Consider the following 72089-nt stretch of genomic DNA (forward strand, 5'->3'; position numbering starts at 1 on the left):
AACACAACTGTGAAATGAGAAGGAAGTCAGGGAGAACTGAATTCAACAACCTAGAGAAGTTTTGAACATTGGATTAAACAGAGAACTACTCATTTTCTGTCTCTTTCTCCAATGTCCATGTATAGACACATAGTATATACATACCAAGTTTATATACTGCCTATACATATATATATATAACATTTCATTTATATATGAGTATACTACAGCATAATATTTATGTATGCATATACTAATATAACTCAATATAATTAATGTATCTTCCTTTGGACTTTCTGGGGATTCTAGTGGATATTTGAGTGTCCTTGGGGAAGAAAGGCAGATTTCATTCTGGCAATCAGAGGTAGACTGTGTGGGATTTATTCCGTGAACACTGGCATTTTGTTCCACTTGGTGAGTTTAACTCCAGGCAAGTCCTGTTGGTACTGAGGGAACACTCCAGAGAGTCTGCACACTGATGTTAGTAGCACTGTTTTCTGCATGGCTCTTTCCTTTCTGGAACTGTGCCATGCCTCTTCGAGCTAAGTCCACATCCCCATAGGGTCTGGGCTGACGATTATTCTGCTTGACTGTATAGCCTCTAGCATTGGTTCTTGCTGCCTAAGTGATTTCTTTTTTTTCTTTTTTCTTTTTTTGCTAAAAATTAAATTATCTGGGAAATAAACAGTTATTTTCTTCAAGGAAGAAGCTTATAATATGTAGAATTTATATAAATTCAAGATTCACAGCACTTATACAAGATTAAAAATCAATAACTTTTACTTGATTCTAATAATACTTTCTCTTTATAAGAGAATTAACTTTTTCTAATGACACTGTTTATAAGAAAAAGAATGGACTTATTGTGAATTCCAACAATTCATTGTTACAACACTTTTTCCAAGTTATATCCAAGAGTCATTATAGACAGTAAAACCAGGATTCTGGAAGTTAGCTTAAGGCATCTTCCAGCCATCACAGGGATCATTTGTATTTATTTTTGTAGTTCAGCGCTGCAGAATTTCTTCAAAGGACAAAACAAAACTTGATTGATGTTTGACTTTGTTCTTTGTCTCCAGGGCTTTCGGTGAGATGCTTTTACCTTTGATACTCGAGTCCTTCTTATTTGTACTTATATAGGCACAGGGAATTCATCTTTCCTGTTCCCTCCTCTAATCTGTCTCCACTACCAAGGGGGAGCATCTTCATGTCAGGAAGCAGAGTATACCTTAGTGAGTGCCTTCATTGTTAGTTGAAGCTCATACCTTTGACGTGTTGTGGCTTGTGAAGATTTCCAGTTTTCTCGGTTCTGTAGCAATCAATTTCTCAATAATTTCACTGGAGACTATCAAGTACTATGTTCAGTTATATTTACTGCATATGTCAAGATATTCTTGGCTCTCAGCATTTGCTGTGGAAGAACATTTCTTACCAATCTTATTGTTTTATATATTTAAGATGAAACCGGTAACATTATAAAACAATAGAGAGTGTGTCTGTGTCCAACATCCCAAACTCAGCATTAAGACCAGCAAGACTTGAAAGATACTAACCCCGAGAAGATAACAGGGTTGCAGCCATCTTAGAGAAGGGTCAGACTGGGGGCAGCAGGTCCTGGGAAACCCATCAGAGGATGTGGTGCCCCTAGACCCAGACAACTAAGAGCCACATAATAAACAAGTTCCAGACATTTCCTGCCGTAACCTAAAGGATATGATAGATTATATACCATAGCTGTTAGAGGGAACGACTTTCCTACAGATAAGAAATGGGATGTCTAATTGTCAGAGAAAATGGATCTACAATAACATAAACTGCTAGAGGATATGGCAATTTCCTTGCAGCTGCAACTCTCCAATCAGTTCAAACCAAGCGTCTCTAACCTGAAGTAAGCACCAATCCTGAGCTTGTAACTATATAGAACTGGAATTCCCCCAGATCCCCTACCCTAACCATTATAAAAACCCTGCTTGCTTGCTACTCAGGGTCTCTCCTGCCCAGCTGCTGCATCAGATAGATTGACAGACCCGGGTTTAAACTTGTAAATAAGAAGACTCTTTTCTTTTGCATTTGGATCGGTCTCTTGGTGGTCTTTGGGGGACTCTGGGTACAACAACCCCACACTAGCGAATCTCTAAACAGATTTTCCACAATTCTTGACTTAGTATTGATTCCTAGGAAAAATTTATACATTCATATATTTGAGGGTTCTGTAATGTTTAAGGTTAGTATTTTTTTTCGGTAGAGAAACAGAGGAGCAGCATAAATATGAGTCTCTAGAGAATTAAAAGATGTTAAGATTCTGGGAATTCTCATCAAAGGATTAAGGTATAGGAAAGAAGGAAAGAGCAGTTGCTTGTGCTTAACAGAAACCAAAAGGCAAGCAGAAAGTGGGAAAACCGAAAGTGAAAGGAGAGAAGTTTCCAGGGATGCTCTGGTTGAAGGCTGCTGGCATGAGCAAGTTGGAAGCAAGCTGCGCAGAATCAGGGCCTCGGGCTAGATTGGTCCAGAGAAGCCTTCATTTGCCTTTCTGTGGTGGGCCCAGAGTCCATAGAATGAACATAGTGCTCATATGATTCTCAGAAGCTGAGAGTCACTTACAGCTTGAATTTGGTGGTATAGAGGTTGTAGGTTTTCCTCCAAGGAAATTACAAATTTGTGTGGAACAGAGGACAACTCCTCTATTAAAGGAGAAAGAGGACTTCCACCTGTTAGTCCAATGTTGAAAAGTGGAGTCCCACTTCCTTAAATGTACACATGTCAAGGGAATTCTAGGTAAAGTAAGCATAAATTTAATTGTTTTTGTTCTGTCTATAGAGATTAATATTTACTTAGCATGTCTTTCTAAAAATCATTAATAACTGAGTATATAAAGCTATAAACCCCATGTGAGTCAAAATTTAATATTTGATACAGAAAATTCAAATAGATTGTTGTAGAGGCCCTCCAAAAATATTAAAAAGACAAACAAAGATGAATTATGTTGCTGCCTTAGTGAAATTACAACGGAAGTATTCTTTTAAAAGAGATTATTTTTATTTCCTATGTATGCTTATTTGCCTGCAGATATGTAAGTGTACCACATGTGTCCCTGGGGCTCAGAGAAGTAAGAAGAGGGTGTCACAACTCTGGGAACTGGAGGTACACAATGTTCTGAGCCGCTATGTTGGTATTGGGACTTGAACCTGCCTCTTGTGTAAGAGCAACAAGTGCTCTTAACAACTAATCCATCTCTCCAGCCCAAATACATGCTTTCATATGACATACAGGATTTCTAATCAAACTACAGGAAAGAGTGCTGTAGGCCCCAAACAATTTAATTTTTTTTTGTTTTTGTGAATTTAATCCATGAATATAATGAAATATGATCAGATCTACTTCCCATTTCCTTCTCCAATTCCCCTGATGTCTCTATCTCCCCTTCCAGCTCCCCTCTCAAATTCAATTTTATGACCCATAAATCTAGGTGGTGATACACATATGCCCATGATTATAAGGCCATCCAGTGGAGTGTAGGAAATGTATAAATGCCCAGATCCTGAATAAAGAATGAGCTCCCTATCCCAGCAGCTATCCACTGCTAATAACTCATTAGAAAGGAAGGAAGTCTGCAGAAGAATACCTTAAGTATAAGACCACTTATATAAAACTTAAGTAAGACCTCCTATGTTTACATTTTTTTTGAGACAGTTTTTTTCTGTGTAGCCCTGACTGTCCTGGAACTCCCTCTGTAGACCAAACTGGCCTAGAACTCATAGAGATCCTCCTGCCTCTGCCTCTCAAGTGCTGGTATTAAAGACATGTGCCACCACTTCCCAGAATATATATATTATGTTTAAACACACATATGTAAATATATGTACTAATTAGTAAATTATAGTTTGAGGAATTGCCAAATTAAGTTTTTTTGTCAAAATTATTTTTATCTCAATAACAAATATACACCAGTTTCTGTCTTTCTTCTTTTTCTTCTGATCATCCCACATTATCAAATATGTTTTAATCACTCTCAATTATGCATTCCCAATTAAAATTATTAAATATGGTGATGGAAATTATTATGGTTGTAAACTATCTCTTCTATAAAAACAAAATATAAGCAATGAGAATGGATCTGGCCGGGCGGTGGTGGCGCACGCCTTTAATCCCAGCACTCGGGAGGCAGAGCCAGGCGGATCTATGTGAGTTCGAGGCCAGCCTGAGCTACCAAGTGAGTTCCAGGTAAGGCGCAAAGCTACACAGAGAAACCCTGTCTCAAAAAACCAAAAAAAAAAAAAAAAAAAAAAGAGAATGGATCTGTATTAGGCACCTTTCTTAGTATTAATTTTTAACATCTCTATAATCAGAATAAAAGACACCTACATGTAACTGCCATACTGAAGCTTTGTCTTTGAATCATTTAAATGTGGGAAATGAACATTTATTTCCATTCACAAACATTCACATTTTAAAAGTGGTTGAAAATTTACATTCATGAACTCAAACAATTAAAGAAAAGTGGTGATACATTTAATGTATCATTCACCTTGTCCAATGTGCAGATGTTATGCCTAATTACTAGTATTTGGAATTCTCAAAGCACTTTTAAGTACTAAATTAATCTTCTTCATTTTTTTAAAATGTTTGGGTTCATGCATTCACATCGCCTGTGCACTCAGCCTGTGTATATCTTTGTCTGTTCTGCTGTCATTTCATGGTCAGCCCTCAAAGCTACAAATACAGTGTCCAATGGAAAATTTCAGTCATGTTTTATATCAGATCAGGCTATGGTTTCAAATTCCATTTCTATCATTGAATAAACTTAACTAGAGGCTGGTCAGTTGAAAATAGAGGCTTAAAATCATTTCCTCTGGTAAAATATTAGTAACTATGGCTTGTTGGATTTTAATATCCATTAATCCATTATTTCCTCAGGAAAAAATTTCCTTATCAGTTTTCATATTTCCATTAAAATAGTGAATTTTAGACAACATTAAAATTCCAAAGTTGACTCTTAATAGTTACCCATGGGTTCTTTTGAAGACTTGTTCCAAGTTGGTGGCATTTGTTGGGAGGTAATTCCTCTCTCATAGAAAGAAGTAGGTTGCTAAGGTCTTTGAAGACTGGTTTCTGCCCTCACTCGTCTCTGTATCACTGTTTATCATGGTGTGAACAGCATTCTGATCTGCTATTCTCTCCCTGCCTAGATAGCCTGAACCCATGAATCTCACAACCCTGGCCTCCTTGGAGTCACTGTTTTCAGGAATTATGGTCAGAGTTATAAAAATAACACAATCTGTAAACAGCATACACTTCTCTGTATAGTTAGAAGCTAACTCATGTGAGGTTAAACCTTTTGTATTAAATTATGTTTCATTCACTTATTTAGGACATGCTAATGCATCACCTCCACATGTTATAAGATACTCAAAATATATTTTATGGGTTTTCTGATTTCTGAAAGTATTTAGACAGCAGGCTGTTAGAGTCTGGGGCACGGACATTGATTTCTTGCTTTGTGGTAAAGTGGAATTTGTTTTTAACTTTAAGTAAGATTTAGATGTGGAAATAATAGGAGGTATATAGGCCTTTTTTTAAGCAAAGATCAAAGCTTAAAAATTCCATTTTTTAATGTGGAGGTGGGCAAAGAGGTGGCAGTGACAAGATGGATTAGGAATCCAGCTTTACACAAGGAAACAACAAAAAGAAATGGTAAAAGCTTGCATTCAGGGCAGAATCAAAGAGGATTAGAATAGAAGATTGAGAGAGCTGCTTTTTATTCACTTGGTAATGGAGAATTATTTTAATAATACTGATGGATAACAGGGCCAAGCATCAACCCAATCACTGCTATGCTATCAGTCAATGCTCAATGAACTCTGTGATTGGATCTATTGTTCTCAGTATGTAAGTGAGGACACTGAGTTTCTGGGTGATACAATAACTGATCCCATGCTGAACAGCTTCAAACTTGGAGAACCCAGTTAGGTTCCTCTGGATCAACTCTGTTCACCAAATCTGCCGTAAGCCGTGAACTGAGCCCACACTTGTATTTCCTTGACACAGCAGACTGGTATTTGCTTAAGCTACATATCCATTTGCTGCTCTAAGGTAATTAAAATCACAACAAGAATTAGAAGGTGAAGCAGTGAGGAGGTGATGTTGTGAGCAGAGACATGAGACAGAGTAGTACATGGCTGAGTGTAGCTGGATGAGGATTTCACCTGGACAAGTGACAGAGAACAGAATTTGTTAAGAGAGTAGGTGTGCTCACCTGGCAGTATATTTCACTAAAACTGAATTGTGGTTGGATTCATAACACAGAAGAAAGTGTGAAGCTGTAGGTCGAGAGGATCTGGAGTCAGCTCACATAACAGAGCCCAGTGGATTAAATTTGAGCCCATGAGGCCACAGGGCTCATTGCCATGATCATCCCGACAGAAATCAGGAACATTAAAATGAGTTTGGAAAGATAACATTAAGAGTTTTCCATTAGGAAAATTTTAAATTTATGTTTGAGAATTTCAGAGCCTCAGTAACAATTCTAACATCTTTTCTTCCAACTCTTTCAGAATCTTAGTAGATACTACATAGGTTAAGAAAAACTTTCAAGACATATGGATTCTTATTATTGGCTTAGAAAGGAAGTAAATATTTTAGCATAAAATTTGTAATATATCCCTGTAGGTTTAGTACATTCTGAATACTCAGTAAATCTAACATGGATTCATAATTAATATAAATAAGTTTACAATTTATATTAAATACAAGTAACATTATATAGATATAAATTCTCCAAGTATGTATTAAAGTTGAAATAATTCATAATGCAAGTTGAGACAATGTGCTAAGCAGTAGAAATGTAATAATCTTATATAGGTGAAAAGTTAAATTATCCTTTATTTTGATTCAAAAATAATATTGCTATTTAAGTAAAAATATTGGTGTCTTTCTGCACACCTTAACACACACACACACACACACACACACACACATATATATATATGTTTGTATGTATGTATGTATGATATATATCTTATTAAGTAAGGGGTTTTACTAGGAATTGTATGATGCACCAGGAGATGGCACTAATGTACTTTTTCCTTTAGTCCAGATAACAAATTTATAAGCCAAAGGTTACCTTAGCAATGCATTACACAATACTAGGTGAAGTAAGCATTTTGTTTCATTCCACTTCATATACTTTATTTATGTTACATATTAAGATTATTAGTTGTTGTACCACATCTATATTAAAAGCTCAATTTATTTTACTTCAGAGGTATAATATATGCAGTAATGAAATGACCTGTTTCATTTTTCAATTTGTTTTAAAAAGTGGTCTAGCCTTCAAAAGAAGAAAAGGAAAAATATTTATGTATGAAAAGTCCAGAGGTTATATGGTTCATAAATCATAATGAACTACAAGGATACCAGTGGTGATTCAATTCAACATAATTTAAGTGGAGATGGTGTGAAATTTACTGTATTAATTTTTTCAACATTTTTTTCTTGCATTCACGGGTATAATTTTTCCATGTGAATAAATTTTGACTTTGTAAAATATCTAGTAGCCAATCTTATTTAAGAACTTAATGTTTACCACAATTTACATTAAATAATTAAAAAATCTTCTATCTGAGAATGGGAAAATTAAGTATTTGTTTTCTAATTATAATGAAAATGAAGCTTCTCAGTTTCAGGATGTCCTGTTTATTAATTGTTGCTCTCAGTGTCTGTGCTACTGGCATTATATTCAGGAAGTGGTCTCCTTTGCCAATATGTTCAAGGCTACTTCTTACTTTCTCTTCTATCAGGTTCAGTGTAGCTGGATTTATGTTGGACTTGAGTTTTGTGCTTGGCAATAGATATGGATCTATTTACAATCTTCTACATTTGTTGAAGATGCTTTCTTTTTTCCATTGCACAATTTTGGCTTCTTTGTCAAAAATCTGGTCTTCATAGGTGTGTGGATCAATGTCAGGGTCTTCAAATAGATTCCATTGGTCCATGTGTTGGCTGTTATGCTAATACCAAGCTGTTTTTATTACTTTAGCTATGTAGCAGAGCTTGAAGTAAGGGATGGTGGTGCCTCCAGAAGTTGCTTTATTGTACAGGATTGTTTTAGCTATCCTGGTTTTTTATTTATTTATTTTTTCCATATGAATTGAGTATTGTTCTTTTGAGGTCTGTGAAGAATTGTGTTGGGATTTTGATGGGAATTGCATTGAATCTGTAGGTTTTGGGTACCTGAACTGGTCTACTCCAGTAATCAAATTGATGAATACCCTGTTATCATAGAACCTTCATTCAGTAACTGATGGAAGCAGATGCAGAGATCCACAGCCATGTACCAGGTAGTAATCTGGGAGTCCATTCAAGAAGAGGGAAGAGGGATTATATGAACTAGGAAGGTCAAGATAATGATGGCGAAACATACAGAGACAACTGAACCAAGATCCTATGAACTCATAAACTTTAGACTGACAGTTGTGGAGCCTGCATGGGAGTGGACTAGGCCCTCCTCATACGGGAGACAATTGTGTAGTTGGGTCTGTTTGAAGGGCTCCTGGCAGTGGAATCAGAATGTATCCCTGGTGCATGAGCTGGCTTTTTGGAGCCCACTACCTATGATGGGACACCTCTCACAGGCTTGATGCAGTGGGGGAAGGGGCTTGGTTCTGATTCAGCTGAATGTGTTAGGCTTTGCTGACTCTCCATGGGAGGTCTTACCCTTTTGGAGGAGGTGTTGGGGGTGGGGAATGGCTGGTGGGGAATGGCTGGTAGGGAGTGGCAGTAGGGATGATAGGGGGATCTGTGGTTGGTATGGTATAATGAATAAAAAATTTTCTTAAATTAAAAAAATGAATGGTTATTTAATATGATTAAGGCAAAAACAAATGTAAATGGGGTAAATATCTCAGCTAGTAATTATGCAGAGATGAAAGAGTTTAGAATTTCTGCCCAGAAGGTTTTCCACAGGAAGTAATGGAAAGTTCTATTCTTTCACTTCCTCCACAATGCTCTGTGTAGTGAGCAGTTTATATTTTCATGAATTCTACAGGTAAGCAGCATGCATTGGTATAAATTTGTAGTTTCCTTATGTTGTTTCATTGTTTCATGCACATAAATTTTGTGCCTACAATCTTACAAATAGTTATGCATATTAAAAAATGGTTTAGAATTGGGTAACTGATTCTTGTGCTTTTCCCTGCAGTTATGCATATTAAAAAACGGTTTGGAATTAGGTAACTGATTCCTCTGCTTTTCCCTGGGGCAGACTGCTGTGGGATGTTCTGTATGTTAAATGTGTTGCTCTGATTGGTTAATAAATAAAACACTGTTTGGCCAGTAGCCAGGCAGGAAGTATATGCGGGACAAGGAGAAAGGAGAATTCTGGGAAGTGGAAGGCTGAGTCAGAGAGACGCTGCCAGCCCCCGCCATGAAAAGTGAGATGTAAGGTACCAGTAAGCCACGAGCCACGTGGCAACTTATAGACTAATAGATACAGGTTAATATAAGGTAGAAGAACTAGATAACAAGAAGCCTGACATGGCCATACAGTTTGTAAACAATATAAGTCTCTGTGTTTACTTGGTTGGGTCTGAGCAGCTGTGGGACTGGCAGGTGAGAGAGATTTGTCCTGACTGTGGGCCAGGCAGGACTGGAGAAAACTTCAGTTACAGCAGACTACTTTCCCTGCCCTCAGCATTCCTTACTTGTTCACAGTTCTTTGTCTAAGGATGAGGCCTCCAGAGCTTTCTCCTGTCATGATAACATGTCTGTTGGTGTCATTCTTGTTCAGCTCATGTTTAGGCAGTCGTGTTGGTGAGACTTCATGAGTGCAGCCTCTCTGACATTTCTAGAAGACACAAACCTAATACCAAATAGACAACCATGAAAACACACACATAAAAGAAAGTAAAATTATACAGACTGAGGAGGTTGTACTTGCGGTAAGACACTTTGTGCAGCCGTGGTACAGGGAGGAGGGGCTTGGACCTGCCTCAACTCAAAGTACCATGTGGTGGTATTGTGTTCCTCAAAATATTGTACACTCTAATAAACTTATCTGGGGTCAGAGAACAGAACAGCCACAATATTAAACATAGAGGCCAGTGGTAGCACACACCTTTAATCCTAGCATTCCAGAGGCAGAGATCTGCCTGGATCTCTGTGAGTTCAAGGCCACACTGGAAACAGCCAATCATGGTGACTCATGCCTTTAATCCCAGGAAGTAATGGCAGGAGGCAGAAAGGTATTAAGCTTTTTGGCTTCAGCAGCAGTTCACTTGAGATCCATTTAGTTGAGAACTCAGAAGCTTCCAGTCTGAGAAAACAGGATCAGTTGAGAAACTGGTATGGTGAGGTGGCTTTGGCTTGTTCTGCTTCTCGGATCTTTCAGCATTCATCCTAATACCCTGCTTCGGGTTTGACTACATTAATAAGACCTGTTAAGATTCATACTACAGTATCAAGCTCTGCTGACTCCCCATGGGAGATCTTGCCTTGGAGGAGGTGGGAATGGGGGGTGGGTTGGGAGGGAAGGCTGGGGGTGGGAGGAGGGAGGACAGGAGAATCTGTGGTTGATTGTAAAAATGAATAGAAAATTTCTTAATTAAAAAAAGAACACATGATAAATATAAAATTTAAGAAAAGAAGGCCATGAATTTGAAAGAGAACACAGGGATAGAAGTTCCATAGGAGAGGTTGGAGGGAAAAAATTGAAGTTGCAAATGTTGTAAAACCAAAATAAAAAAAAAATAATAAAAACCATCTGATTTCTTAATGATCTATGAAAGTTTTTTAAAATATTTATATAGCTGTCCTTTATGGAATGTGTGAATTAAAAATATTTGTCATGTGGGGTTTTATCATTTGTCTCCCTACAGTGTTTTTGAAAGAAGACACTTAAATAAATTTTAATGAAATTTTGGTATTGATTATTTTCTTTATTGTGAAATGCTTTTTGTTTGATTTTTCAATAAATCTTGGGCTAATCCAAAGAATAAAGATTGCATTATATTTTCAGCTATAAATGGAATAATTTAAAGTTATTTTATATTTGATGTCTGACACATTTTGATTTAAATTTTTTTGTATATGGTATGATATTTGGCTTGAAGTTCATTGCTTTGGCATAAGCAACCAATTTTTCTTTCCCATTTGTTAGAAACCAATCATTTCTTTACCCCATGACCTTTCCACATATGTTAAAAAATCATTTTCTTCTATATGTGTGGGGCTCTGCCCAGACTCTTCAGTCCTGTGGATCTGCTTATCAAAATTACCGTGTCAGTGTCATACAGTATTGATTACTGTAGTTGTAAAATGTCTTGAAATCCCACAGTATATTTTTTTTTTTTTTTTTTTTTTTTTGGTTTTTCGAGATAGGGTTTCTCTGTGTAGCTTTGCGCCTTTCCTGGAACTCGCTTTGGAGACCAGGTTGGCCTTGAACTCACAGAGATCCGCCTGGCTCTGCCTCCCGAGTGCTGGGATTAAAGGCGTGTGCCACCACCGCCCGGCCAGTATATTTTTTCTAACATATTTTTCAAGGTCGCTTGGAGTAATGGAACTCTTTTGGTTTTCTATATCAAGTCTGGAGCCAGCTTCTCAGTCTCTATAAACAAGCAAACAACCCTTCTGGGTACTTGGCAGTGATTGGATTGAGGATATAGATCAGTATTGTGGAGAATTTACATTTTAACTATTGAGACTTAGGGCCTCTGAGTAGAATAAAACTTGTATTTAAATCTGCCTTTGTTCATTTTTTTTTTGCATATTTTCTGTCAGATGTATCTCTTAAATATTTTTAACTTTTGATACTATTACAGATGCTTTAAAGCTTTTTTTTTTTAAGCTAAAATTGCTTGAGACAATGTTAGGCAGATAAGGCAGTCTTGGCTTGGTACTACTGCAATGAGAGAAAAAGGGACCAGGAATTAGTGTACATAAGTTTCCCAAAACAAAGCAGTAGACATGTTTATCAGCAAGAGTGGGTAACTGAAGACCTACAGTCAGTTAGAATTACCCAAAGAAAAGAACATTTCTTCTATTTATTGAACAGAAGGGAGTTTACAGAGTAGTGTAGTTGGGAGATATATTTCTTCTTCTTCTTCTTCTTCTTCTTCTTCTTCTTCTTCTTCTTCTTCTTCTTCTTCTTCTTCTCCTCTAAATGTTTTAAGGAAAGAGAAATTATGACATGTAGTTAAGAGAATTATGTGTAACATTTTGTCAAACTGAGGAGAACGTTTTTTTTGCGTGTGTGCCTGTATTTTATTTTATTTATTAATATTTTTATTGGTTCTTTGGGTATTTCACATCGTGCACCCAAATCACACTCATTTTCCAAGCCTCCTGTTTCCACCTTTCTTGTGACCCCCATACAATAAATTAAAATTAAAATTAAAAAGAAAAGAAAAGAAAAAAGTCCAGTTTGTGTTATTTATATACTCAGCGGAACATGGTCAAACTCTCAGTGGTCTGCCCCTATTATAGAACTGAGTCCTTCCTCTCCTCCACCCCTGCTGGAAGCCATCAGCTGTGGAGAGCTAACTTTTGCATCCTCATCACACTTTTTAGGAGTTCTCTTTGATAGCTTCCTGTTTAGACTGTTACTTGTTTGGGGGGATGGAAGTGGGGGTAGATGCTGTCACAGAAGCCTTCCATGTCCCTCTTTCTGAATTGTACATTGGCAGTTATTGATATCACTGCAAAAGTAGCTTCCTTGCCCTTTATAGTCAGCAGGAGCATGGATCATGGACCTCCACATGTTTTCTGGTGACAGCCCTGACCACAAACACATCCCCCAGCTGCAGTAGGAACATGGACCCAGGCATGGCTCTTGGAGGCAGACTGGACCACAAACATCAGCTTGGCCTTAGGTGACTTCGAAAACCACTCACATCAATATGGCCCCTGGAGGCATCATGACCTACAGATATCAGCATGGTTTCAGGTAGCAGTCCAGACCATGAACATCTGTATGGCTTTCAGTGTTAACACCTCCTCTTCTGCCTAGATATGTGGGTCTTCAGGGGAGGATTTTGATAAAGATATTTCATTTAGGGTGAAGTTTTCCAAAGTTTCTTACTCTCTGCATATTATCTAATTGTGGATATCTTTGTTAATTACTACCCACTGTTAGAATAAGTTTCTCCTAAGAGGACTGCACTGATATAGGTAAATAGATAAGTCATCAGGAGTCATTTTATTGTTATGTCCCTTTAGAAGAATAATAGTAGGTTTTACTTGAGGACTCCCTGACCTATCTAGTTTTAAGCTCTTGGCTATTTTAGCAATGTCAGCTATGGGTTCTGGAGTTTGCCTTAAATCCAGTTTTTAAAAGTGGCTGGTTACTCCTGTCACCTCTGTGACACTAGTAAACTAGTTGCAAGCAGGTCACTGTTATAGACATCAGGGTTTGTAACCAGGGAATATTGATTATTACTTTTGTCCTCTAGTAGCATGCAACAACACCTCTCAGCACAATGAATGCTTGTCAGTAAGGTATCAAACTTCTGATAGGTGCCACCTCAATTTTTCCGTGTTTAATGATGTAAGTAAATAGTGTCTTTAGCAATAGGCCCTACAATCATATTATAGAGGGTAAGCAATAGACTTGACAATTGCCTGTAATCTTTGGTACTTCTTTACACAGTAACTCAACAAGATGTAACACATTTTTGTCAGTGAGGGCTTTACTTGGTGGCATATGATGTCTAATTGGAGAACTTTCTTTCCCTCATAACATGATAACTCCCTTTAACCTTGTGTTTATTAAAATTATTATTGGGTAATGTCATGTATTCTGTTAATGTGGTAGTTGGCATTATCATTTTCTGATGTTGAAATATGCTTAATTTGTTTAAGAAATTTGATTTTGACACAATCAATATGGTTTGATCTTATTTGGGAATTTTGTATCTAGGTTCTTTTATGAAGCTAAGCTATAATTTTATAATGTATCAAATCCTTGAAATGTTTTTCTGTCAAGATAGCAGTCACACAAAGAAATGGGAGAGACTCTCCCTTATGCTTTGGGAGAATTTGTATATAATATATAATGTGTATTCCTTTGATGCTTACAAATAAGAATTTCTGGCAGACTATGTTGGAAGACATAATACTTTATTTAAATTGTAAGATGTGACTTTTATTCCTTACTAAACATTTATATATTGAAATTATCTATTTTCTATTTTTCAAAAAATGGTTTAAAATTATACAGATAATTTTTAAAAATTAGTTTTAAATATGAATAATATAAACCATAATCACTATATACATGAAGATGTATAAGGCATTGTCTTTTTATTATTTCTGCAATATGCTAAATATTATCAATCATTGCTGTTGGAAGAGGGATCCTTAACTTTTGATTTTTACTAGCTTCATTTACATATGATTCTCTTGGTTCTGTTTGTTTGTAAACTTAAATGATAATTTATTTGGGTATACAAATAAATAAATAAATGGAAGAAATAAGTGAAAAACTTACAAAGTTCTATGAATAAGTTACACTGACATGAATGAATAGTGAATGGTTGAATAGTTCTTAATTTACTTTTTTGTTTATTTGAAAAATTACCAAATGCATTAAAACATAGCACCTACATGGTTTAATGCTTCATGATACATGATTAGATGTGAAGTGCTTAAGTCAGATAAATATATTTACATTATAATTTCTTTTCTTTTTAAAATGTTAGATAGGATAGCAATTTTACACACTGGTTTCTAGGTGCTCGGTGTATAGTCTGGCTTTCAATTGTGGCAATCATTATGTTTTAGCTGATATTAAAGGCGTGAACATCATACCTTGCTATTATATCTTTGAGGTAAAAACATACAAAATCTGTAGTGGTAATTTTCTCCAGTCCTACCCGGTCCTGCAGCCACTTATAAAATAATCATATCTGATTAATATTATTTACAAACTGTATGGCCTATGGCAGGCTTCTTGCTAGCTAACTCTTTTATCTTAAATTAACCCATTTCTATTAATCTATGTTTTGCCACATAGCAGTGGTGTTACTAGTCTGCTGGCATCTTGGTGCTCCTTAGGTAGTGGCTAGGTATCTCTCCCTCCTCTCCTTTCTTCTCTCTTCCAAGCCTACATATATTTTTACATACAATGTAAACCATTTAGAGGTTTATTCCATCTTAATCTGTCTTTTGTGTAGCTATAATCCTTTTTTGATCATTGCAAACTGTAGCATGGCTAAGATTGAAGCAGCAGCCCTGGCTGCTGTCTCCGCCCATCTCAGCTTCCCAATGTGGCTGAGGTACCCAGGAGAGTCAAGCTTACCTCGCCAACTCTGGGGTCCATGCAACAACCAGACATGACAAAATAAAATATAAATAAAGCAAAAACTATCATATTGATATTGGACACAATAACCCAACAGGATTTCCTCTCCCAACAGCAGACACAAGAGTCAGAGGCACATTTGTTCTCACAGGATTCCCATAAAGATACTAAGCTAACATCTGTAACATATACAGAGAGGACATCAACCCAGCCACAAAACCTTTGACCTACAATCTGTTCTGTCTGCATAATATGCTAGGGCAATGGTGGCACAGAACTTGTAGGAGATGCCAATAAATATTTATCTTATTCTAAGGTTCACTCCATAAGAAAGAAACCACAGGTGATACTGCTTAGGTAAACAATAATTAGAGACTAGATAGCCCAAAGACCTAGAGTAAAACCAAACACTACTGGTCTAAAAAAAAAAGATCAACAAAATGATATTAAACATTCTTATTCCCATTGAAATGTAATAACATCCACAAATCAACTTTGTCTAAACTTTTCTTGCCTCAGCTTCTGGTACCCACCATGCTGCTCTCAAATTCTTGGGACTGACATTTTAGATTTCACACTTGAGTGAGATCATGCAGCACTTGTCTTTTTGTGCTTGGCTCATTTCACATAAAAATTCAAGTGCTGTACTATTATCAGAACACAACAGAATTTTCTTCCTTATAATAGCTGAAGAATTTTCCATTGTGCATATGTATCACATTTTCTTTATCTGTTCATCAACTGATGAGCACATAGGTTGTTTCCGTTTCTTGGCTACTGTGAATAATACTATGGGACACAAAAAAATTATCTGCCTTGCTTTCACTCTTGTTTGGATGGAAATACTTGTTTCATTTGTTATAATTGTTCTACCTCTTCTTCCTGCTCCCTTGCCTCATCTTTTTCCTTCTTCTGGGAGAAAACATGTTTATTGAGGACACAGCAAGATTCAGTAGTTCGACAAGTAAGAAAAATATTATCTGGAACCTTATTTCTTGTTTGATTTGTGCATTATTTATAAGGTTGTCATTTAGTTTCTGAAGTTTGGAAATTTTCATGATATATATTTTCATTACTTATTCCTTATTTAATTCCATTGTGTTCAGATAACCTACATTTTGGGACTTGTTTTTTTTTTCTTTTTAATGATTTTGAATTCTTTCATTGACAAGAATAATTCTATTCTCACTTGCAAATAGCACACATTTTTCTGACAAAATGAATGGAATATTTATGAACACAGATTAGATGAAACTGACTGTTAAAAGAATTATTTTAGTATTTTATGTCCTTTCTGATTCTTTCTTTATATCAGTTATTTGAAGTAGATTATCAAATCCTCCAGGTAAATATTGATGGATTTGCCTCAGTGACTCTTGATGAGTCTGTTGTGCTGAAGTTGAAAGTTATGAACATGTCTACAGTACACTCTAGATTCTTCCGTATAACACAGCATGGAAAAGACAGTGCGACAAGAATGTAGTGACTAAGCTCACCATCTTAAATTTCAAGTTCACTCAAAAGGCCTAGTTAAATATGTACAAAAAGAAATATGCACACAAAGTTGTAGGAACGTGAGTGTTTGATCCTGGTTTACCTGCTATCTCAAGGAATAGGATTTGTTATACATTTTATGATTAATATGCATTTAGCTCTCAGAGGTACAAAAGATATGTTGGCCTGAATGGTACACTCAATGATAATGCATTTGTTTTCTATGACACACAACTATTTGGAGACAAATATGAATAAGTTTAGTTTTTATTTGTTCATTTCAGGTTTATCTCATAAAACCGGCATACTAATAAGCAAAAAAAACAAACAAAACCCACCACCACCACCACCACCACCACCACCAACACCAACACCAACACCAAAAACACTGAATTTAAAACATTTGCCAAATATGTCTGTTAAATGTGGCCATTTAACTGTAGTTAAAATATTTTCAGTTAAAACATTTAGTGATTCTATTTTCATGAAATTTTACAAATTTCTTAAGGTTTTTCTTTCCATTTGTATAAAATAGAACCCCAATTCTATTTGACATTTGTATTAACTGTGTCCTTCTTACATCCATTTAGCATATTTAATTTCAAACTCTGAAAATTAAAACAATAATTTCTGATTACCTCTGCATTTCCTGCAAGCCTCATTTTAATTTCGGATTAAATGAACAATTAAAAATTACTTTATACAAAGGACTTAAAATTGGTGTAAGTTGTATGTTTATGTATACTTTACAGAGGCAGATTAGTATTTTTAAATGTGTAAGTATTAATGATAAAAAATTCTTTTGGCAAGCAATTGTTTCATTATGAAAACAAACTTTGCAATATTAGTCTAGTTCCTGTGAGCATTGCTGAAATTTCTCAAGTTAATTAAAACACAATTTCACTTATATATTCTACTTCATTTTTAAAATTTTTGCTTTTGAGAATTTCATATATGAATATAAGAATACTGTATGCATATCATTTTCACTCCTCTCTCTTCCCCTCCAACTCTTCCCTTCTCCCTCCAACCCCAAATTCATGACCTTTTCTCCTTAATTGTTATTGTTTTAACCCCCCCCCCCAACACACACACACATAAATGCAGTGGATCTCTATATTTTGACTAGTTGTGGCTATCTGTAGTGGTGTCTGTCTACTATAAAAGGAAGCGTATTTGGTAAGGGGTGGTAGCTATACTTATCTGTAGATGTAAGGATAAGTATTTACAGAGCCGTTAGACATTACACTGGTTTAGGGAAGTGACAGTTGTAGGTTCTCTTTTAGAGTTCATGGCCTCATCAGGCAAGGGCAGTTGGCTGGGTGTTCCGTGGCAGTCATGGTTTCCCTATTTTCTGACAAGACCCCTCCTTCCCTGGGTAGAGTTCTCCCTGTTGTACATTCTATTTCCACCCTTTGCTAGCCAAATCTCCATCCTTCAGATACCAACTGTAACTTCATTCTAAAACTGTCTGAAACAACTCTTTCATGATTCCTTAATTTGAACAGGTTCCTCTCTTATCTGCTCTCTTTGTAACACTAGTCCTTTGCTACAGCCCTAACAATGGTGGTTAAGATAAACAACTGTTGTCTACTTAGGGGGTTATCAAGTAAATGATAAGATGTGAAAACTATGTCTTACTACTAAGGCCTGGTACTTAACCTAGAGACAAGTACAAAGGAACTCTCCAGCTAGTATTAATTTTAATTATTTATGAGAGGAGAGATAAAGCTGAATGGGTGAAGTGTAGATGTTGAAGTTGTATAGGAAAGCATGATTGGTCTGCAGTGTCTACAGTCCCATAGTATATGGAATGAGATATAGAAAACACTGAATAAGTGAAAGTTTTGTGATTTTAATTAGTTAATTGATGTATAATTTAATCAGCATCTAGATCTTTCAGTGAAGTGCATATATGGTTTATTGGTTAAGACCAGGATCTTTATGTGTTTGAAGTTGGGCATTTTCCCTTTATCTGGAGTCAGTGGGGGTTTGTACAAGCCTGTTCTGTGCACTTAGACTGTGCATAATCTTTATTTAAGTTTTATACAGCCCTGGGATACGTCAGTTGAATCAACCATAAGTGTACCTCACCACAACTCTGAGGTATTTAAGATCACTAGTAATTCAAGTTAATGAACACTGCCTTGGTCCTCTGAGGTCACAGAGAATGTGCCTGCCTATGAGAATACAATGACTTACAGAACATTAATAGCGAGACAGTATTGCTATTTGTGTGTGAAGCTTAACATCTGGAGTATTATTATCTTTGATGTGAATTAGATATATCTATTTATTCTTTCATGACCCAAATAATAACTTAAAGTGATTTATAAACTTAAAATTGTCAGTTATGTATATTTCAGCTACAAATTTTTGGATTACTCCAAATTTTTTTTTTTTTTCTGAGACAAACCAAAAATTTGTGTAGCTTTGCGCCTTTCCTGGAACTTGCTTTGTAGACCAGGTTGGCCTAGAACTCACAGAGATCCGCCTGCCTCTGCCTCCCAAGTGCTGAGATTAAAGGCGTGCGCCACCACCACCTGGCTGGATTACTACAACTTTATGATCATTTGAAGATAATTTTATTTTCCCAGTAAACCTGGATGTCAATATCCTATTTTGAAAACTTTCTCAAAATTACAGAAAGAAATACAGAGGAAACAAAATCTAATAAGCAATTTTCATTTAATTTAACAGGAATATCTGAAACATCAACAGTTGCCATCATAACTATGTATTTGATTAATTTGTCATATGCATAGATTGATTGTAAATCTAGACTTTAGTTTTTCAGTTTAGTCACTCATTACTTCTAGTGTACTAATGCTGTGGGTATCGCTCTGTATGTTGTGGGTATATAATGGCTTTGGACTATCCTGTAAATATTACCATTGACACTGTATGTTATGATTAGGTATGCTGACCACTGAAGGCTTAATTGTCACATACAACTGTTTGTTGTTTGTTGAAACCAGGTTCCTTTGGACTAGCCTTGACCTTAATATCTTCCTATCTCAGTCCCTCGAATAATGGGGTTAGAGGTATGCATGGGTCATATATAGTTTTTAATTCCCAAAACCTTATCAGGTGTCCTTTTGATATTACACATAGTCAAACAAACATAAAATCTCACATGTTTTATAAATGATGGAAATATGCAAGAACTTTGGTAGATTTTTTTACTGCAATATGCTATTTATTGGAGAAAAGAACTGCTCAGGAGGAATTGATTACCCTTACAGAGTGATTTAAGCACAGCATAGATTATGTAGATACTTACATGATTTATGCTTGCTATAATAAAATATGAAGTTGCTACAAATATGACAGCAGTTCATTTAATGTAATGGTCTCAGTGTTTCATTGCTATGACAGAAACAACTTTATGGAGGAAGGAAGGAAGATTCATGTTGGTTCACTGCATGAGATGGTTCAATCTGTGGTTAGTGGGCTCTGTTGGGTTGGGACTGTGATAAGACAGAATATCAAGGCAAGAACATGTAACCCTCGGCTGCTCACTTCAAGGGCATTGTTAAAACAGATAGAGCAAGACAGGAGGAGGCCAAGGACAAGATAACCTTCAAAACATGTCCCTGGTTGTGTACCTACTGTACTGATTCTATCTCCTACATTTTATTTTTGCTTTTGTTTTTGTTTTTTGAGACAGAGTTTCTCTGTGTAGTTTTGGTGCCTGTCCTGGATCTTGCTCTGCAGAACAGGCTGGCCTTGAAATCACGGATATCTGCCTGGCTCTGCCTCCCAGTGCTGGGATTAAAGGCATGCGCCACCACCGCCCAGCCTATCTCCTACTTTCTGCCATGTCTCAAGAATGCTGCCAAATGGGACCAAGCTTTCCACACAGAAGCCTTTGAGGGGCACTCCAGACCAGGACCAAAACAGACATGTTATTTAAGTCTGCATCTTTCTTTTGCTTACATCTCTATTATGAATGGAATCATGGGTGGTTTGTGTTTATGTAATTGTTTTGATAAATTTGAATCATTTGTTTTACACCTTAATATATATGTTTAAATAATAAATCGTATTGTGATACTTAATGTTTTCTTCATTTTTGCTGCTTGTTAGCTACATAGTGTTTACATTGAATCCAATTATTGTAAATCTGAAAAAAATCCACTAGTAACTGAACCATATGCAATAAATGCTTGTGTTGTTTTAAGAATCAACTATTTGTTATAAAGGAAACAATTTATCAGATAATATAAACAGAAATGGATAAGTACTAAGTTACATATTACAATATCAGTAACCTGAAATATTTTCCAATCACAAACTTAAAAAAGAAAATAACATTTTGCTGAGATAATATCAAGAATTAAAAAGTGTTTACGTTGCCTCAAAATACTGAACAGCATTTACTCATGGCAATCAGACAAACATAAGTCAAAGGGGGGAAAGGGATAAAATAATTGGACTTTCGCACAACTTAAAAGAACTTCCTCCTTAATCTATTTCTTTCACAAGAAAAATCAGGTAGGAAGAAAGAAAGGCAAACTACTGGGATGAATTAGCTAATAGTACAATTTATTTAACACCATCACCTATTGTCAAATACTGTTACAAAGTATTTTGCTGTAAAATTGATTTGAACTATGGACAGAATGTTTTTTGTTTCTCTCTTTAATTCTGCATGTTCTGTGTAGATTTGTATATTTGAAATGCACGTTAGATAATGCAAATATTCGGTGTTTCTTATAACCAAGGCAAGGCTATTCAGATTCAAAAATATTAATACTTTCTTAAATATTTTAGTAATGTATCTTTTAAATAAATTTCTAGATTCTAGAAAAATGTCTCAATCAGTAAGTGCTTGCTATGCAAGCTGAAGAACTTGAGTTTAGATCCCCAGTCCCCATATGAAACTCCATGTGCTGTAGCTGTGATCCTAGCTCTGGGGAGATGGAGACAGGAGGATCTCTGGAGTGTTTTTGGTAAACTGGTCTTGCCAAATCAGTGGGCTCCCAGTTTAATAGAAGATGGAGAGTGGCATCAATGTTAAATCCAGCCTCCATATGTGTTCCTCCACATACATTGTACACTGACACACACGTGCAGACACACAAACACGGACACCCCTATACCATGCATATGCAACCACATATAAAAATATTAAAATTACAGCAATTAGAGGTGTAACTACTATTTTCTAGGAGACATGACATATTGTATTTTCTGTATATTTTTCATAGAAATATGGTGAAAAATTGGTTAAACATGTAAGTAAGTAGTAATGGAAGTTTCTTTTTTTTTAATTTTTTAAGACTTATATCATCCAGTTTAGGTTTGCATCGGGTCCTAGAGTCATAGGTCAGAAACAGTATGGTGGTTTGTTACCAGTTTTAAAATCATTTATTATAGGACTACTAAGATTCCATTTTACTATTATACATAACAAAGAAAGGAAAAACAGGATTATCAGTTTTGTTTTGTTGAAGTACTCTCTGAAGTGCAAAATAATTGTATTGCTTCCTTTGTTTGATTCAAGGAAAGTATCCCTCCAGGAAACAGTACACTTTTCAAGATCTAGGCTATGATGTTTTTCCCACATTTTCATTTCATTAATTTGCTTTCATTTTTTTTTTTTTTGGTTTTTCGAGACAGGGTTTCTCTGTGTAGCTTTGTGCCTTTCCTAGAACTCACTTGGTAGCCCAGGCTGGCCTCGAACTCACGGAGATCCACCTGGCTCTGCCTCCCGAGTGCTGGGATTAAAGGCGTGCGCCACCACCGCCCGGCTTGCTTTCATTTTTTTAATTAAAGCTTTTTCATAAAATATATTTCGATCATATCCTTTTTTCTCCATCAAGTCCTTTCAGATGGCGTCCTGCCTCTCTACCCACACAGCTTCTCATTTTTTCTTCTCTCTCTTAACAAACAACAAAAAAGTCAAAACAAATACTTGCTTTTTTAATGAGTGTTCAGAATATTTGGCCTTGTCATGACATCTTTACACACGTGTGGTATGTAGTTTGCTCATATTCAAACCCTCATTATCCTGTCTTGGTTCTAACTCCTTGCCTTTCATTGGCACCTCACTTCCTCTTAGTAACGTCCCTCCTTCCATGTCATATATTCATATATATGTATGTATGCTTATATGTATATGTATATATACATACAAATGAGATACATATATGTATGGTTTAGAATCTAAAGTTTACATTTCTCATATGAGAAAACAGATACAGTAGTTTTAGTTCTCAGCCTGGCTTGCTTCACTTAGCATGGAGTTTTACTAAAGGGGAGAAGACTAAGAAAGCTAGTGGAATGAAGTGTCTTTCTCAGATGGACAGACTTTGGAAGAGCAGCTAGGGGTCTGACCTTGTTGTTAGGCACTCCCTTACATGCTCTGCCTCTTCAAGAGAATAAACTACCTGAACTACAGACCCTGGCACAAAGCCTTCCAGAGTGTGCATAGCTCATTCTTCTAGCCAGTCACCTCTTCTGCAGCAGCCCACTCCAAATGCCCAGGGATGGATCTCATCGACCTATTTAGCAATTCCAAACAGAAAAAGCTCTTGTCAGTCTCTGACCCTGTGAATGTTTCCACCTTTAAGTAAAGAAGCCACTTGTCCTTCAGGTTCTGCCAAGCTCTCCCTCCACAATGAAGCCCTGCTTGACTTGAGGATGCAGACTTTTCCGCATCTGCATTGCTCATGGTTCTAATTACAAAGTGCATGTTGATGCTTTTCATTAAATTTCTGTTACACTGCCTCATTCAAGAGGATGCGCCTTAGGCATTTTTATATCTCCTCTTCTAGATGGGAAAGTTTTCAGTCATTTTCTCTCTATCTTTCTGTCTGTCTTTCATTCTTTCATATATACACAGATATATACATATTTTTAATAAGGTAAAATGTTAAGAATATGCATTAGAATTATAGTATATTTTCTACCTCCAAATTTTATTTAACAAATTGTAAGTATTTTACTTTATAACTCAATTATCCTTTATATTATTCCCTAACTGCTCTGTTTTATAAAAAAAATTGTTTAGTATAATTCATGGACTCCCTTTTATGTAAAATGTATCATATTATTTTACCTGGTTCATTACATTTTTTTATATACTTGGAGTTTTATTGTTTACTTGGCTTTATAGGATATAGCACAACCCCACCTTGTAATTAGGCATTATTTCACATATTTATTATTAAGTTAGTTGTTTCTATCTTACGATTTAAGCTCCCCAAAATAGGCTGTAAATGCCCATTAAATTGCATGTTTAACCTATAATAATCTGAAATATGGTTTAATGCAGAATAGTGCTTCAGTTTATTTAAAATAAGAACATAACTGGAAAGAAGGGCAATTATTCATCTTCCTAGTAATCTCCAGTCTCATTTATAATTGAATGATGTAAAAAAGAAATTTCTATGACTATTAGAATTTACCTGAGTTGAGAACAGCTTAAAAACAAAAAGGGAAGGAAACAGGTTATTTCATGCTACCCAAAGTGTGATCCCCAGAAAGAAGCATCATTGCTCTTGTAGGAGTGATAGGCAGAATCTCAGGCTCACCAAATCCTACTGTGTTCAGATCTGTATTCTAACCAGTTGGGAAATCCCAGCAGATTTTCAACACTTTAGAAAATAGTAGTGGCTTTTTTTTATATTTACATATGAAAATGGGTAATTTTATTATTGAATATCTGTATCAGAGGAGAAACTAAAGATCAACAACCTCTGGAAATAATTCACAGCAAAAGAATATTTCCATGATGAGTTTTGGTGAAAGGGCTAAGTAAAGAGCCATCCATGACGCCCACCATGGGATTTTATTCCTCTTTTGTAAAACTGGAAAATTTAGAATATTTCCAAATCCAGTATAACTAAAAGTTAGTGACTTCAATCAGTAAATAACATCAAATGATGGGTATATGTCCGAAGCTCTTAAACCAGCTGAAAATAATTTGGATTTAGAAAGTAAAGTTAAATGATTAAACTATCTAATCAGTGCTCTTTGATCAACGGTTTAGCAGACAAGTTATTTGGGAGTGCAGGAACATAGTCCTAGGATGGAATTCTGCCAGGAGGAATCTGAGTGCTTGTGAGAAAACTTCAAGTAAACAAGACAAGAGTCTTGTGACCTTAGTTTCTTCAAAACAATGAATTGTTCTTGGAATGTGTCTTCATGCTCCTCTGAGGTGCAGTGGATATGAGTGAGTTTACTTTAACTGTTGTTGTTCACATGCCTCTATGGAAAACCGTGCTTTGACACGTGTGGCTTGTTCTTACGATTGAAGACCTTACTCATGGCCCCATTCTCCCAGGTTCATACAGCCAACTAGAGCAGTAAGCAGGGAGGACATGACATATTTACACAATCTTAATTAATAAAGTATTCTGTATTTTAAGTCTACTTATATACTTCCACACTTCTACAATAAGATATAGAATAAAATAAGGTGCAGCAAGATAAATATCATTAAGTAGTTTAATTAAAATAAGCAAAAGCCTAAAATTATCTCAAATTTGTAACTGGTATATTTGAAGATAAGCAAATATTTTCACTTTTGACATCTGAAGATTAAAAGAAGCTGTAGCAGTGATGTAGAAATGAAATATACTCATTTTGTATAAAGTAGGTTAATATTTTGACGAATAAATACCGCAATTTCACTGTTTTTTTTTTTTTTGTATTACTTGAAATTGATTTTCTGTTCTCAGGATAAAACAAAATTCTGCTGAATGGCAACTGTAATTCAACTGCTCAACACAGCTTTCTTGTTCTCTGGTGCTTAATTATTCCTGGCCATTAATGATGTGATAGATGATGCAGAACTGGGGAGTACTTCCTCGGAGCTTTACTGATGCTGGCTTTATACACTGTTAAGGGAAGGGGATCAATTTTCAGTCCAGTGTCCAACCCTAGTTAATTTTGAATGAGCTCCCATGTGTTACATTTATATTTATATACTAAATATATTGTTTATCAGCCCATGTCTTTCAAGACTATTTACATGCTTTTGTAATAGTTATACAGAAGAGAAACAATCCTATAATCTTCCTCTTGAACTAATTAGTTGAAAATTTCATCAAGAATGTGAAATATCTATCATGAAACACACAAAATTAAGGCATTCTTAATTTTTAGAGGTGTGATTTGGTGGAAATAGGGTCACAGTCAGAGATGAGAAATAGGATCAAATATTCTCTGTCTCTCTTACGAATTTTCCATCTTTGTAGCTTTGAAACTGACCATTAAAGTCACTTGGCTAGGAAGCACTCTCAGAGATGAGCTAAGACATTATCTTTAAAATCTTTCTAGGAGAAGTGTTGTATAATTTCCATCTTCAGACATAAACACATCCATATATAACTTTGTATTTATTTTTTCCAGTGTGGTTAGCCTTCATTATGCACGCACTATAAGGAGGACTCTGTTTGTAATAACCACAAATATTAACTGCTTTTTCCAAAACTAATAAAGCATATAGTAGAATTTAAGTTTACAAATATGAATTTATAAACAACATTTGATTGTATTATATATCACATTTAATCTGTTTAATGTTTTTATGTCATTGTTTGCAAATTCTACAGTGATTCAGTTATTTCAGAACCAGAAAGTTAACTTCAATGAATGGTTCGGCTGATAATTAAAAATTGTGCAATTTCGTCATAAAAATTACAATGTATATGGTGAAAAATATGTAATGTTCAACTTTTGTAAGTTAATTACCTGCTAGTGTTTCTTAAAATATATTTCCTGGGTTGGAATTTGAATTAAAAATAGACTCATGGGGGAAGCTTTGACACTGCAAATGGTGAATAAATTCAAGATTCTGTTTTTCTAAAAGAAAAAGATTCTTTTCTTCCAATTTATATTTAGTATCTAAACTTAAAAGAAAATAATTCATAAAGAAGATTTAAAAAGTACTTTTCACATAGATATAATTTTGAGCTATGTATTAAATTTTATTCTAAACTGTAACTGAGTACCTACAGTAACCTTTAGAATTGCTCAATATTGTATTACTAAGCAAAGTATATCAATAGATTTTTAAGTACTTAAAACAAATAAAATGCATTAAAACATTACTGTTTTATGCTTTTAATAGCTGCAATACTTTTCTTTATATGAGAGAATTCATGTCTAGTACAGTTAACCTAGCCAATTCCCAATGGATGGGAAGGTCAGAGAACCTATAGGAGAACCTCTTGATGCCATTTTCCCCCATGATATGTGTCCTTATTACCACTGTGAGGATACTTTACCCTACTAGTAATTGTTGGGGTTTGAATCTACTACTTCTGCTTTTCTAAACTACTATCATCCTCAACTGCATTCTAAACACCTATCCTTGGGGCTGCAGAGATGGCTCAGCAGTTGAGAGTGTTGACTGCTCCCCCAGAAAACTTGGGCTCAGTTTCTAGCATCCACATGAAAGCCCACAACCTTCTGTAATTTCAGTTCCAGAGCATCTGACATTGCCTTCTGGTCTCCATACGTACTGCACATACAGCATACAGAAAAAGAAAAAGTACCTCCCCAAACCCTCTCCTTAAATCCACAGATAAGGAGGTGTAGCTCTCACCCCTCATCAAAGAAATGCCTTTTTTTTTCACAACAGGCAGAGACCATCATAGAGATCTACAACTGGTTTAATGCAGAGAACAATTCACCCTAAGGTTCCCAACCATCATCAATACATCTGCCATGCAGTTTCCACTCCTAATGCTCAGGGAATATGACAGAAGAGGGGGCATAAATATGATGTCTCCTATGAGACAGTTCTTCCAGAAATTACAGGGAAGCTGCACCCATGAAACTTCAACCATCTCTTTGCTTAGTCAACACCTGAAAAGTAAGAACAATAAGCAATCAATGGGTATTTATTTTTTGTTAAAATAAAATAAAGAACTCATGAGTGTAGTGAAGTTGGCTTCAGCAAACATACTAATGACTACCCATAATTAAAATTATATCTTCATTGACACTTTTTGTCTTATCAAAATTGAATGAGCAGATCATAATTTTCAGATTTTTTTTAAAAAAAAGATTACTGAAGACCCCTGTTTCATAATCATTTTTTAAATGTTCCCATCTCTTTGCTTCTGAGTCACTTACTCTTCTGCATTTCATATGCATGTATTTGTGTTGTGATCTCTGTTGTCTTGCAAAGGCATTGTGATTGATGATGTGTAATTTGGTGGAAAGAGAATTTTCTCCCTGCTTATATTATTGCAGTGTGGTTCCATGATTATGATTAGGACTGTGAGGAAAATTTCACTGGTTTTAGAAGAAAGAGACAAGGGTAATTTTTTTCATACTTTAAAGTATTAATTTCCTTTTCAAAAACAACAAAGAGTTATTCTCAGTACTTTTAGAATATGAGTGGCACAGTTTGTACTATCTTTGCATATTTTGATGAATTTCTACTTTATTAGAATGTGTTTCTTAAAAGGAATTATTAGGACAATGTCTTAGGTTTCTTTGGCTATGAAGAGACACTATGTTACCCATCATGGAGACGCCTGCCCAGGCCACACAGGTGCTCTGTCTTAGGTTGGTGAGCACTCCCCAGGTATTACCCGTCTCTGAATACTCATTATCATACAGGCTCAATTGTGTGTGAACTGCAGAGTTAACTGCTGCCAAAGATCTCAAAGTGGTGCTGGGCTTGCAATCTGTGTGTTCGACACAGAAAAGACCAACAGAAGTCCTAACCCACCCACAGCCAGTAAAGATACTGAGCCATTCCCTTCCTTAACGAGCCTTACTACAAACTGGAGTCCTTGTAAGATGGTATCCCAAAAACAAACGGAACTTGAGTTTATAACTTTGTAACTTTCAAAGCCAATCGAAATGTATACAACTATTGAATTAAATTTATCATGCCCAATAAAATGAAAAATGACGTTCCACACAGCCTAAGTTAGAAGCCCATTTTTTAATAAAAGGGGGGACCAGTAGGGTTCTGGCCCCCATTTTGGGTAACTGTTGTCTTGCTTGCTGACCTTGACCTTGATATCCTCCCTATGCTAATTCCCTGACGGGTTCCACCCTCCTGAATGCTTAAGGGAAGTTCTTTGTCTGTGTATCTTGCATATTGGCGTTAACAGCTTAGATGCAAGATTTTAAAACATTGGTAGTGAATTTCTGCCCTCCGGGTTTCTCCCACTGTGCTGTAAGCCTATATTTAAGACTTTCTCCCTCCTTCAATAAAAGGCACTTGGCATTAAAAAAAAAGCCAAATTACAATGCAGTAACCAGACTTCATGGGAGAATCCATGCCACCAAGCCAGACCTCCTCCAAGAATATAAAAAGCATTCAACATTGTGTAAAACCCTGTAACAATGCAGGATATTTTTTCTTTTGTTCTTTCTCTGTTGTAGAATATTATTTTAAGGTGTGTTAAAAAATAAGTAAATACAATTAAAAAAAAAAGAGACACTATGACCACAGCAATCTTATAAAGGAAAACATTTAATTGGGGCTAGCTTACAGTTCAGAAATTTAGTCCATTATCTTCATGGCAGGTGGCATGGAGGTAGACAGGGTGCTGGAGAAGGGGCTGAGAGTTCTATATCTAGATAATGAGACAACAGGAAGTTAACTGTGTACCACACTGAGTGTAGCTTGAGCAAAGGAGACCTGAAAGCCCACCCCCATAGTGACATACTTCCTTCAACAAGGTCATACCTACTACAAAAAGCCACACCTCCTAATAGTACCATTTTTCTTTAAAACTACCTCAGAAAGAACTTGAAAAATTAAAGGTTCTTGATCAGCTTTTTGTGAGCACATCCTTGTAAAGTTTGGGGCTTGTTATATTTTGAAATTTGTTAATTTTGTTATTTATTGTGTTAATTTGATTATGAAGTTTAGCAGTTTCAAAGGTTGTTAATTAGTTGTATTTTGTTTTCCGAAATTTCTATATTTTCTGTAACTATAAGCCTATAATTAGACTCCAGGTCAGAATTGTATTTATTCATTCTTTACACCTCTTTTTCAGACTAGTACTGTTTCTTCTATCTTATTTATTATTAATAATAGTAATTTTAATTTAAAAAAGAATCATGTATTACCATCTAATGCTCACCATTATGGTTTTTCTATTACTATATTTGGAAAGTCTAAAATTAAAAGTCCTTCAGGAGCTCCATATTGTCAAAAGTATTGAATCTAACTCACACTACTGTGCTTTCTTCCATGCCTATAGTGTGCCCTAGTCAATCTTAATTACCTATAGCCACCTTCAAGTGAATGTATCACATGTATTCTTGTATTTGCCTGTCATTTTTAATTGAATCCCTTAAAGATATGTCAAAATACATATTTCTTCATGCCAACAACTTTGATCCCTGGTGGGAGTTTATTGGAACCACCATTTATGGTACGTTAGGGCATTTGTGGCAGTTATATAGCATTGTCCTAAGTCATTCAACAGTATTAATGTCAGTGCCTCAAGGACAGATCCTGTACTTTCCTAGTGGCACTGTGAGTCTTTATATATAATGAAGTATCAATAAACTAATTAAATTAAACATAAGTGGTAGTTGGCTAAATTGGCTGTATTAAAAAACTCAATTATGCCCTGAAGGAAGAGGTCTCAAAGTTCTCATGAGTTTTCATGTTTGATTTACACACCGAGTCAGAAGCTTTGGCATCATTACTTTGCTGGATTAGAAAATGTACTTATAAGTGCCCCTTTGAAGAAATACTTTCCCCATCTATTAAGTAAGATAACCCACTGCAAGTATTCCTGTTATAACCACTCCTAAGTCCCCAATTGCTTTGAGCACTGAGACCATAAAATCCAGTTAATATATAAGGAATACAGCTCACATTTGAAGAATCACAAAAATGTCTCTTGATGCTTACAGAAATTTTAATTTTAAAATTTGAAAACTTTTATGAAAACCACTTGGTCTATGAAAATATATTTTAACAAAGAGTTAATGGAAACTCGAATTTTACTATGTATTGGCATTCTTGACATGAAATTATGAGATGAGATGAGTTCTTTTGACAGCATGTTTAAAGGAGAAAAACTAGGAAAGTGCAGAGAACTTCAGAAGACACATTTGTATTCAATTGAATGCAGACTTGAACATGCATATAAAGGAACAGTTTATACATTCCACATGGTTAGGATAGGAAACACAAATTACCCAAGTATACCATTAGTGCTGGGTATAAATGGAAGTACATTTGTACCAAAAAAGTGCCCCTGAGCCATGTTTCTAGCATATTTGTGACACAAGCAAAATACAATGTTCTTTGAGCAAAGTTAGATTTGGAGATGCTTCAGTCCTTACTGTCTTAGAGTGGTTGTGTTTGCTGAGCCTCATTAGTCCAGTTTAATGTCTTAGCACAGCAGCCTCAGAGTAACAATGGCTAAGACGATTGCGTTTTCCTTTCTTTTTCATTTCAGGTGTGCATTTGCATCTTTATGTGGTAAAGTCAGCTTCCTGGTAGAATAATGCCCATTTTATAGGAAGTCAGTAATCCTACAGTCTAAAACATAATGATTCTAGTTGTTGCACTGAAAAAGAAAAGGCAAAGCCACTAGACTAGGTATTTGAACCACTGATAAACTGCTTGTTCTTCCAGGACATAAGGACCTAACAGACAATATACTACAGAGATGTTGGTTGGCTTGTAAAGGGATAGTGTCATACTTGGTAATCCAGATTGGTTTAATTTTGAACACTTATGACAGTAGCAGCTAATGTGTCTGTGTTACTAGGATGATAGATAGTATAGTATTCCTAACTATGGTGTGTGTGTGTGTGTGTGTGTGTGTGTAATGCCATCCTTAATGGTGGGGGGTCACCAAAAAATGCTGGATGACTTCAATTGGGTTCTGTTTATAATCTGGTTAAGTGACTTTCTGGTGGGCTCTCATATGTATTCTCTTTAATATATATATTCATGTACATATAGCCCTGACAGACACCCCTGAAATTTCAATACATTCTGTTTTGTGCTTCTGATCAGTCCTTAGGACATCCTCAAATGAAATACTAAATTAGTATTTCCAATGAGAGTTTATATAGTTCTGGGACTCTTCCTCTCACCTAATGAGTGAAGAAGGGGCATTTTCCTTGCCCCCTTCCAGTGTCACTGTGTTTCGTGGATTCCACTACATCTGTAATACAACTGGTGTCTCTTCTTGACTTGAATTCAAAAAATGACTTAAATCTTTTTTAATAGAAACTCAGCATTTCCTTTAGCTAGTAACATGGGGACTTGTTCATGGCCAACATATGAGCTTAGGGGACAGAGTCAGGGTGTCTGTGATTAATGACAATGGAGTCCTAGATATTGGCTTATTAGGCTTGTGTTTCCCTTTTGTCCTGCTTATACTTTGTCTCAGGTGTACCTTTATGATAAGTTCTGCTTTCTAACTTAGTGGGTCTTGTAGATCCAGAATCATGCTGAGCAATTATGGGGAAATGTCACATGGTTTTCTGTGGTGAAGTCTACCATAGCTTGTAAGTATGTCATGGGCTGTTTTATAACACACATGTATATTCAGAGACCAGCACTTTTAGTTCACTATTAGGGCTACCCATAAACTTCACACTACACATCTTTTCTATTGGAGCCATTTTGTTTTGTTTTTATCATGGACTCTTAACAAAGCTGTAGGTTCCAGATACATATCAATGACAAATCAACTTTCCTTGGCTCTCCCATAGACCCTGTTCATGTTTTAGTTTTAACTGAAAACAGACAGCTTCTGTATCTCCTAGCAACATAATCCATAATCTACTGTTAGGTATGTAATGAGCATTCTCCCTAGAATCTAAGGAACAAATATTATATTCTCTTCTTTTTCATATAATATGCAAAATGTAACTTTTTTAAATTTTACTTTGGGAAGTATGAAAACTTACTGCCAATGACTACTGGATCACTAAAGTTGCAGTTACTTGAAACTTCAAAAGCAGTACCGTCTGCTTTTTGTAGTGTATGTTTTACCAGAGCTTTCCAGTATTTTGGCCATTTGCTGCTAATCAGCCTGGTGCTCAAATTATTGATGTAATGTTTCATATGGTATTTAGATAGTTTCTCTTTCCAGTTGTGATAACAGAGACAACCTAGTTATCTACTGTGGGTGAGCTTTATTTCTGGTCTTCTTCTGTGACTAGAATAGACAAAGTCCATCCGAAAATCGATGTCTATGTACCACTTACTTGAGTGTAAATTTTTCTGTTCTAGTGAAATTCCATCTTTTTCAAGACTGTTGAAATAAGGAAACAGTTTACTTGAACTTGACAAAATCTACAGTCTTCCTCTATTATCCATGTGACTGTTGTGAGGGCCATCCTGGTGAATTATGTGTGTCTGATCCATTTAACCTTTGTTCATAATTCCTTACTTTACTCTTAAAATTTGCAAAACTGGCATGAATTTTCACAATCCACTTGGTTATATGTTACTAGTTTTGATTTATTGTCTTAGAAGTAATATAGGATGTTGCTTCAGAGGCTTCTATTGGCTCTCTCTAATATTATAGTTCTTACTTCACAAACCATACATTTGGTGGTAGGTGTCTATGAGTGCCAGATATGTTCATCTTAATTATAGCTTTGAGGATAGAACATTTTAGCAATGGGTGAACATGTACAGCTGCTATTGTGATACAAGCCAGCTTTTGATCAGGAATTCATCTGTTACTGTTCTCCCATATGGTCCTGCTCTAACCTGGGGTTCATGATGACACTGGGTACCAAAAACATTTGAACTGTAATGCCTTTAAAACATCTAAATGTTTTCTCCCTGATGTACAGTTCTTGAGAAACTAGCTGCAGGTTTGTCGGGGAGAAATGGGGGCACATTGCACTCTGGACTTGCAATTTTGTGACAGGTTTTACTCTGGATGTTAGTTCACACCTCAGTCAGTAGATTCTTTTCTAGAAACCCAACTCAGGCCCAATCACTGGACAAATGATGATAAAATTTTATTCAACTAAACATTTTCTTACTTTGCTTCTATGTTAGAATTCTCTTTCCTTTACATTATCTGTTGTAAGAAATGTAAATTACATAAAATTTGAAGTATTTTAAAGTGTAAATCATTGGCGTTAAACACATTGACTTTTTTTTTGCAATCAACACTGTATCCATCCCCAGAACTTTTCAACATTCCAAATGGAAATTCTGTATCCTTAAATGTAACCCTTCAATCAGAAATGAATAAACATTATTTTAATATTTTGTCTATTGCTCACATTTGATGTATATATTAAACAAGTACCTTCAGGGACTACAAACTCTGTTGGCTCCAAGGTTGCCATGTTATGACCACCTTCCTAACTCTTGGATTTTGGTGACTATGAAAATAACTTCCGCCTTCTCATTTCCAGCAGTTGAAGCACACAGCCTGGCCTCTGTTGCTTTAGGGCACTGGAAGAATTCTTTTTGCTAACAGAAAGTTGATTTCTGCAATAACTTCATTATCAGCCTGGACCCACAGAGAAGAGCCATCACTAACTTGTCCCATGGCCTCAGTAAACAGTATGTCCTGCAGGTTTTCTCAAGAAAGATAATCCTCTTTGGGACTCTGTGGCTTCACATAACATAGCTGTTTTAACAGAACCAAATCTCTGAGCCTGTAAAATCCTTCCTCTACCATCTGCTACTGAAATTTGGACATTAAAAACACATTCATCCTGGGTTGTGACATTCTTGAGATTTTCCTGGAAAGCCTGGTAGTAAATGTTTTCTAACTCCGGAATGTTTGTAAGAATGTCAAATCTTTTATCTAGAGAGGGTGGTTCCAAGACATTTCTTATCCAGTGTTAGAGTACACCTCCTCTGAACACATTCACATGTTCTTCCTTGGATCAATTGTACATGCCTTCTATGAACAAACTACATCTTCTTTGGAGTACATTCTACTTTCTTCCTCATTTCCCATCCCCTTCCCCCCACCTATCTCCTACCTGCCTTGTTTGCCTTAACATTAAATGCAGGTCTAATGGATAAGAGAAGCATCCAAAGAAATTTCAAAGAAGGTACCTGTTGTTTTATTGAGAAGAATGAAATAATTTCTATTTGATCTTTCTACATAGCAGGAATGTTAATGCTTAGAGATTGGGAACAGTCTTGTGCATTAAGATCAGAAACCTGTAGAGAGGAAAAGTCCTCAGGTTTACCCATGTAAACTGTTTCTTTACTTTGTAACAGCATCATAACATTTACCAAGCAAGTACTCAGCTTTGGCATGAGAGTTCTGCCTTGAAAATTTAGTCATTTTAAAATTAAACAACTCACTTAGATATTGTTCTTGAGTTTTCTTTTTCTGGTTAAACAGCAAGGGGAGACTTACACACACATACACATTCACACACACCCATACACACACACACACACACACCTAGGTTCGGCATATGAGAGAAAATGTGTTATTCATTTTTTGACTATGTCTTATTTTACTTAAATTCATTACTCCCATTTGCATTTATTTTCCTGTAGTTTTCATTACATAATTTCTTCTTATGGCTGCACAAAATTTCACTTTGTCTAAGTAACACATTTTCTTTAAACACTCATCTATTCACAGACACCTAGTCTTACCCCATTTTCTTGTTATTGTGAATGTTGCAGCAGTAAACATGGATCTGCAAGTATTTCTATGGTGTGTTGATTTATAGTCCTTTAGCTAGCTGGCCAAGAGTAATATAGATGATATGGCAGGTCTATTTCTAGTTTTCTGAAGAGCCTCCATATTGATTTCCACAGTGGCTAAACAACTAATATCTCATTCATATTGTTTATACTGTTCATTTCTCCATTGTCTTGTGGCATGATATAAACAAATTTCTTTTGTTGAAATGTGTGAGCAAGAGGCAGTTAGTTATACTAACATGCACCACTACCACTAAGAATATGTGCCACTGTTGGTCTAGAGGGAACTCCAAAACAAATTTTATCTTGGAAGAAAGTCAAGTTGGTGACACGGATTTTTACTCAGCTTTAATTGGTCTTCGGATAGAACCCAATTGTGAGGCCTACTTTAGGCTCAAAAGCTAAGGCAGACCTTGAAGCAGCTAACCACTAAAGGTTATCAGCTAACCCACTTGTCATAGGTGAGAAATGAATATATTCTTCAAGACACTCTTGGGGAACATCACTATTTCTGGAAAGCTTCCATACTCTATGCATTGGTTTGTAAATATTTTATTAATGTTCATGTATTAGAAATTTGAAATATTGTTCTTGCTGGAAATTATTTTCAGTCTTTTATGGAAAAATTAGGCACATATAGCATGTATGTGATAGTGTTATACTGTGAGGGAAAGGCTCAAGGGGAAATGTGTTCCTATACACACATAGGCCAGGGAGAGGAATCCAGCAACACCTCTGCACCAACCAGGAGCCTGCCCAGCACCAGAGGTGCAGCAGGGAGGTAAGGTACTATTGTGACCTTTTTGCAACGAGGAAATATGGTCCTGCACAGTGCTATGTTGGACTGAGGGGTCCCTGCACCTCTCCTGGGCAGCACAGTAGAACTGACCATATTGATGAGGATATAGTGGTGAACCAGCCCAGAGAACACAAGCAAGGGAGATCTGGCCAGCCTCTCATCTGCCATATGGTGGAGTGGCCGGGAAGAGATGCATCCCCCTCCCCACCTCCTGTGGCAGGTCAGAGAGCTCTACCTAAGGTCGTAAGAGCAGGAGAGCCATTCCTGCCCTTCATCCACTGCAGCATTAGGGAGAGTGGCCTGTGCACCTGTCTGGGCATCGTCGCCATAGAGCTGGCCCTGATTCTGTCAGTGTGGGAGAGTTGACCCTTAGTACCCTAAAGCCTGAGAATTGGCCCCATCCCTTGCTCATCATTGTAAGGGATGAACTAGCAAGGGCAGCTGGAGAATTTACCCTGGTGAAGGGTATATCAGAAAGCTGGTGGGCTGACCAACCCTGTAACCACCCAGGTCCAGAAACATGGTTGTGAGTTGGCCCACCCCAACATTCCTCATCTATGATCTGCTGGAGCACGTGAAGGGGCCAGTTCTGCAGACACAAAACTGCAGGATCTCCATGGCACAGGGCAACAACCGCATATCCAAAAGACATCTCAGTGAGGGCCCAGCATTGATAGTGTAGCGGAAACCAGAGAGCTGGAACCAGACCAATAACTCTTTGCAATGAACAGTTGCAAGTAAAGATATAAAAGAGTTCATTGTGTGACTCGCTGTGTCACACTACAGCTTCCATGAGATTTTTTTTTCTTTTTTTCCTTTTTCTTCTTTTTTCTTTTAAAGTTTATTTTATTTTTTTGGGGGGAGGAGATTTGCAAGGGCAGAGGGTGAACACAAAGGGATGAGGAAATGAATGGGATACAGACACATGATGTGAAAGACACGAATAAATAAAAAGAAAGTATATATATATATATATATATATATATATATATATATATATGTATTTCTTCCAGAGGCACACAACTTGATTATACCATGTTCATCTTGAATACTTATTATAATTTTTAATTAAGGCATTTCTCCAAAGACTTCTGCTATCCTATGCTATTTACAAGACCTGAAGGTGTCCTATGTATTTGAATTTCAAGATACTTAAGAAAAACATAGTATAAGGTAATAATTTTACTAATCTAAATTGGCTGACCCTAACTGTTGAGTATGGAATTGAAGTAAAGTTTTGCTCAGAAATTATATAAATAAGACAATTTGCTAACCATATTGGCTTTGTGGAATGAATTACAACATTGTGAATTTAAGACTGTAAAGACTGACCTAGCTCAAACAGACAGGCAAATAGATCACAAGGTTTATGTCAGGAAAATTACTATCTAAACCAGCTACTGTACAAGGAGAATGAATACCATTCAATTAATTTCTTTTCTACTGAGTTCTTTGATGGATCTGAATGCACAAATGTAAGTCTTGAGCTGAATTTCAGAGCAGTGCTGTCAGGGTCATTTCTTGTTCTAGAAAAGAGAAAGTGAGGATTGGGAGTTTAGGATAGAGAGGGCTAGAGGTCATTAAAGTTAGGAAAATTAAGAATTCCAAGTGAAAGAACAGGATCAGTGAAAAGAACAAATTTCTGTAATGGGGTGGGAATAAGATAAGCATTTTTCCTGTTGTTTCTATTTCTTTATGGTAAATTTTGTTGATTTTGCCCATCTTCAGTAGGATTTCACACACACACACATCTGTTGCACGAATCTTAAAAGGTCTTATTAACAAAAACGAACCCAGGAGCCAGATATTGGGGTGAATGCTGAAAGATCAGAGAAACACAACAAGCCACAGCCACCTCACTTCGCCAATGCCTCAGCTGATCTTGTTTCCTCAAACTGGAAGCCTCTGTGTCCTCATCCGAATAGATCTCAGCTGAACTGTTGCTAACAGCCCAAAAGCTTAACAAACTTAGTTCCTGATCCTCACTCCTTATATACCTTTCTGCTTCCTGCCATCATTTCCTGAGATTAAAGCTGTGTCACCATGCCTGGCAGTGTCCAGTGTGGCCTTGAACTCACAGAGATCTGGATGGATCTCTGCCTCCAGAATGCTAAGATTAAAGGTGTGTGTGCCACCATTTTCTGGCCTCTATGTCTGTCTAGTGGCTGTTCTGTTCTCTGATCCCAGATAAATTTATTAGGGTGCTCAATATATTTGGGGACACAATATCACCACACACGTCTTATTTAATAGCCAGAACATTTTCTTGTGGTTGCTAGATTTGATTATGTATACTAAGGCAGTGTAGAAGGAGAACGAGGCTTAACTCCATAACTGAACAAATACAAATCAGAGAACGTATTCAGTTAGAGGTACTCCGAGAATTAATCCATCAGGAATCAGAAATAAATCTTAGTCACTTCCAAATACACCCTCTCTCTCATACCACTACTTAGCAATTAACAGAAATCTTGGCAAATTCTTAAAATTGTTTCTGTACAGTGGAATTATAATTCAAGACTTTGGAGCAGATGGTCCATTTAAAAAGTGAGTCTCATGAGGATTCTGGAGTCAAGCATAGGAATGTTCTCAATAACACTGAAACCATAAAATCAAACTCTAGGAAATATTTTTCCTCAGGGGTTCAAGTTATTCTGGGCACAATTACCTTTCACTTACTTTCCTGAAGACCTTTTCAATATTCTAGGGATCTTGCCTTCCAATAACCTGCCTAGGAAGAATGATGGAACTTGCTGATTTCCAAATTCCAGTATTCCCAGGAAATATATATTTATGTTGGTTCCACACCACTTCAAGTGCTCTCTTCATCACCAGATGTGTCACTGTATGGTTTACATGACAGATTAGCACATACTTGTTTTCATTTTATTCATTATTTTTTCCTTACTCTACTCATCTATTTGTTCTTATAATATATAGGTTAGGAGCACTGTGTGCCACTAAAGTTACAGATATTTTAATACACTAGCCACAGAATATTAGAAACTGCCTTTCCCAGTCATAAATCACATCAAATTTGAAAAACAACATTTACTAGGAGAATTTATGGGCATGGCAGAAACTAATTAATAGAACAATTGGGACAAGGGGAAGGATGCTCTTATTACAGTCAGGGGTAGTTGATTAATGACAGAGCATATTTTCTATGAAGAATTTTTGTTGCACTCCCAAAAGATCATCTGGAAAACATCCTCTCAGTGTTTGCTTGTATATTTTAAGTCTAAGAACAATTTTAGACAAGTTTTAATTAATCACATCTGTCAAATTATGGCAAAGATGATCCAACAAGATCTCTTCAAGGACAGTTTTGTTTTAGTGACTAATGGCAGATTTCACTCACTCATAGAAAAGAAAAATGTGGTACCTGTTGATTCTTTCTCTCCTTATTTCCTATTTAGGGTTTCTACATCTGTGCCAAAACACTATGACCAAAAGAAACTTGGGGTGGAAGGAGTTTATTTCATCCTATAACTCTCAGGTCATACTCCTTTACTGATGAAAGTTAGGGCAGGAACTCAAGACAGGAACCTGAAGGCAGGACCTGGAGCAGAGACCATAGAGAATCCTGTTTACTGGCTTGCTCAAACTTCAAACCAACCTTTTTTCCTTTCTTCCTCCCTTCCTTCCCTCCTTCCTTCCTTCCCTCTCTCCCTCCTTCCTGCCTTCTTTCCTTCCTCCTTCCCTCCCTTCCCCCTCTCTGTTTCTTTCTTCCTTGGGTTGGTTGTGATGGTACATCCATTTATTATTTATCTTTTCTTGAATATAGATTTTCTTCATATAGTATGATCTGATTATTGTTTATCCTCCCTATACTCCTCCCTTCCTATTTGGATCCACAGTCCTTCTGTCTCTCCTTAGAAACAAAGAAACATCTAATAATAATAAAATAAAATAAGATAAATCAAAACCAAACAAGTCAGAATATGAAAAATAGCCAAATGAGCAAAAGAGCCAAAGAAAAAGCTCAAGAAATGAATATAGATCTAGAGATACATACATTCTTATACTCAGGAATCCCATAAAAACCCAAACAGGAAGTCTACCTTACAATGGAACTATAAGGTAGAAAAAACAAACAAACAAAAAATGACCCTGTCTTAACATTATGAGACAATCTTCAAAGATGCTGTTAAGTTCATTTTGTGTTGACCTTCTACTACTGGACATGAGGCCTACCCTTAAGAGTGGATTGTTTTTCCAGTAAGGTCTCCCTTGGAGAAAACTAATTTTTCATTTTCTGGTGGCTATCAATAAGAGATAGATTCTGGATTATGGATGAGGGCATGTGTCCACTTCTCCTTTCAGCCCTAGGACTCCATCTGGTGCAGACCCATGCAGGCCTTCCACATGCTTCATCAGTCTCTGTATATTTATATGTACTTGACTCCTATGCCCAGAAAACCTTGATTTCTTGGTAGTTTCCATTCCTTGTGGCTGTGAAACTCTACCTCCTCTTCTGTAGAGTTTCCTGAGCTCAGGAGGAAACACAGATTTGATGGAGTTAGCCCATTTAGGGCTGAGTTTTCCAAGGTTTTGTGTTTTCTGCATATTGTCTAGGTGTGGGTCTCTGTATTTGATCCCAACTGCTGCAGGAGGAAGTTTCTCTGATGAAGGCTGAACAAGGCACTGATCTATGAATATATCAGAATGTTGTTAAGAGTTGTCTTAATGTTTCTATTGCTGTGAAGAGATACCATGACTAAGGCAACTCCTATAAAAGAAAACATTTAATGGGAGTAATTGGATTATAGTTCAGAGATTTTTGTCTGTTATCATCATGCCAGGGAGCATGGTGGCTGAGAGTATAGTGGCAATCAGGCAGACAAGGTGCTGGAGAAGGAGATGAGAATTCTACATCTTGATCGAAAGGCAACAGGAAGTGAACTGTCTCACTGGGTGTAGCTTGAGCATAGGAGACCTCAAAGCCCACGCCCACAGTGACATATTTCCTCCACTAAGGCTACACCTACTCCAACAAGGCCATGCCTCCCAATAATGCAACTCCCTTTGTGGGCCATTTTCTTTCAAACCTCCATAGGAATCATTTTATAGCTACATTCTTTTAGTTGAAGAATCATGTTTGAGTTTTCCCTAGGTCCCTGGCCTATGTAGTCTCAGGTTCTTGGCAACACAAGCAGGAGTGAGTCTGGGTTATATCTCATGCAGTAGACCTTAACTCAAACCATATACTGGTTGGTTTCTCTCACATGCTATCTGCCACTATTGCACCAGCAAATCTTGCAGGCAAGTCACTCTTAAGGATCAAAGAGTTTTATATCAGGGTTGGTATTACATTTCTCCCTTGGTAGCTGCAGAGTACCTCCTATTACCATTACCTATTACCATGTAGGGATGATAGCTCTATTTAGGCATCTGCTTACATTTCTGTGTTCAATGAATTGAATAGGTGTTGTCTTCAAAAACAGGACATACTGTCAGTTTTTGGAGAGCCACCAAATAGCCTTGGCAATTACCTAGGGTTATGATGTAAATTATGAATGGAGCAGCAATGAACATGTTTGAGCAAGTATCTCTGTAGTAGTATGAAACATCCTTTGGGTATATAACCAAGTTGGATATAGCCTGATTTTGTGGTAGATGTTTCCAGTTTCCTAAGGAACTGCTACACTGATTTCCATAGTGGATGTATAAATTTACACTTCCACCAGCAATAGATGATTACTTACTCCACATGCTCACCAGCATGGATTGCTTTTTGTTTTATTAATTTTGGCCAATCTGATTGGTATAAGATGAAATCTCAAGGCAGTTTTGATTTGCATGTCTCTGATGACCAAGGATGTGGAACATTTCTTTAAGTGTTTCTCATCAATTTGAGTTTCCTCTTTTGAGAATGCTCTGTTTGGATCTGTACCCCATTTTTTTGTTGTGTTGTTTGTTTTCTTGTTTAATGGGGTCCTTTGGATGCCAGCCCCTAAGGCTCCTTTCAGAGTCCAGAAAAGATGCTACAATAAGCCAGAGAAACATAAGGTTCTTAGGGTGAAGGAATGAATCAGCTCAGACCATTCTGTTTCTCTGCATGTCTCTTTATTGTTCTTCCTATTAATCTAATTTTCTTGTCCTAATTCTAAGTCTTTCCTAGCTTCTTTCCCTCAAACCTAAAAATTCTTCTTTTTTTTTTTAAAGGAGATTTCAAGCAACAGAAAAAATTACAAGAGTTACCCCTCATTGGTCAACAGCACATTCCTAAGGTAAATGGTAATGACAGAGTCATTTACCATGGCAACACAAGGTTTCAAGGACTCAGGACCAGAAGGAAGGGGCGCAGTGCCCACTACAACAGATTCTGAGACATAGTTCTTTGTTAGTAGACTTGGCAAACGAAGAACTGGCATGATTTTCTTAGGGTGCTTTATGTGGATAACCATGGTTGGACACCTTTAACTCTGACCTTGTGCATAATTGTAAAGTTTTAATCTTATGATCCATATACAAAGTCCTTTAGTCTAGTTTGAATTTGCTCTGAGGTAAAAATAAGCTAAATGTGTGCAGTTAGTTTGAGCAAAAGGAATAAAGCAGGTTTTTAAGGGTCTCCAGTCCTCAATGGACAATAGATCTAGTCATGAAGCATATTGTAGTATATTTTCTGTATATTAAACTTGTACAGCTAATGAAAAATCATCCTCCTGACTATCCAAGTATATGTGTGCACCCATAAGATTGAGATGCAATCATGAGATTATATATACACATTTCATGAACGTGCATGGTAATGGGGAGATATCATAAGTGTTATTGCACAAGAAATTGTAGATGGAAGCAATGGTATTCAAAGTCAGTGATTTGCAAGCCCTTCTTGACAGGGTATCCCATCTGAGAATCATTCCTCTGGTGGGCTGACATTTGAATTATCAATTGCTATAAGCTATACTTGCATCTTGCTCCACAATAGATCGTGACAATGGCTCCTGACACTTGTTGTCCAGTTTTTTGAGTTCTCCATATATTTGAATATTATCTAACTATTGGATGTACCAGACTACTTTATTGTTCACCCCAGGACCACTGCTCCAATGATGAACACCATCTACAATGGTCTAGGTCCTCCTTACATTGATCAGTAATTAAAGAACTGTCCCACAGGCTTGACTACAGGCCACTCTTTGATTGCATGTTCTCAATTATATTTTTCTCTTCTCAGATAACTTTAGGTTTTCTAGTTTATAAGAAACCCATAGGAAAACTTGATTAAATACTATAGGCTATAGTCTTAGGATATTTAAAAATATTTGTATGTATGTATATATATATATAATGTATATGTATGTATACATACATATTATTTTTAATTAGATGCCCTGTATCATAAATATTATTTCTTATTTACAACAGAAATGTATTTATAGTTCATGAAACTTTAATTATGTTAATGTTAAACTTTATTTTCTAGATGTGTTAGAAATGGGACAGGGAGGGTGATCTTTTCCTTTTCATTGGTCTTACAGAACTTGCCTTGACTTTGCATTTTCTTGTACTTTCTCAAGTAAAACATTAATCTAATTGTCTTAATGGCTTAATTTAGTAGTTTTCTGTTTTTCTTTTTCTTTGTATGAATTTCAGTCAGTAAGAATTGGTGGTTGATATTGATTGGTGATTGGATCTATAAGATCACCAGGACCATGACTGACAGAGGTCTATTAGCTTACATTTCACTCATCAAAACACACTAGATGTTCTCAATGTCCAATACATAAGGTTTTGCATTAGCAAATAAATGCTTTGTATTTGAAAATACTTTCAGTTTGATTAACCAGAGCTAGTCACATGACCTTATCCAACTGCAAAAGGAACTTTAAGAGAGCACATAAATAAGAGTGAGCTGCTTTTGTCCTAGGATATTCTAAGACTATTTGTTGTGAAAAAGAAATTGGGCTAATGGAATAATCAGGTCATTGGAACAAACTTTCCCTGTGGGTCTGTTTCCTCTCATGTAATCAGCTTCTGTGGATCAAATTAAAAATAATTCTTAGTGGTTTTATTTTAGAGAATATTTTTATTTCAACTCTCCTGGTGAACAGATATATATGTTTTCAGGGTGGACTGCTTGGTATTCAATAAGTAATTGGATTTGTCCCGGGGATGACTCCTACTCTCAGTATTCCTTGGTTCCCGTGAGTTCTTTGTCTAGGGCTATGTGTCCCATGAGATTTCCCCCCTTCTATTTTGGCATATCTGTTGTTGTTATACTTGTTCAAGTGTCATATAGTCTGAGCAGGGTACATTTATATATTTAGGAATATATAATATATATCAACAACAATTAAAGTGCAAGAGGTCAGAGTTCATGAGTTGAGAAAGAACAAAAGGGATGGTGATTCTATACAGAATGTTAGAGGAATAAAAGAGAAAGGAGGAAAATGATGTCATTATATTTTAACTTAAAAATATTAAAAATAAAACACACCATGAGCTGGTGTATAGCTTTGCTGCTCATCTTGCAGCCCAGAGCCCAGCTCTGCATTCACTTCAGTTCATAGGCTGCATACGATATAGTCCAGTTTTTCCTTGCTTTTCCACTTGCTACAACTATATATAATTATCTCAACTCTCATTTAGTGTCCCCTCTTGGGGCACATACTACAAATGTACTACAAATGCTGAGATACATGTAAAATAAAAGTGACAAGAAAGAGTTTATCATGATGTGTTGGACTAATGCTTGACTAATGTCTTAGTTATCATTTCTACTGCTGTGAAGAAACACCATGACCAAGGTAACTCTTATAAATGAAAACATTTAATAGCGGCTGGCTTACAGTTTCAGAGGTTTAGTCCATTACCATCATGACTGGAAGCATGGTAGTGTGCAGGTAAACATGGTGCTGGAGAAGGAGCTGAGACTTCTACATCTTGATGTGCAGGCAGTAGAAGGGGACTGCCACACCAAGAATGGTTTGAGCATATATAAGACCTCCAAGCCTGCCTACACAGTGACATACTTCTCCAAAAAGACCACACCTACTCCAAAAAAATGACACTTCCTAATAGTGCCACTCCCTATGGGTCAAGCATTCAAACACATGAGTCAATGGGGAGTGCTCATTCCTGTTTAAACCACCACATTCCACTCCCTGACCCTCATAGGCTTATAGTGATACCATAATGCAGAAATGTATTCAGTACAACTTCAAAAGGCCCCATAGTCTATAATGTCTTAAACTTGCTTAAAAGTCCAAAGTTTAAAGTTTTTTTTTCTGAGATTCATGTAATCTCTTAACTGGCATCCCCCTATAAAATCAAAATGAAAAAGTAGATTACATGCTTCCAACCTGCAATGGCACATGATCTACATTATCATTCCAAAAGGGAGCATAGTGAAGAAATACTTGACCAAAGCAAGACCAAAAATCAACTGGGCGAACTTTAAATTATGCATCTCCATGTCTGATGTCAAACACTGTTCAGATCTCCAACTTCTTTCAGCTTTGTTGACTAAAATACACTGCTTTCTCTTGGGCTGGTTCCACTCCCTGTTAGCAGCTTTTCTTTGCATGCATCCATGACTCTGGCATCCCCAATATCTTGGGGTATCCAAGGCAATCCAGGCTTCACCTTCACAGCTTCATACAGTGGCCTCACTAGGACTCCATTCACGGACATCCTGACACATGCCTGGCCTCAGTGGCTTTCTTTAGTCACAGAGGGAGATTCCATCACTCCTTCCTTTTATCCTTGACTCTAAAGCCAGAACTACATGACCAAAGCTGCAAAGTTCTGCTTCTTCCTGGGGCTGGAACATGGCCCCCTTGTTTAATCATTCAATTACATCTTCACCAGCCTTCCGGTTTTTATGTTTTCCTTCACTGCCTAAGCTAGACTATCCTGAATTCACTCTGTAGACCAGGCTAGCCTTGAATTTAGAGCTCTACCAAATTCTGCACTTTGAAAACTGGGATTAAAGGCATGCACCACTATGACTGGGACTACGCTTCTCTTTAAATCTTTTTCATAAGTTGGAAGCTTAACTGGGTAGGATCTTGCCCTGAGGTCACCACTCCCTTTATTCCATGTCTTAATCTCTTTATCTCCTTGAACACTTAGCTCCATTCCACTTCCTGGCACCCCATTCGTCCTTAATCTGTATATTTTGTATTTTCACTTGATCAGCTTACTCATTTTCATTATTAATATTCATAAGAGTAGACACCAATACTAGGCTGATTTGCAATTTCCTCTGCCAATGGAATTAATCCAAATCTCTTCCCTTCTGTCTCAGGCCAACTCTTTGGATAAGGGCAACAAGCAGCTACATTGTTCAACAAAGTATCATGAGAGCAGATCTCTAGGCAACACAATAAAAAACCTTGTCTTCTGAAAGCTCTTTGAGTGTGGGAGTGCACAACTTGACTCAGTTTCCTAGTTTGAATCTGAAGTCTATTCTGAGTCAATGGAGTTCAGGCTTGCTTGCTCCAGGGCAGTGAGGAAGTCCTGATTAGCCCATAGAGTCTCCTTGAAGGGCTGTGAGAAAGTCCTGAGTAGCCCATGGGAAGGAACATGCTATCTAACTAAACGCAGGCTGCTGATGCCAGCCAGAGGTACATTGAAATAGAAAATGAAACCGCCTGCTCCTTGACTTGAGGACAGGATAGATAATAATTAAATGCCTATACTATGCATTCTTCTACTTCTGTCTTACTAGACTCTATATAAACTGACTATAAAATAAACTCAGACACTGTCTGGCATTGACTAACAGTCCTCTCGACTCTGTTCTGTCTTCTTCATTGTCTCTACAATCCACAGGACTTCACCCAGCTACCCAGTGTACTAGTTAGCAGGCTCCAACACTTGAGCTAGGCCCGTACAGTTCACATCACCCTCAGCATCACTGTCTTCCATACTTCTACTAGCATGACCCATTGAGCCCCACTTAAAACATTCAACTGCCTTTCTAATCCAAAGTTCCAAGGTCCATATTTCTCCAAACAAAAACATGGTCAGACCCGTCACAACAGTATCCCACTCCCTGGTACCAACTTCTATCTTAGTTAGGGTTTCTATTGCTGTGAAGAGACACCATGACCATGACAACTCTTATAAAGGAAAACATTTAATAGGGGCTGGCTTACAGTTTCAGAGGTTTAGTCCATTACCATCATGACTGGAAGCATGGTAGTGTGCAGGCAGACATGGTGCTGGAGAAAGAGCTGAGAGTTCTACATTTTGATGCACAGGCAGCAGACGGAGATTGTGTGCCACACTTGGCATGGCTTAAGCATGTATGAGACCTCAGCTTGCCTACACGGTGACACATTTCCTAATAGTGCCACTCTGTATGGGTCAGGCATTCAAACACATGAGTCTATGGGGGCCATTCCCATTCAAGCCACCACAGCTGAAATTGATTTAAAATGATGCTTTCTATTTTCCTCTATCACATAAAGCAGAACAAGTTTCTTATTAACTAAACTGATATTTTGAGTTTTAACAAGTTTGACTACAAAAGTTTGAAAGCCAAATTTTTCAGCCAAATGCATCTCAGAGACATTTTTTTCAACTGATCTGAAAAATTTTAATGAAATTAAGTGAAAACTTAAATTTGGAATGATAAACCCATTTCGTGTAGTTTTACTCCAAAATATGCTGTCATATTTGGACTTTTAACTATTTCATCTCTACCTTCATACTGAGACCATTGTCCTTAATAATCTAGTGCTTGAGGTGGATAAGTGTATTGGCGAAGAAGACGTGCAAGAGTTCTAAAGAAGTCTGTGTAGAGAAACCGCAGATAAAAATGTACACATAACCCACAAACAGTTGTTCCTATAATGATTTCTAAGTGAGATTCATTGTATAAGGAAAACAAACCTTAGATGTCTGCGCATTTCTTAGACCATTCTTTACCTTTTATCTCTATTTTACTTCTTGTAAAGAGGTTTGTGAGCTAATGGCTACTTACTCCCAGCTGTTTATCGAATATGCCTTTCCTCTTTTTAAACTTTCTCCCAAAAGAATCATTTATGCTGAGAAAGAATAACACCAAAAGAGATGTTGGTGAATTGCTATAGTGGGCAGACATAACAAATAGCATTATCATCTGAGAAACAGCAGGTGATTCTTTTGAAAGGTAAATAATGCAATACTGTGCTATATTATTTTCACTTAATAACAATTTATGGAGTAATCTAAAAGAAATGTGCTGGTCTTAACATCTATACAATGTCTAGCTATTTAATAAAATATGAGATGTTTCTGCATTAGACTCAGTAGCAGCACAAATTACATTCAGAGAGAGTTCTATTCTCTGGTGGGGAGTCTTGTAGAGTCTCATATATGATGGTTCAAAGTTATTTTTGCTTCAGTGAAATACAAATGTATATTCACATGATGATATAGGAAAAGAGGATGTGATAGCATATCTCTTGGTACTTATTTTCCACAAGATTCTTAAGCATCTAAATCACTGTTGTGGGATCTTAGAGGTGAACCATCTGTCGCAAACAAGAGTCAACATTTATTTAACTTATTAAGATGGGAAACATTGCTTGCAAAAACCACTTAAGGTACAAAATTGGACATTGGTGAAACTATTTCCCACAGAGGCCCTTAAAAAACAGATTAAGAGGTTTGTCTGCAAAAATAGTTCTGACTTTTGCAAATAGGTAATTATCTCACATTGGAGAAACACTAAAAAGGTGGAGAATTCATGGGGGAAAGGCAGTGGAACAGAGAGGGGTGAGGAGAGGGGTGTGTGCTTATTTGCCAGGAGATAGGCCCAGAATAAGGAGGATACAACCTTTGTGGATGGTATAAAAATTCAGAAATGAAGCCAGTGTCAGAGGACTTCGTAGTCTGTGACCTAATTGCTCTGTGAACTCATTCAATATTTAGTTAGATTACCAAACAGGTTTTTATAGCCAGTCTTTTTTATGGAAACTGCAACAAAAGCTAATGCTTATTTATCAAGGAGTTGAACCACTGTGCCATTTTAAACACAAAACTGAGACAAACAAACCACAGTCTATAGATTTGTAGAACTTGTGGGAACTAGATTCATTGTGTGATAAGCATATCATAAGAAATTATATTTCTTCAAGTTTACAGACCGTTGGCAAGCCCCAAATATAGTATGAGCTGTACATGAGGACATGACATACTGTATCATGCTTTAGTGCAGGAGATAAGGCCAGAATAAAACATGTAATTATGCAATACATTCCTCTAAAGTTCACAATTCCTACAACTTTTAAAATTAGACAAATCCATTCAAATGGTGCTGTGAATAAAAACAGAATTCGGGCCAACTGTTGAGGTGTTGCAAAGCGCATTAGTCAGGAATCCTACACTTCTTTTCATATTCCTCCATCCTCACCATTCTCAATGGATAAGTAGTCCTTTTAAAACAGTTTCTGTTTTTTTTAACATGTTTTTCCTTCGATTCAGTTTGGTCATAAGTTAATTATATTGAACAGTTCTTACCTGCTTCTATTTTATAAGGGCTATGTTATTGATTTTTCCATTGTTTCAGATGAATACGTGTGCTTACAATTTTCTGGAATTTATTGCACCATCTATACCCCACTTAAAAGCTGATGTGAATTTAAATAAAATCCAATGCCACTTGAAGGAAGGAGAGAGATAAATGAAAGATAGGTAGGTAGGTAGGTAGATAGATAGATAGATAGATAGGTAGGTAGATAGATAGATATGGATAGAGATAGATTTTTAGACTCAAGAAACATCTTGTTTTAATTCTTTTGTAAGTCTGAAGAAGTTTAATGTGGTCTGGCCTATATTTGGGTTATTTCTAAGTAATGTTACTTTAAATGCTGTCTTGTTCTTTTTATTGTTCCACAGTACATGCAGTATATTTAGCACATCGCAAGGCTAACTATTAACCCTTGGTCTATGATTGCCAGTCAGTGACAGTTAAGCATAAGTGACAGTTAAACATATGCAGGGATGTTTGTATTTCCCTCTGGACATTCCCAGCATTTTCCACCCTGAGTATTTCTAGGAAGGAGGAGGTAATTTTTGTTTCTACTTTCAAAAACAAAATATTTTGAAATACTTCCTGTAGTGTGTACAATCAGAACACTAAAATTTACAAATGTACCCATGTGAGCTACTGAGGAAGGATGTATTAATTATAAGCTTTTTCAGCCTTGGTCATCCCTTGGGTATCTGTGGGTTTTGTGGTGATGCATATGTTAGGTATAATGCAAATAAGTGCTATTTACTTTTCTTCCTTTAAATTAATGCAGCTCAGGATATTTGCTTCATTAATTGGTTTGCATTGTGTTATAAAGATGATGGGAACATTTCTTCCCTCATGAAGTTTCACTCTAAAATCAGAAAATACAAAAGAGTCTGCTGCTTCAAGGAGGTAGAGGGGATGGTGGAGGGTGGTGGTGGCAGAAGGAACAGAATAACCTCTAAGAGAGAAGAAGGGACCTATTGACAGCCTAGTAGATGAGGTCCTTAGTCCTACATTTCAAGAACTAGATTTTGCAAACAACTAGTCATTCTGGCACATGATTCCAAACTCACATGAGATTATAGTCCTAGTCTGCTCTAACAGTGATTGTAAATAAGTTAAATATACGGAATGTACCAGACTCTTCACTTAGAAAAACATAGGATTAGATTGAAATAATATCTTTTTGTTCTGTTACATGAATAAATCTGGGGACACTAGTACTAGAAAAGTAAACCTGTAAAAACACAACTCTTCAATTTCAGTGCTAATTCTTATTGTCAAAAAATTATGTGTTGAATATTGAAAAGTATAACTGAATTTATTCATTATTTTGTGTATTCATATATATATGGTTTTCTGAGACAGGGTTTCTCTGTGTAGCCCTGGCTGTCCTGGAACTCACTATGTAGACCAGGCTGACCTCAAACTCAGAAATCTGCCTGCCTCTGCCTCCCGGGTGCTAGGATTAAGGTGTACACCACTACCTCCAGCACAAGAACTTTAATAACAAAAATTTCCATCTATAGACATTAGCTATAATTCAGCAGGATTCTTTAACACTTTTTTAAATATGTATGGTTTGCAAACGTGTTCACTTTTTCAAATTTTTTTTTTACATTTAAAAATGTTTTAATTCTTTGAGAATTTCATAATATATTTTGATCATATTCACTCTACCTCAACTCCTCCCAGATCCACCTTGAACCTTTTAACTACCCCACTTCATGGTCTGTTTTTTTTTTTTAGCCCATGATAATATTCTTTGGGATGTGAGGTCTGCCCTGGAGAGTAGTTAATCTGCTGGAAGTCATACTCTTAAAAGAAATCTCAACTTTTTCACAGCAGCTATCAAATGACAATAGTTCCTCAGGAGCGGGACTTCGTACCCACTTCACACTTGCACGTTGGGATTTTGTCTATATTGAGCATGTGTAGGTCACAATCAATGTAACTTCGTATGTGTCATCTGTCCTCTTGTGTCCGGAAAAGGGTTTTCTTGTAGTCATCTACCACATTTGGCTTTTACAGTCTTTCTGCTTCCTTTCTGATGTGTTCCCTGAGCCTCGGGAGAAGGGCTGTGACATAGATGTCCCATTTAGAGCTGAGAACTACATAGGCTTGTATTTTTTACACATTGACTGTTGCGGGTCTCTGTGTTAATTGGCATGTACTGCAAGAAGCTTCTCTGATGCAGGTTGAAAAATGAACTCATCTATGGGTGAAAAGCAGAGTAATAATAGTATTTTACCACTTGAACCTATGACCTATATAGTCACAGGTTCTTAGACCTGATAATAGTGGTAAGTGTCAGTTCCTTCTGGTGTAGCATGCTTTAAATCTCATCAGAAAGTGATTAAGTACTCCATCACATCAATGTCACTGTATCACCAGGAGACATATCTTGCCGGGATAGTCTTTATCATGCTCAAGAGATTCACAGCTGGGCAAAACTGATGATTACTTTTCTCCTCTGGTAGCAGGCATTACCTTCCAGAACCATGAAAGCTAGCCACAGCTAAATTTTTATGAATTATTTATTTAAATATTTAGCATTTCAATAGAAAATTATAATCAATTTGAGCATATTGAATTCACTTTGCAGTAGAGATGGTTTCCATGTCAACACCTACTTGATTTCTTCATGTTTTATAAATAAAGTATGTGGTGTCTTTATCAGCAGGGTTTTATCATCAGATTCAGAGTCATAAGAGCAAAGACAATAACTTGCATTGCTCTGAGTGCTTTTGGGGCCTCCACAGTCAGTAACCCTCACCTGGCCCTGAGGTTTTCATTTCATAACTCGTGTTTTCTGGTAGCAGAACTGCCCACCCCTCTTGAAAAGAAGGGTACCTCTTTTCAAATTCTGCATACTTTAAATATTTGTTCTTGATTATGCTTTCCTTTGGGTCTGTGATGTTTTATACTATTGTGACGTTGTTCTGATGTTCTTGTAGGACACCAAATCTCCTAAAAATGATGAACTTATTCTTTCTAATTCATTTTATATATAAATATTATGGATTTATTTTGAAGAGTTTTGTTGTACCCAGAGTCCCCCAAAGACCACCAAGAGACCAAATCTGATGCACAAGCAAAGAGTCTTTGTATGGTTACGAGTTAACTCTGGACTCTCCATCCATCTGATTCAACAGCAGAGCAGGAGAGACTCTGAGTAGCAATGGGGCAGGGATTTTAAAACAAAGGGGGCTTGGGGTCTACAGACTACATAGGAACAGACTCAGGATTGGTTTGTGTGAGTGGCAATCATGTTAGTAATTTTTAATTGGCTAGAGTTAGTTGGGGATTACAGTTACCATTTTGGGGCAGGCCTGGACAATCTCAGGCTCTGTCCTTGAGCTGCCATGGAGGCTGGCTGGTCCAGCACATACTGATTGTGGGGGCTGGCTTGGTGGCCCAGTCTATCACATTGACCCATGCACATAGCTTTAAGTTGGTGAGGGGGTCCCAGACAGTAAACAATTGGCTGAACCTTGAGCTGTCAGAGTACATGCAGAAAGGGAGCTACTGTAAGGACTATGTCTTTTGTTCATGGCCTTCCCAGGAACTGCTTGCTCCATTCTCGGGAAACTGAAATTGAGGTCTGATCTCCGAGAAAAGACGGAGCAGGCTCTTATGGCATCTGCTTGGTCCTTTCAGTTTAATATTACTATGGTGCTGTATTTTTCTTTTCTTTCTTTTTTTTTCTTTCTTTTTTTTCTTTTTTTTTTTTTTTGGTTTTTTGAGACAGGGTTTCTCTATGTAGCTTTGGTGTCTGTCCTGGATCTCACTCTGTAGACCAGGATGGCCTCGAACTCACAGAGATCCGCCTGCCTCTGCCTCCTGAGTGCCGGGATTAAAGGCGTGTGCCACCACCACCCGGCTGGTGCTGTATTTTTCAATTTGCTTTAAATAGTCTTACCAGCTAAGTGATTACGGTTTTTTTTTTTAATTATACTTGAGAAATCAAAGAAAAGTTTGACATTAGTTCCCAATTTTCCCAATGTCTGTAATCAAAACACAGATAGAGCAATTTAATTTATCCTTAAACAAGCATCATAAGGAATTGCTGGGTTACTCACTATTATGAGAAAATTTCAACTATAAAATACACTGTCTTTTTTGTTTTTACTGTACTTTAGGCAAAGATTTGATGGCTCTGTGTAACTAGAATACAAGATTAAGTGTTGCTCAGAGTGTAACATTGTAGGTTCTTGCTTAATTACCAAAGAGTGATTTCTGATTAAACATTGTAATATGAATTATTTCATAAATGACAGTTTCCTGGATTATCTTTTAATAAATTTGTAACAGTAAGGGTCTTAATAATGCAGCTTTTGGGCCGGGCAGCTGTGGTACATGCCTTTAATTCCAGAGCTTGGGAAGCAAAGCCAGGCAGATCTCTGTCAGTTCGAGGCCAGCCTGATCTAGAGTGAGATCCAGGACAGGCACCAAATCTACATGGAGAAACCCTGTCTTGAAAAAAAATGCAGCTTTTGAATATAAAAGTTGTGATACCTATTATGATTCAATGGAAGTTTGATATTATTGAGACTGCATCACATCAGGCATTAAGGGAGAAGGTATTTCAAACATTGTCTGTAACCACACAGGCATTGGTGGTTTACAGAAGGCTCACCTACAGTAAGAAGTGCATCCCAACCAGCTTCAGGCATTCAGACTTTCCAGATGGTTCAAGAGTGTCATCCACTGCCTAACTAACAGTAAGGTTGTCTGAGGAATCTAAAATAGGAGACACGAGAGCTTATTTTTTATTATTATTCAAAACTCAGAGTGTGTAACTCATGTAAAAATGAGGCACATACTGAATGTAGCTGAGGCTTTGCATTGACATTTCATATTCTGGATGTTACTCATAACAATTCTATTTCAGAACTCTATGAGGAATATTTTCTTCAAATGGAGACTTAAGGATGCTTTCTCATAAGATTTATATCTGTAGCCTTATGTTCATATTTTTGAATTCTATTCTAAACTAATACCCATAGTCAAAGAATATACAGTAAAACAGTATTAACTAAGATTTGACAAGAATGTTTTGATGATAGGCCTTCATTTTTATCATTATTAATGGTTTTGTGTATTAATAACTTAAACAGGATGATATTTTGTTCCTTTAAAGTATATCAATGAGGAAATTACTTTGGCTATTTTATGTATTGAAGGTAATTTTAATTGTAACTAACTTAAAATTATTTTAATCACAACTTGTAAGGTTCATATAGTCTGAAAATATATTGTCTGGTAATTAGTACAGATATTCCTTAAGACCCTAAATATGCTGTGTAGTAAACTTGTTCAAAGGTATGTGTTAACTGGGAAGTCACATCCTAAATTAATATATGTACGTTTTTATGTTTAGATATCCACTTTGACAATTTTCCCACTTAGATTTCAAGGTCACAGATAAACTGGAGGAAAGAAGACGAATCTAAAATAATTCATGGAACGTTGACTAAATGTCAAAAATCTCAGCAAACTCATGTTTACTTCAATATAGCTAAAGATGGATAGGCTTAATACAGACATGGGTTTCTGTATACAATAACACACATATATGTTTTTAAACTTCTATTCTTGAGAGCGAATAGAAGTGATCCCATACAGGAACACTGAGGTCAGAATATCTAGTGCTATTTCCAAATGTAAGGAACTCCTTAGAGAAATCACTTATGCCAGGGTTGCTCAGAGAATACAGCATGAGACTGGAGCCTGGTATTTTGCCTTAAGGTTAAGTAAATATTGCTGTGGATTATACTCATTGTTCATAAAAAAAAGTGATTGGCCCATAGCAGGGCAAGAAGAGATTGGGTGAGACAGCCTGATGCAGAGAGAATGATGGGAGGAAGAAGGGTAGAGTCAAGAGAATCAGGGGGGATGCCAGCCAGCCTCCAAGCAAGCAGGATGTGTGAAAAATGAGGTAAAAAGCCATTAGCCATGTGGCAAAGCATTGATAGAAATATGGGTTAATTTAAATGTAAGACTTAGCTAGTAACAAGCCTGAGCTCTTGGCTGATCATTTATAATTCATATTCAGTCTCTGAGCCAGTTATTTGGGACTGGGAAGTCAGGACAGGAAACATCTGTTTACAACATATCTCTGTGGTACGGTTTGGGATTCTCTGGGGGATCTTCTCAGGAGAGAAATAGCTGGTTCATATGGCAGTTCCCTTTCCAACTTTTTGAGAAATCTCCAAACTGAATTCTAAGTGGCTGTAATAATTTGCACCCTCCACCATTAGTGAATAAGGGCTCCTTTCTCCATACCCTTTCTAGTATTTGTTGTCAGGTTTATTGATGATTGTCATTCTGACTAGAGTGAGGTAGTATCTCAAAGGTTCAGTTGCATTTTCCTGATAGCTAGGCTTATTGAACACTTTTAAAAATAGCTATTTGCCATTTGTCATTATGCTTTGAAAGCTATTTAGTTCATTTGCTCACTTGTTGATTGGCTGTTGTTTTTCCTTCTTATTTAACACCTGCAATTCTTTCTAGGTTGTGGATATGGGTTCAGCCACATGATTTTCACCCATTATGTTTGTTGTCTATTAACTCAGCTGGTCATTTTGCTACATAGAAACATTTTATTTTCATGTAATTTCATCTCTTGACACTTGGGGTTTGTTCCAGTGCCATCCATGTTCTGTTTATAAAGGTCTTGAATGGTATCCCTTATGAGTCTTTTAAAAATTCTAGTTTTTGGGTTTAAATTAAGGTCTTTGATACATTTTTATTGACATTTTTATTTTTTAAAGATTAATTTTATTTATTAATTGATCAACTAATCAATTTTTCCCAGCCTGATCACAGTTTTCTCTCCCTCCCTCCTCTCCTCCTAGTTCCTCCTCACAACCTCCCCCATCGACTCCCTCTCCCTTCCCTTCAGAAAAATGCAGGTCACTTTCCATGTATATCAGCCAGCCATGGCAAATCAAATTGCAGCAAGACTAGGCACATTCTCTCTTATTAAGGCTGGTCTAGGTGACCTAGCAGAAGGAAAGGGTCTCAAAAGCAGGTAACAGAGTTAGAGACAGCCCCCCACTTCCTCTGCCAGGAGTCCCCCAAGAAGACCAAGGCATACAAATGCAACACACGTACAGAAGGCCCAGGTAAGTCCCATGCAAGTCCTCTGGTTGGTAGTTCAGTCTCCATGAGCCCCCATGAGCCTAGGTTAGTTAATTCTGTGGGTTTTCTTGTGGTGTCCTTGGTTCTTCTGACTCCCATTATCCTTTCTCCCCCTCTTTCACAGGATTTCCTGAGGTCTGCCTAATGTTTGGCCATGGGTCTCTGCATCTGCCTCCATAAGCTCCTTGATGAAGCCTCTCTGATAACAATGGGGCTAGGCAATGATACACGAGTATAGCACAATATCATTAGGAATCATTTCATTGGCTTTGTTTTTTGCTAGTCATGTTTTGTTCTACCCTAGGTCTCTGGGCTGTCTAGCCTCTGATCCTCACCTTTTAGGCATTGTCAGTGTGGTTTCCTCTCGTAGTATGTGTCTCAAGCCAGACCAGTCATTAGTTGGCTACTCCCATAATTTCTGCACCATCATTGTCCCAGCATATCTTGTAGGTAGGGTAAATAATGGTAGGTCAGAGGTGTTGTGGCTAGGTTGAGGTCCCAATCACTCAGTTGGAAGTCTTTTTACAGGAGAAGTCCAGTTCAGGTTCCATATCTCCCATTGCTAGGTGTCGTAGTGAGGGTCAGTTGTGTAGATTCCTGGGAGTTTCCATTGCACCACATAGTCATCTCATTAGATGCTGAAAAAGTATTTGATAAAATCCAACACCTCTTCATGATAAAAGTCTTGGTAAGATCAGGGATATAGGAAACATACCTAAACATAATAAAGGCAATATACAGCAAGCAAAAGACAACATCAAATTAAATGGAGAGAGACTTAAAGGAATTCCACTAAAATCAAGGATAAAACAAGGCTGTCCACTCTCTCTGTACCTACTCAATACAGTATTTGAAGTCTTAGCTAGAGCAATAAGACAATTAAAGGAGATAAAGAGGATACAAATTGGAAAGGAAAAAAATAATAAATAAAATAAAATAAAATAAAATAAAATAAAATAAAAATGGTACATGGGCTGAGGAAGAAATTAGGGAAACCTCACCCTTCACAAGAGCCAGAAATAATATAAAATATCTTGGTATAACTCTAACCAAACAAGTGAAAATCCTGTATGGCAAGAACTTCAAGTCTTTGAAGAAAGAAATTGAAGAAGATATCAGCAGATAGAAAGATCTCTTATGCACATGGTGGATTGGTAGGATAGAGATTTTAATTGACTTTTAGACAAGGGTTTCTGCAGGTAGAAATCCAGTTTTGCTGGCACCATTTGTTGAACTGGCTATATTTTTTTCACCAACTTTGTTTTTGTCTTTTTTGTAAAGAATTAAGTGCAGAAAACTTGGCCATTTTTGTCTTGGTCCTCATTCTATTCCATTTGTCATCTTGTATATTCTTATGATGGTCTCAGTCTGCCTTTTCACTAAAGCTCAATAGTATAATTTGATCTTGACTATACCTACAGCAGTGTTCTTACTTCTGAGGACTGTTTTGGCTATTAAAGATCTCTTGTGGTTTTCATGGTCCTGTATGAATTCTTACATTATTTTTTCCTGAACCTGTGAAATATGAAATTGGGATTTTGTTAGATATTGCATTAATTCTATATGTAAATTTTCATAGTATAGACATCTTCACAATATTTATCCTGCCTATCTAGAAACATGGATTATTTTTCTATTGTCCAGTATGTTCTGTAATTTCCTTATTTAATATGTTGAAAATTTAAATGTAGAGGTCATCCACTTATTGTGGTAGATGTATTCCTAAATACTTATTTTGGGGGGACCTATATTGAATTGAAAATACTTTACCTAATTTTATTCTCAGAGAGGAGACTTTTATAGTATACATGACATGATGGCTATGTTTTTATATTGATTTTGTATCCTGAAAATTTACTCTAAGTGTTTATTAGGCCCAAGAGTTTTCTAGTGGATTTAATAGTCTTTTTAAATGAGGACTCATGATAATTGCAAGTGGGAATATTTGACTTCTTTCATAATTATTGTTATCATTTTATTCTTATTCTTGTCTAATTATTATTGCTAAGACCAGATACTATATAGAATAAGACATAGGAGAGTGGACCTCCTTTTATCAATCCTGATTTTAGAGGAATGCTTTTTTATAATTTAGAAGACATACTTTCAGTATGGCTTCATTTAATATAATGTTATCTATAGGTTTGTTATATGTGTCCTTTATTCTTTTGAGGCATGTTTCATCTATCTCTAAATTCTCCAGAACTTATATCATAAAGGCATATTTAACTTTGTCAATGTCATTTCAGAATCAGTTCAAATAATTACATGTTTTCTGTCCTTGGGTTTGTTTACATGGTGTATAAACTCTCCCCAGAAGGAGAAATTGAAGCTATTGATTTATATACTACTTACCTTTTGTGCTGTACACTTGGTATTGTCTTCTAATGAGCACAGTTTGGAATGAGTAAAAAGTGTATTACATAGCAGAGAAATATGATAAACACTAACCTAAAATTTACATTATCAGTGATGTTTGTAGCACGTGATTCCATGTAATAGAGTTGTTACTTTTACTTCTGTAGTCTTTCTCAAGTACCCATCACCTCCATTAATTAGTGTGGTCATCAAGGGCTTGAAAGATGCAAGAGTGATGATTTCTAGTACACTCATTCAATGCTTCTATTTGCCTGTGAAGAAGGCAAGAGAATCTTGGAGAGTGCATGTGGATGATTGAAAGCTTAACTAAGATGTATTTTCAATTGTAGTTGTACTGAGTGCTTTCATGTGTGAGGAAGTGAACAAACTGATATTCAGTAAACAGCTATTGAGATGGTGAATTTTCTTTTCTCATATCTATTCACAAAATATTTTCTTGTAGCTAGCAAGGTGAGAATCCTTTAGTAATCTACTTCAAATCCATATGATCTCTTTGACCTCATATAATATTTAGTTCACAGCAACTGTGATTGCATTTCCCCTTTTATAAAACATCACCCTCACTTATGACAGTTTAAAGTGGCATCTTGATACTTTTAACTTGTTGGTAGATATCTTAATATCAAAAGATAGGAAATAAATCTGATGAAGATGCAGTAACATCCCATCTCAGTCAATAGGAAACATATTAAGATATCATCCTTTGAAGAGTAAGAATAAGTCTGTGTATCTGACTCTTCTTCCAAACAAGAATTAGGCATAACATAGACAAATGGGTTTACTAGTAATATAGATACATTGAGATACATTACTAAAATAGGTTACTCTGGCCCATTAAACAATGAGTTAAAAAAAAAGCTGCTGGTTTTAAGTAGGTTCTGAATAGAGGATGGCAATGTAACTGGTGCAGGATGCTATGCAAGCTGTTTTCAACTTGGTCCAGTAGTTCCTGAGGGAGTGGCAGTTAAGAATTCCATTTATAGCTTTTATCCATCTTGTAGTTCAAGAAGAACAGAGGTGTGGGATTCTTTTTTTAATCTTCATAGTCTTAATACCACTGCCAGCTTTTATTTAAATTACACTTTTGCTTACTTAGAATAGGGTATGATTACATCAGTTACACTCTGATAACTTTGTGAATGAAAAAAGCCAGATAATTAAGAATAGTGGAAATATCTCACTCTCATCATCTAATTTCAGGGAAAAACTTCCTTATAGCAGGAATTATGTTTCTTAAATTATCTTTATATCTAAACAAACAGAAAATAGGAAATTAGATCATTTACTAGATACTGTGTGCTTTTAATAACCCATCACTGGTAACACTTTATAATCAAGAGTGAGTTAGTAGGCTAACATGAAACCCTAGCCATCACGAACAGGTAACTACTCTTGTTTTAAGGCACAATTATTGTTTTAGTACTGGACTTTGATAGAAACCGTTGCATCATGGATCGCCATATTTCCATACATTCTAAGATTCTAATTATGAACTGGTATTGTCTTGTCTACAAAACCATATAGTTAAATATATAGATAAATATTCTTTTGTCAAGTAAAAGTAGCATATATGTTCTTAGGCCCAAATAGATTCTAAAGGCAAAGTAAAATAATTGGCCCCAATACTCATGGTGCCTGCTCCCACATCTATGGGGAATTCTCTGTGACTAGTTGACAAGAGGAAAGGAGGATAAGGTGACAGTGTACAGATGGTTCTTTACAATATGTAGACACTCATTAAAGTGAATAGACACAACACTGTAGTGCCGTTAAGGATCCAAAGTCCCTGAGGGAGAATTAGGAAGGAAAATCATCCTGGTGCATGAAACTTCAGGTGTTGAACCTGGGTGTTCACTTTGTGAGAAAGGAGAAATGGCCATTTGTAAATTGCATACTGATTCATGGGCTGTAGGTGAGTATTTAGCTATGTGATGAGGGACTTAGAACATGATTGGAAAATGGTGACAAGAAACCTTTGGGGAAAGACATATGGTTAGATAGTTTTTTCTTTTGTTTCAGATTCTTTATGGTTAATGCCTTTAGAAGTCATAGTTGATTTAAAAGCAAAGTTAAGAAAAGGAAATCTGTAGCAAGAATGTCAATCCTAACAATGATATAATAATATTAACATTTTCATTTTGTGTAGCAGTGCTCATCTTGATGTATTGTGCCCACTGACTCATAGATTACCTTGTATGTCAGGAAATAGAACGTTATCACAACTATTATACTGAATAAAAATGACATCTTAGGACAATACCTTCACATAGAAAAGTTCAAATTAGGAGAGACTTGCGTCTTGCTAAACAGAAATGGGGGGTGGATTGAGGAGTGAGTGGGAACAGAGCAGGGTAGAGGGGAGGAACTGGGAGGAGAGGAGGGAGGGAAATAACAGCTGTGCTGTGAAAACAAACAAACAAACAAACAAGTAAATAAATACGTTTAGTTATTTAAAAAAGAAGTGCATGTTTGAATTAGAATTCTTTGGTCAACCCAAACTTAAATATATTTAAAATTTACAAAAATGCATAGTATTTTAATTTAGCATTGAAGAACAACCTGGTGAGTGTGTGGTCCACAGAATTTAACAGTTAAACATCACTTGAAGGTGAAATGTGAATTTAGATATTGAAGATAGTCATCCCTAATGGTTTAGCATGAAATTTTTATTAAAATGTCTGACTTCATAATAAAAAGACAGGAAAGAACCTGCCAATTGCAAGGATAGGTCCAGAATTTCTCTGACCTCCATTATTCTTAGATGACTATTGCAGACAGTGTGCATCCTTAAAAAGTTGTCTGTAGCACACTTACCTATTATTGGAGTATTTCTCATTGTGAGCTAAAATCTTTCTTTGTAATTTTAGAGTTGACAGCTAAAACACAAGATGACCATAATATATTTGAAACACAGATATGGCCTAAATTATTTATGTTTATCTGAAATTCAGATTCAACTGAATACTTTATCTGCTAAAACTAGCAACCCTGTTCTTATACACATTGGTTAAAAGACATGTTATAGAAGCAGAGTGGAAGTTTCTTCTTTCCTTACTGTAACCATAAATTCTTCCATCTTCCATCCATCCATCCATCCATCCATCCATCCATCCATCCATCCATCCATCTGTCCATCCATCCACCCACCCATCCATCATCACACATATTGAAGGACAAAAGTTTGTATCAGATCTTATATGTAAAAATAAACATTACTAATATCGATTCCTGAAAAGTCAAGAAATCACTAAACGGTTCTTTGATGGAATTACATTAAAAATTTTTACGCATACTCATAAAAGAGAGCCTTGAGTCTCAGGGGAGAACTGGGTGTGAAGCACAAGTTAAAGACGGGATGGAGGGCTCTTCCTGGTGGAGACAGGAAGGTGAGGGCTTAAAGCAAAGCTGGGCATGGGAGAGGCTGGTGGTTTATAACAGTCTGAAACAAGTGACAGTGACATATAAAGGAAAAGCAATTCACATCCATCTTCCCTCTTCTTGATTGATCAGTCTCTTATTTCTTTCATTACCTGTCATAATTTTTTATTTTTAGATTTCTTAGTTCTGGTAAAAGCATTTTTATATGACAAAAGTTCAGTTTTAAGCTGGATGAAAATAACTAAAAAATCTAAAGTGTTTCAAATCTCTCTTTGAAAACAGTACTATTAAAGGTAACTTCTGAAAATCTAAATGGGTGCTGCTGCTGTTCCCAAGTGCTGACGCCAATCTGTACAATGATAGCAACCAACCAGATGTTACCTTTTTATTCTAGGGACATTATGCTTATGATTTAACTTTGCAACATAAACTCTAATTGGTAGGATGAAAGATTCTTTTTGATGAGTAACATGTGAATTATAGTGATTTCTAGATGAAACTCTCAAGGTCATTGTGTAGTGGAAGGATTGTGAAGATATTTAGCAGCATGCTTCCACTGATTTACTGGAATTCTCAAATCTGACACACATCAGCCATCTGGAGTGCAAGAGAACACTCTCATAAACTCATTCCCATTTGCTATGCTTCTCTTCTGAATCTCAAAAATCATAAAGAAATGGATGGTGGTGGGTAATAAGAAAGGGATCTGGGGTGATCAAAACCAGTATGCAATGGGAGGCAGCTTGTACATAGTTAAGTGATGGCTGGAAGTTATGATAACATTAGTCATATGCCATTAACTTTTTCCTTGCACACATTGGGAAGTGAAAAAAAAGGTAGTCATTGAATCCAGGGGTTCAGAGTAACACCAAAATTGACCACAGTTCCTAACTGTAAAAGATATCATTTTTTCCTCATAATATGGGCCCCATACAAAGCAAAGTTAATAATGAGCAGTAAAGACTCTGTTTGAGTGTTATGAGTATTTCATCTTAACAAACAAAGCTTATGGTCTTTAATAATATCAATAATAAAACATAATATCACAATTCATACAGCACTCTGTTTCTACAACAGTTCTTCAGTGTATAATTTGATATCAGTATCCCATAAACTAATTGGTTTTCATGAGCAAAGGTATAATTTAGTTCTTCTTCAGTGTAGTTTTCTAGCTTTAAATTTGAACATGTGTGGCTCTAGCCTTGAGCATGTTACTTAGCCACTTTGCACTCTGCTTATTTATAATAAAGAACAAAGAACTATATCATAAATTTGTGGTCAATTCACCTGACTTTTAAGGATTGCAAAAAGAAATTCTTCAGAGAAAAGATGGATGTAAAGAGGAAAGTTTTGGAGATGGTAAACACTATCATTTGATTCTGCAGAATAGTAGCAGCAATGCCTCTAGCGGTGATTGTCACTTATGCTAAGTGACATGAGTTACGTCACTATCATAACAAACAGGAAGGAGGAATGTTGTTCTTTTACATGTACTTTCCTGGAAATGTTACAGTCTTGTCAGGGAGTAGATTTTGTATATAAGAAAAGTAGATAAATGTATATAAGAAACTATAAGACATATGCTAATTACCAAAAGAAATGAGATGCTAGGGAAACAGAGAAAGAATGAGGACACAAAACACTCATGTAAACACAGACAAGGCTAAAGAGGAGAGAGAAATAAGAATGACAACAAAGTCATTACTTCTATAAGTATGGAAGATATAAACCTAAGTATGTATTAACTTGAATATGAGTAATCAAACCACCATTGAAATTTAATAGGAATTTAAAAACTAAGAATTCTTAACAGTATTTATAACTATTTATAAGAAAACACCTTTATATACAGAGAGATTTGAATTGAAACTGAAGGGTTGGCCAAGTATCATCTGATTGGATTTAAGACCCAATCCATGGGATGGAACCCATGCCTGACACTGCTTCTGTGACTAAGAACCTGAAAACAGATAGGCCAGGGTCCTAGGGGAAAACAAAACTCTCTTCTTCTGCCAAAGGAACATAGCCACAAAATGACTCCTAAGGACATTCTGCTGTATTCACATATTGGCGTCATCCTCAGCCATCAACAGAGAAGCTCCCTCCTGCAGTGTATGGGAACAAATACAGAGACCCACAACCAGAAAATTTGCAGACTCAGAGATCTTGGAACACTCAGTATTAAATGGGATGTTTCCATCAAATCCCTCACTACAGGGCCCAGGGAACTTTGAGAAAGAGGAAGAGGAAAGGTTGTAAGAGCCATTGGAAATGGAGAACAGAAAGGAAACAAGGCCTTCTAGACTAAATACAGCTGACACATGTATGAACTCACAGAGTTTGTGGCAACCTGCGTGGGGCCTGCACAGGTCTAAGCCAGGTAAGGGTCCCAGTGCTGAAAGAGGAAGTGGATACATATCCACTCCTCAATCCAGAAACTATTTCCAATTGACAACCAGCCACAAAGTGAAAATTAGTTTTCTCCTATGGAGTCTCACTGTGAATACAAATTTCGCTTAAAGGCAGTCCCATGTCCAGCAGTAGATGGCCAACACAAGCAGAGCTAAATGGCATTTTTAGAGATTTTTGTTTTGTTTTCTTTCATAATGCCTTAGCAGGGCATTTTTTAAAACCCAACTTTTGCTCATATATTGTGGTTTCTAATTTTGTGATTTTATGGGATTTCTGTGTGTGCTAATGTGTGTCTCAGCATCTGTATTTGTGTTTGTTTCTTGTGCTTTTCTTTGGCTCTTTTCTTACTTATTTGTTTGTTTTGTGCTATTCTCTCTCTCTCTCTCTCTCTCTCTCTCTCTCTCTCTCTCTCTCTCTCTGTGTGTGTGTGTGTGTTTGCTTTTTTGTTTTCTGTTGGGAAAGAGAAAGAAAGGGTACGGGTTTGGTTGGCTGGGGAGGTGGGAAGAATTGGGAGTTGAGGGATAGGAAACCATGATCATAATATATTGTATGAAAAATCTATTTTTAATAAAAATTAAAATTATATAAAAAATAAAAGTGAACACACAACCATCTCAAGAATGAAAACAACAACAACCAAGCCCCAGAATGAAATGGTTTGAGAAAACAATACCACACTACCAGCGATTAGTCACTATACATAAGTGTGAAATGAGACAGTTATTTTTAGAACTACTTTGGCAGTGCTACATACAGCTCAGGAGAGAAGTTAGCTGCTCTCTTGTAGGGGAGCAGTCTCCTGTGGCAGTCATCCTGGAGCAGGAGGCTGAGGATACTAGTTTTTATACACACTTCTGCCATCACCACACTCACCAGGGAAGGCTTTGCCAATTCCTGTGAGTCTGAGGCATTGGTCCTTGATGATGACAAACAGTCATTCAACTCTCCCTTCACATCTTACACATTGACTAAGAGCCTCATCAGCTCCCCACGGCAGATGTTTTGGGAACATAATTTGATAATATTTTTAAAATTGTAGCCAAGATTGCAGAGCTTCTATTTTTCTTTTGTTCTATCCTCATGAATAAATCATAGTTAGAAGGATGGACTGTAAGTTTAAGATGGAGGATAAAACATAGGTCAACTCAAAATTTTATATTAAATTTGAAGTCTCTGGTGATGTTAGTTATTTTTGTGATGCTGGAAATCTTACTGAAGTTACATGTACATTTGTAATCTATCAGCAAAGTCAGGAAGAGAAATAAGTCAGGAAGAAATAAATCCTTTATTATTATATTGTTGTTGTTAGTAGTAGTACTAAGATAGTATTTTAATATTCACACATAATAGGCATTTTAGTTCCTAGGGTAAAATAAACTAAGTAGTTTCCTTAATACTGTTTTTACCATGGTAGTAATGGGCATGAGAGCTATTAATATATTTTACTGGATTCTTATATTAATTCCTATGTATTTTAGTAGTTTCCCATTTCCAGAATAAGAAATTATAAGTGGTTCAAGATTATGTAACTGATAAAAGTTTAACTGATCCTAAGTTTATCAGTATTTAATTAGGATATAATTGATCACTTTTTGAAAAAAATATGATATTCTTTTAGAGAAAGTAATTAGGAGGAATCATGGTATAATTACAATATAATCTCCAGGTTAAGGAAACCTGGACAATCCATGTCTCTTTCCTTCTCTTCCTCTCTTCTTTGAAAGTCCGTTGTCTTTAATTCCACTGAAGACATGGATGACTGACAGCAGGGAATGAATGCTAAATGCCATATTGTAAATCCAGGTTCCACGCTCACTTCCTACATAGTAGAAAATTGCCAACCACCCACTAGCTTTCGATCTTCTGCTCCTTGCCTAGGCTTCAGAGGGGAGGACGAAAGACCACATGGCACCTAGAATCATAGAGCTGCCTGCCAAGCTTGAATCAGGTGTTAATGTTACAGAGAGTACTACATTACACACAAGAAAACATGAGTGACAATACCATATTCTAAGCATCACTGCAGTTCTCCAGGGCTATATTGAAAGCCACCAGAATGGAAGATTATTCATATATCATCTGTTGTCCATCACAAACAGATGAAACTTTATTTGTAAAAACAAAAATAAGTAAACATTGATAAGAACAAGTGAAATCAAATAAGAAAGGAGCTAAGACAGAGTGCAGGAGCTTCTGGAACTGGCCTTTCAGACACAGGGAACAAGGAATGAAATAAAGCCTTGTGGAGTGGGGATAGGGGGAAATCTCATGGCCTTTAATATATAAAGCTTTCCTGAAGGCCAAGACAGTGAAAGGCACAATGAGTTTTAAAGACTCTGAATCCAAGAATAGTGTATTGAACTTTTAAAATTTGCATAATTTCAGAAAGATGTGAGATTGGATTTGGAAGGAGTAAGTTCCAGTGATACTGCTGTTGATATCAATGAAGCAATAAAAGGTATGCTGTTCAGACTAAAACCTTTCAGCAGTATTTATAGAGTATTAGTGGACAGGCTGGGAAATGGACGTTCCTATTGTGAACCTGTGTTCCATTCTGGAAGTGGTATATTAAATGAGGTTGTAGTTATAGCACTGTGAGATAATTGAGAAGCAATATTCACTCAGTAGATGTCCCTCAGATTTGGAGGGTCCACGTGAGCAACACGTTCAGGAAGCTGTGAAAACTTCATTGGGAGAAATTAAAATAAAGCAATGGAATCACTGAACCTTAAAATAGATGAAGGAAAATCAGTGATAACAAGTGATGGGTTTAGTGTTTTCTTACAATAGATTTCTGCATCAATGTCTCTGTCATGGGCTCATTTAAGGGGAGACTGGAAGCCACTGAAGATATTATCTATCCTTCATTGAGATACAGATTTTTATATTATTAAAGTGTGGTGGTTGTTTTGCTCTCTGTACTGGCGTAGTGCTAAGGAGAGAGGTGACTTCAAATTAAGTTATGGGGTTGTAAGTTTCAGTTCCTTATTTTTAAAGCCATCTGACGATGTCTAAGTCTCACGATTTCTGGCAAAAACAGGCAAAAACAGGTGGAACTACCAGTGTGGTAAGGAACGATCTCAGATAGGTAAGTTTGAAACATTCTACACAGTGGCAGCTCCAAGCTTTGCATGGCCACAGCCAGTTTCCAGTCTTATTGCAAGTAGTCATCTAATTCTTCCATTGAAAGGAACTGGGATCCTCCTACAACAGCTTTTTTTTTCTTTTTCTTTTTTTTTTTATCTTATGTGCCTGCATGTATGTATGTGTAAGGGTGTCAGATCTTGGAGTTCCAGACAGTTGTGAGCTGCCATGTGGGTGCTGAGAATTGAGCCTGGGTCTTCTGGAAGAGCAGTCATCTCTCCAGCCCCCCTCTGACAACAACTTTATGCTTGTTTGTGACTACATTAGCCAGGGTTAATTCAGAGTTCCTCACTATCACTCTAACTGAAAACTTTTGGTCTAAAATCTGTAGCCAGATTTTATTACTAATATATGTGAACACAGCAATTTGATAAACTAGTTTATAACATCCATATACAAATCATTAAAATTTGATGTTACGAAGTAATTTAAAAATCATTTTGAATATATCCATTAGACATTTTTATGTAAATTTTTTATTTCCACAGTGAGATGATAATATCAACTTTTCATATTAGAAAAAATATTTGTTTTAGGAGCAAAACATAAATAAATCTTATTCATCCCAGAATCAAACATACACACACACACACAAAATCAAAAAATAAAATAGAGAAACCCAACCTAGAGACTTAAAGTAAAATAATCTCAAATATTGATAATTATGTTAATTTAAAACCATCATTTATAGATGCAAAAATGTTATGTTTTCTTAAAAATATATATACCTGGTTGTATAAATGTTGTTTTGTGTGAGACCTTAAGTTTTATTTGACTCATTTTCCTTCCAGAATCACATAAGAAAAATTAGTCCCTGCTGATGAGTGAGCTATCATATCAGCAAGCAATCTCTGGGGATCTTCCCATCGTGGTGAGCTGCCCCACTCAAGGTCATACCTTTCTTAGAGTAACCCGACTTCCAAGACTGAATTGAAGATAGGCCATTTGAGCTTCACATGGACCACTCTGACAGGCAGTTTTAGCTTATGAGTTCCCTGAGGAGTTGCCTGGAATGCATCACAACACATCCCTTACTCCGATCAACACATTCCTCTCCATCTTTTCTACAGTTGTGAGTACCAAGGGGATTCGTTAATAAACACTCTTGCCACTAAATGTCATCTCAGAATCTGCTTCCTGCAGAGTTCTGTGTATCCATGCTTTCGTTGTTGTTATTTTCCTGTTGGTGCTTCCATTTGTATTTTTAAAATGAGTATATAGCAAAAGAAACAATTTAGGAAAGAGCCTGCAGAAAGCAGACAAAAAAATCTTGCTAACTACAGATTGGGCAGAGTATCAATCTCTAGAATGTACAAATAACTAAAAATGTACCCCAAATTCACAAAGCCCAGTTGCAAATGCACTAATGAAATGGATGTTTCTTAGAAGATGGAGTATAAATGTCTAATAAATACATGAAAAATAGTCAACATCCTTATCCATCAGAGAAGTGCAAATTAAATCTACATTGAGATTCTGTCGATCAGAATGGCAATCATGAAATAGAAACTGATTCTAACTGGAAATTGGGAGAAAAGTGAACACTTACATATTGCTGGTATTAATATGGCCCCAAACCTAAAAATAGAAGTGCGATTGGATCCAGCTGTACCAATTCTTGGAATATACCCAAAGTACTCAAATTCAGCACATGACAGACACATCCATGTTCATTGTGGCACTATTCAAAATATACAGTTTATGGAATTAGCCCAGGTTTGTACAAAGGGACAGATAAAGAATACATGGCATATATACACATTCAGACATAAAGAAGAATGAATGAATTATATCTCCTACTGTAAAAATGATGCAAATAGTAATCATATTGGATGAAATAAATCAGACTCAGAAATATCAACATCACATATTTTATCTCATTTGTAAACCCTAGATAAGATATAAGTGTTGTATGCATGAAAGCAGAAGTTAGAGCATTTGTAGGAAGGAAGAAGAGCGGGGGGATGAAGAGAGGGCAATGAAAGGGAGAGTATGTGGGATGATACGATCAAAATTCAAGATACACTTGAAGGAAAATATCAGAATGAAACCCATCACAATGTATAATTAACAGGAGTCAACAAATTATTTTTAGGTATATAGTGTCCTTTAGACTTCAGAGATAAGGACAAATCTAGGTTTCCTGAAAATAAATACACTTTGGAACAAAATGGCAAAGGGTCATTCATAGAAACAATTGGGTTAAAAGTAACAAATGTGGGACTAGAGATGAGTCAGCAGCTGTGGCAGAATTCAGTCTCAATTTCCAGCACCCATATGGAGACTCACAACCATCTGTAACTCCAGCGCCCAGAGAGCCCATGCCTTCTTCTTGCCTCCAAACACGCCAGGAACCTGTGTGGTACATAGATATGCATGCAGACGAAACACCCATACACATTAAAATAAAGAAATAAATAAAAGTAAATATTAATTTATTTTGAAATTTTATTTTTAGCTATTTCAATGAATTATGCTCAGTCTTCTATTTTTATTACCTCCTGAGCATAAATGATAATAAAATATTAATGTTAATTGCAAATTTATGGAAATATTTACAACATTCTGAATCTTGTAAGACTCATTGATAAAAAAATGTTGGGGATAAAGTTAGACAATCTATACTTTTAAAGAAATTGTTATGTAACTCCAATGAAACCACCATCCAGCGTAACTGTTAACCTGTTAATACTTTTCTTTCTATTTTGGAAGACAAGGTTCTGCTCCATAGTCCAGGCTAATCTTGAATGTGCAATATCCCCCTTCCTCAGCCTCCTGTCATTAGGGGATAGGTGATCGCTTCATACTCCATGCTGAAGTAAGGAAATGGGATCGTAGGAAAGAATGTGAGAAGGCAGAAGGGAGGAAAGCATACTGAAATTTACCTGAACATTATCCTTTATGAAGTTTTGACTTTTAGGAACGTGATCATGTGCACATACACAGTTTATAAGGAGAATCAAACAATCTATGAAATTGAATTCAATATGAGCCTAAAAGCATTCCAGATGAATGATATCATTACCTCACAGGGAAAGCGAAAAGTACTAAGATCAAATACATTTTGAACATTGTACCTTGAATGTAAACTTTCAGGCCAAAAATGCTGTTAGTATTTTTTTATGGCTAACAAGCTTCAAATTGCTTTCTGTGTGTTTCGGATTAAGCAGATTAGTAAACATATGTGGACAACCTGGTGCAGATGTTTACTGTTTTATTAAGGATAGATTTACAACTATGGAATGAGGAAAGGAGGAGAAAGGTTTGACAGAAGCCAGTGAGAGATCAGAGAGAAGATAGGGAGAGAGTAATCATAATACATTTCATACATGTATGAAATTGTCAAAGAATAAAATTAATTAAATAATTAAGACAAAGAGGAAAGAATATACTGGCAAAATGATGAAATCTGAACACCAAATAAGGAAATAAAGTCTGCAGTTTAATTTTTAAAAGTTCAAATTATATAAAAACTTTCAAGTAAATTTCCATCTCCAACATACCCTTTACAAAGTGCTGAATGCTATTAACGGTTTCTTATATAATTAATTTCACTGAAACCATTGTTGCCTTTGTATTGGTGAAATTATTAAGGCCACTCCACATAGTTAAAAGGGAGGTTTATTTTATGGGGTAACTTACAAGTGAATGGATAGTTTACAGAGTCTGGGGAAGGCGTAGCGCAGTCTGGCAGTGTTCTCTGGAGAACTCTGCTTGGTCTACCTCCAGTGTCCAGGGTCCAGGAACCAAAAGAGCCAACACATCCGGATCTCGGGTCTTCAGGGTCCTCTCTTGGCCCCGCCTTGTAGGCGTGACAGTTACCGAAGCCTCAATGGGGCTTGGAACTTCCAGATCAAAGCTGGAATGGCTACCCACTACATCTCCCCCTTTTGTCTAAATAAGAAGGTTTTAACCTAATACAAGACTATATACAAAGGAATGGTTATCAAATATGGTCCAGGAATAATGAGGGATAATGATCTAGATAAGATGGAAC

Source organism: Peromyscus eremicus, chromosome 3 (assembly GCF_949786415.1).
Source record: "Peromyscus eremicus chromosome 3, PerEre_H2_v1, whole genome shotgun sequence".
Classification (NCBI taxonomy): Eukaryota; Metazoa; Chordata; class Mammalia; order Rodentia; family Cricetidae; genus Peromyscus; species Peromyscus eremicus.